The sequence below is a fragment of the Ranitomeya variabilis genome, chromosome 2 (genome assembly GCF_051348905.1).
Source record: "Ranitomeya variabilis isolate aRanVar5 chromosome 2, aRanVar5.hap1, whole genome shotgun sequence".
Classification (NCBI taxonomy): domain Eukaryota; kingdom Metazoa; phylum Chordata; class Amphibia; order Anura; family Dendrobatidae; genus Ranitomeya; species Ranitomeya variabilis.
Genome location: NC_135233.1, coordinates 712,553,995 through 712,626,083, shown reverse-complemented (window position 1 = coordinate 712,626,083; position 72,089 = coordinate 712,553,995). Strand labels below are relative to the sequence as shown.

Sequence of the window (72,089 nt, the reverse complement as noted above, 5' to 3'; positions counted from 1 at the left end):
GACTAATGAGTTTTTTGACACCTGACCTGTTCAGTAGATGTCTGCATTGTATTTCCACCATTTTCTCTTCAGACTGCCACACTAGGCACAGACAAAAAGAGATTATGGAGATACATGTAATATTTTTTGGCCCACCTCATATCTGTATACTAAAGACACACAAAGCTGCATTTTTTTTTTTAACTACTGGAGATATGATGTGGCCCAAAAAGTAAGTGTGTGGCGAAGTTTCTTGGCGCACGGTGTGTGGAAGACACAATAAACCAAACATAATTGTGGCAAATCAAACATTTTTTATTTTGTAACAAGCAAAACATTTATTTACTGCGCCGGCTTGGGGTAGAGTGATGCAAACGGGGGATGTGAAGCACTGAGGCCTGGCTAACCGTGGATGACGCAGAGGTGGCAGGAGAAGGGGCAATGAAACTAGAAGGGTCTGGAAGTTCGGGGATGGGGCTTGACACATGAGAGGCTTGAGACGCACTGGAAGGGTGAGACAAACCTGACATTACAGACACATTAGGAGGTGAAGGGGGAGGAATGCTAAGAGTCCTTTTTTTTGTGTGTTTTTTTCTTGGTTTGCCTGGTTGTGGGAGGTCTTGGTGGGCTCATATGGCGTGGCGTGGTGGCGAGTGACCTGTCAGGGTCCGGCTGCACTGTGCCAGAGTCCATAGTGCTCGTAGAGCGTGCAGCCATGCCAGAGTCCATAGTGCTCGTAGAGCGTGCAGCCATGCCAGAGTCCATAGTGCTCGTAGAGCGTGCAGCCATGCCAGAGTCCATAGTGCTCGTAGAGCGTGCAGCCATGCCAGAGTCCATAGTGTTCGTAGAGCGGAAGGCCATGCCAGAGTCCATAGCGCTTGTAGAGCGGAAGGCCATGCCAGGGTCCTGCTGCATCATGGTGGTGGCAGTACGGAAAGCTATGCCAGGGTCCTGCTGCATCGTGGTGGTGGCGGTATAGAAGGCCATGCCAGTGTCCTGCTGCATCGTGGTGGTGGCGGTACGGAAGGCCATACGGAAGGCCATGCCAGGGTCCTGCTGCATCGTGGTATTGGCGGTACGGAAGGCCATGCCAGGGTCCTGCTGCATCGTGGTGTCAGTGGAGGAGGTCCAAGCAGGAGCAGCAGATGTCATGGTGGTGGCGGTGGGATGTCCAACTGCACTCGGCATGGTGGTGGTGCTGTAGTAGTGTCCGGCTGTGGAAGGAATTGAGGTGGCTGTGCAGTGGGATGCAGCAGAGGTCGGCATTGAGGTCAATCGTGACAGTGACGGCACAGGTGGATATGCCGCCACTGTCTGCTGGAAATACCGACTCTGCAGCATAGCTTGCACGTAAGCAGCATTGCAGGCCTGCATGACACTCAGCTGGAGATCAGGAGTAAGGTGTTCCGACATGCCCTGCTCAATTTGGTTAAAAAAATGATGTGCTGGCCTCTGGAGGTCGACTTTCACTTGATCAAGGCTTTTGCTGACCTCCTGGATATGTGCATTCAAGAGGTTATGTGAAACATCCATTCGGTCACCCAAAGCCTTGATTGCTTCGTGTAAAACCGAGCTCAAGTGCAAAAACTCGGGCATGAGTGACCTGTCCGAAGCCTTCTGCCACTGCCGGGAGGAGCCCCAAAAAAAGGGACAGTGGAAGAGGACTGCGAAAGGGGAAGACCTGATAGACCAGCTCCCTGGTCTCCAGTTAGTGTGGCAGGCCCACTTGCAGCGCTGCTGGATGGCTGGGACGGACCGTGGCTGTCGGATGAAGGACCGTTCCAGAACCTGGGCCAACAGTAGTGCTGTATGTGCTGTGAAAAAGGAAAAAGACAATTAATACCAAAAATTAACCAGACACAAAATCCTGTGGAATATAAAAATACAGATTATGGCCATACAATACAACCAAATGCAAGGGGAAAATACTTACGTTCTCTGGGCAAGGACCGGTCTTAAAAATGCCAGAACGTGATGGTATTTGTATTTTCGTATCCTTGCTCCTGAACCACTGGGAACACGGCTCTCTTGACGCAGGTCCGTGTTGAAGCGGTCCTTCATCGAACGCCAACGTGTTTTGACTTTGGACACTGTTAAAAAAAATTGTGGTCAGAAAAAGGACTTTTGGCCGTGTTCACACAACTGTGTGATGACAGAAATACTGAGAGTTTCTGTCATCACACACACAGTCGAGTGAGCACGGCCAAGGTCTCTGCTGCTTCACACTGCAGTGCAATACTTACCAAATGCATTTCGGACCCGTGTCGGGGCGTTGTCCCAGCCATCCCACATCGCTTGGGCCACCTCATTCCATAAGAGCCAGATCGTGACATTGTTTGAGTGCAGTGGATCCCGGGTGTCCCACAACGGGGCTCACTCCTGGACCAGGGAGATGAGGAGGTCATTCTCGATAAGATCATCCTCCCGTTGTGAAACCTAAAAATTAAAGAAAGTCATTACAGTTTGCTCAATTAACATAAGGAAAAGAAAGAAAAAAGATGCTGAGAAATGGCATGAATAGGAAAGTCAACATACAAAAGGATTCCAGAAGAAAAAAGTAAAGTGGAAAGAAAGGAAGATTCAAGAATATTACACTGAGGACAGTCAGCCTTGTATACATACCCACTGCCGTCTTTCCACCGGACCTTGACTCCGCTGCTCCTGCCCTGTCTCTGCCGCAGTAGAAGAGCTCTAAAAAAAAGAAAAAATCAAATTGTCACATGTGTCGATGTGACAGTGAATACTTACCAATCTGATGAGGCAAGTACTCACCTCACTGACATGCTCCACTTCCGACTGTCGTGGACTAAACTCCTCACCAGAAGAAGAATCCGAAGAAGACATTCTGATGCATGTAGAAAGAAAGAAATGCAAGAAATTAGGACATGTAGAGACAGAAAATAGAAAATAAAGGCATTGGCTAGGATATTCTCACATTGTTCTGAGGCTTGTTTGCTCCAAGGTGCTGTGGTCCGTCTGCTCTGCTTGGCTGTCCGCTGTGGGCCGTCTGCTCTGCTTGGCTGTCCACTGTGGTCCGTCTGCTATGCTTGGCTGTCTGCTGAGAAGTGACCTGTAACTGTCCACACCCTCCCTTTATCACCTTGATGGTGGGGGTGGCTTATCAGTGTCTAGACATGTTTTTCTCAATTGAAACGCATGCGTTCAAGAACGCAACCAAACGCATGTGCTTGTAAACGCATGCGTTCATATAGACAGCAATGCGTTTTTTTGTCGTAAACCTTGCGCAATCGACCGCATGTGTTTCCAGGCGGCAAATAGACGCCTCTAAAAATTACTACATGTTGCATTTCCGTGCCAAGCCGCAAACGACGAGACGACGCATGTGTCGTCAAACGCGGCAAAACGCGAACAAACAAAAATGCATGCGTCGATAATGTTAAATATAGGAATACACAACGCATGCGGTTATATGCGGTACAAACGCTGCGGCCACAACCGCAAATGTGAAACCAGCCTAAGGCAGAGGACAGGTCTAGGATAAGTTTAGAGAATTTTCTGTTAGCTTTGAAAGTAATTTGCTAATAATTTTGGCTAAGATCGTTTAAGTGGCTTGGTGGAGACAGAAGCCAGATTATAAGTTGTTGAAGAGTGAGCTGAATGAGAATTGGGAGTAAAGTTTGATGTGGATGTTTTGCTAGATGAGTTTGGAGGTCAAAGGCACCAGCAATAAGGAACGATAGCTGGATGCAGAGGATGGGTGAAATAAATAGCCTTTGTCCAAAGCACAATTAAAAAGAAGAAAGGATAAAAGAGGATTGAGATGAAGATGCAGTTTTTAGAATGGAGAAAACTAACTATTCCAACATGTCTATTGCCAGGGCGAGGATCAGACATGTTTCGGTGAGGCCCAGGAAAGATAAATTGTGAGAGGTAAAGAGATCGGGAATGTCATGGAGCTTGTTTCATATGGAGCGGCATTGGAAAGTGTTTCAAATAGAAGGAGCGGTGGAGTGGAGGTCAAGTGAGTAGGTTTTATGTTGAAGAGGTTGTGGTAGTTTCTAAAAAAATATTTAGAATTGAGAGTCCTTAGTGGTTGATACCTTTTAACCCATTACTTACCAAACTAAAAAGTATGGATTTTTCGGAAAAAGGGCGTCCCAATATTCAATTAAAAATGACAATGACATGATTTCCTATTTTGAAAACATTCATTTTACAAACACAACACAAAAAATTGGACCTAATTAAAAAAATTATAAAATCTTAGTTGCTAGAAGCTAAAGATTAGGCATCCCAAAAAAGGACATTGGTAGATAATGGGTTAATGGCTAACTGAAAAGATGGTAACAAATTGCAAGCTTTCGAGACTACACAGGTCTCTTCATCAGGCAAAGACTAAAAGAAATTCTGAAGAATCACATATTTATGCACAACATAGCACAGAAAAAAAAACATGGATAAGACAGGTGACATGAATTAGAATTATCATGAGTGATAAACAGTTATGTCCATAAATATTGGACCAGTTCTTAGATAAGGAATGTTTTATTGTCCTCTGATTGGGGTCTGGTTGTGTTGTGATGACCCCTCATAGTCTGAGGGGCAAGTTCCTTAGTTGATGTAAAAATACATCTCCAACAGCTGCAGGTACCTTTCCTTGCAATCAGAAAAAATGTAAAACCTGTCCATTTATAAGGACCACGGACAAGATAAAGATCCCCAATTCACGTCAGGACTACAAGATCCCAGGTACTTTCAGCTGCGACACTTCTAATGTGGTGTGCCTAATTATTTGTACTAAATGTCCAACTGGGGGTCTGTATGTGGGGGAGACAGGGCAAAAGCTTAGAACAATAATTAATTCTCACCGCCACACAATAAGAGAAAAAAGAATGGATCTACCTGTGGTAATACATTTTTGTCTCCTAAATCATAACATTATGGACATGAAATTACTTGTGTTAAAAGGTAGCTTCAAATCTAAGAGATACAGAAGAGTCTGGGAATATAAACTGATGACGACCTTTGACAGTCTTAGTGCAGGAATGAATGTGTCACATGGATTTATGTCTTTTTACATCAACTAAGGAACTTGCCCCTCAGACTCTGAGGGGTCATCACAACAGAACCAGACCCCAATCAGAGGACAATAAAACATTCCTTATCTAAGAACTGGTCCAATTTTTATGGACATAACTGTTTATCACTCATGGTAATTCTGCTTCATGTCACCTGTCTTATCCATGATTTTTTTTCTCTGTGCTATGTTGTGCATAAATATGTGATTCTTCAGAATTTCTTTTAGTCTATGCCTGATGAAGAGACCTGTGTAGTCTCGAAAGCTTGCAATTTGTTACCATCTTTTCAGTTAGCCATTAAAAGGTATCAACCACTGAGGACTCTCAATTCTAAATATTTTTCTATCTACTGGCTAACACGGTACCAAGATATATATCTTTCCTGGTAGTTTCTAATAGGTGGGAATGATGGGAGAAAAATAATGAGGAGTTTTAGCTGTGGTGGTTCAGGGTTGGGACACTTCATTTTCTCCAATAATTTTGCCGGAAGTTGTTCTGGTGAAAAATACTTCTTTGCCCCTGGGATGATGTGGGTTAGAGTACTAAAAAGCAGAACAGAAACAGGTGTCATTGATGACATTTATATTCCATTATGTACAACATTAAAGAAGCACTCTAATTATTATTATTGTTATGGGCTGAACCAGTGTGAATGAACTTGTACTATATTGTAGGTGTATTAATACAATATGCTCATCAATAGCAGTCTTTCCCATTTTCCAGCACAGATCCAGTCCCCTTCTGAGTCCTGTGAATAAAGTTTAGACGCTACATGAGATAGGTCTCTATTTGTGAGCTGGAAGTCGCTTTTCTAAAGTTAGCCTATGGAGCAGTCTGAACGACGCTGCATAGGGTTATATTGTAACATCGACTCCCAGGTCACCCATTAACTTCAGTGTTAGAAAGCAAGACAGAATAGTTGTCATTTGACCTAGAAGAAGACCGGAATGGCACTGGAAACTGGAGAATATGGCGATTAGTCTGATAGGGGTTTCTGATAGATGATGTATAGGTACGTCATGGTGATCATGTGTGGCACAGTAGCTGTGCCAGCCTGATAGTTGCCTGAAGCTTGGCCCTTGGCTGTTTAACCCCCTAAATGCCATAATCGATATTAATCGCAACATTTAAGAGACAGGGAGAAAGAAGTGGATCCCTCTCCCTTCCAATTGGCACCCCAGCAACATCATCTCGAGAGCCTTATGTTCATCATGACAACTCAAGGTCGTTATGACGACCTCTGGGTCTGCCAGTGATGGTGGCCTGTTTAGACCATGCCAGAAAGATGTGTAATACTGACATGTATGATGCATTGCAATGCATTATACTAAGATAAGAGTAATGAAAGTTAAAGTTCCACAGAGGGACTAAGTTAACTCCTTAACCCACATAGGTGGTTTGAACGTTATTGACCGGGCCAATTTTTACAATTCTGACCACTGTCCCTTTATGAGGTAATAACTCTGGAATGCTTCTACAGATCTTGGTGATTCTGAGATTGCTTTTTTATGACATATTGTACTTCACGATAGTGGTAAAATTTCTTCAATATAACTTGCGTTTATTTGTGTAAAAAAACGGAAATTTGTTGAAAATTTAGCACTTTTCAAAATTTACATTTTTATGCCCTTAAAACAGAAATAGAAATATGTCTCACAAAATAGTTAATAAGTAACATTTCCCGCATGTCTACTTTACATCAGCACAATTTTGGAAAATAACATTTTTTTTTGTTAAGAAGTTATAAGGGTTAAAAGTTGACCAGCGATTTCTCATTTTTACAACAAAATTTACAAAACCATATTTTTAGTGACCACCTCACATTTGAAGTCACTTTGAGGGGTCTATACGATAGAAAATACCCAAAAATGACATCATTATAAAAAGTGCACCCCTCAATGTGCTCAAACCCACATTCAAGACATTTATTAACCCTTCAGGTGCTTCACAGGAAATTTTGGAATGTTTTTAAAAACTGAACATTTACGGTAACTTTTTTTCACAAAAAATTTACTTCAGATCCCAATTTTTTTATTTTACCAAAGATATCAGGAGAGATTGGACCACAAAAGTTGTTGTATAATTTGGCCTGAGTACGCTGATACCCGATATGTGCAGCTAAACCACTGTTTAGGCGCATGGCAGAGCTTGGAAGGGAAGGAGCGTCGTTTGACTTTACAATGCAAAATTGGCTGGAATTGAAATCGAACGCCATATCGCGAATGGAGAGCCCCTGATGTGCCTAAACAGTGGAACCCCCCACAATTGACAACATTTTGGAAACTAGAGCCCCTAAGGAACTTATCTAGATGTGTGTTGAGCACAATGAACCTCCAAGTGCTTCACAGAGGTTTATAACAAAGAGCTGTGAAAATAAAAAATAATATTTTTACCACAAAAATAATCTTTTCGCCCCTCATTTTTTTATTTTTCCAAGGGTAATAGGAGAAATTAGACCCCCAAAGATGTTGTGCAATTTGTCCTGAGTATGCTGATACCCCATATGTAGGGGTAAACCACTGTTTGGGTGCATGGCAGATCTCGGAATGGAAGGAGCGCCGTTTTACTTTTTCAATGCAAAATTGGCTGGAATTGAGATCGGATGTCATGTCGCGTTTGGAGAGCCCTTGATGTGCCTAAACAGTGGAAACTCCCAACAAGTGACAACATTTTGAAAACTAGACCCCACAAGAAACTTATCTAGATGTGTGGTGAGCACTTTGATCCCCAATGTGCTTCACAAAAGTTTATAACGTAGAGCCGTAAACATAAAAAATCATATTTTTTCCACAAAAATGATCTTTTCGCCCTCATTTTTTTATTTTCCCAAGGGTAACAGAAGATATTGGACCACAAAAGTTATTGTGCAATTTTTTTTTAGTACGCTGATACTCCATATGTGGGGGTAAACCATTGTTTGGGTGCATGACAGAGCTCGGAAGGAAAGGAGGGCCGTTTTACATTTTCAACGCAAAATTAGTTGGAATTGAGATCGGATGCCATGTCGCATTTGAAGAGCCCCTGATGTGCCTAAACAGTGGAACCCCCCCACAAGTGACACCATTTTGGAAACTAGACCCCCTCAAGGAATTTATCTAGATGCGTGGTGAGCACTTTAAACCCCCAAGTGCTTCACAGAACTTTATAACGTAGAGCTGTAAAAATAATAAATCATATTTTTTCCATAAAAATGATTTTTTTTGCCCCCAATTTTTTATTTTACTAAGGGTAACAGGAGAAATCGGACATCAAAAGTTGTTGTGCAATTTCTCTTGAGTACACCGATACCCCATATGTAGGGGAATACTACCATATATACTCGAGTATAAGCTGACCCAAGTATAAGCCGACCTCCCTAATTTTTGCCACAAAAAACTGGGAAAACTTAATGACTCGTATATAAGCTTAGGGTGGAAAATGCAGCAGCTACCGGTAAATGAGAACAAGAAAAGAAAAAGCCAGCTCACCTAATGAAACACCGGTGCACGGAAGTCTGTCCTGGTCAGACGTAAATGCATAGCAAAAACAAAAAGATTTGCTTCCAGCTCCTGGGATAAAATTCAAAACTTCTTTATTCAATAAACATTAAAATTCCATAGGAAATTCCAGGACAAAGAATATCGGACAGATGAAAGAGCGACGCATTTCGATCAACACAGTGATCTTTGTCAAAGCTCTAATATTACTAACCAGAATCGGTATATATACCTCCTGCCACCAATCAAAATCACAAAGCAGATCACATGATATATGCTAATTATGACTGAAGGGTCCTAAAACATTTACAAAAAAACATAAAATAAAAACCAAAACAGCATGAAACATATAAATAATATCAAAAAACAATTTTGAATATATAACCCCAATGAATAAATTCAAGAAATATACAAAAGAAAAAGAAAAAAATCAGAGCAAACAACAAAAACGCCTCATGCGGATTAATAGTGGAACATTACCTCATTGCGTTTGTTAAAACTATCAGGGAGTCTAGTACCAAGATAATAAATCCAAAAGGCTTCACGTGTAAGAAGCCGATGTTGTATATCACCTCCCCGAGGCAAAGAGTGAACTATTTCAATACCGTACGCGCAAAATGTAGTAGTATTCCTGGCATGACTATCAACAAAATGTCTAGGTATAGATGAAATATTTCTATCAATGCTAGATAATTCAGAAATATTGCGTAAATGCTCAGAAATTCGACGTTTTAGCTTTCTGGTAGTGCACCCTATATAAGACTTACATCATGCGGTACAATCAATTTTATATACCACGAGAGTGGAATTACAATTAATAAAACTTTTTGTATGAAATTGTTTTGTATTGTCATGATTATTAAATGTTTTAACATTAATAGCATGTCCACACGTAGTGCATCCCGATCTACCGCATTTGTAAAAGCCGGTACAGCTAAGCCATGTCGTATTCCTGCTAGTCGAAGAGAAAAAGCAGGGAGAAATTATATTTCCAATAGTAGGCGCTCTCCTAGCTAATACATTACACCCAGACCGCAAAATCTTATTGAAAACAGGATCTTCCCCCAAAATAGGTAAATATTTGTTAATAATTCATTTAATTTCACAAAACTGGGGACTGTATTGAAAACTTAAAAAAGGTTTTTGTTGAAAAGCATTTCCATTAATTCTTCTAACATTGCTATTGGATGAAACTATTAAATCCGATCGATTCCTTTGTGAAACAATGTTAAATGCTCTATTCAGACTACAATCTGGATAATTGCGCTTTTTTTAGTTTATGTGCACAAAAAGCAAGTTCCTCCTCCAATTTGTTGACATCACTACAATTACGTTTTGTACGAATAAATTCCCCCACCGGGATAGATCTAATAGTATGCCTGGGGTGACTTCTGGATGCATGTAAAATTGTGTTTCCAGCAAACGGTTTGACAAAGGTTTTGGTAGAAATCATTTCACCAGGAATATCACATAACTCCAGATCCAAAAAAGAAATTGAGCTAAAATCGGTAACAAACGTAAATTTATAATTGAACTCATTTTCATTGATGTAACTCACAAAGTCTGGTATGGCAGATACACTGCCACTCCAAATGATGAGCGTATCGTCAATGTATCTACCATACCAGATGATCTGCGACTGGATTCCACATACAAATAACTATACTCCCAAAATGACATGACAAGATTTGCCAAAGATGGTGAAAATTTGGCACCCATGGCCACACCTGCTCGTTGTAAAAAGAACCTTCCATCAAAAGAAAAATAATTATAAATCAATAAAAAAGATGTAACCTGCAAAATATATTCTCTCAAATCACAAGAATAACCACTAAATGTACTTAAGTGAAATTGCAATGCCTGCAATGCCACTGAATGGGGAATACTAGAATATAACGAAACCACATCGCAGCTGAGCCAAGAAAACTGTGACAACCAATTGTTTCTCAGAAAAACTTTCCAATACGTCCTTTGAGTCCTGGATATACCCAGGAATTCTATGTACTAAAGGTTGTAGGAGTGAATCAAGCCACTCACACATATGTTTCATTAATTGAGCCTATGCCTGACACAATTGGTCTCATAGGAGGGAAAGTGTCACATTTGTGGATCTTGGGTGATAATCCGTCCATGATGGGCAAAACAGGGCACTTAACCTCCAAAAAATCAACCTGTTTTTTACTCAAAACATTCAAAGAAAAACCATCCAAGATCAACTTGTTCATTTCCATTTGAAAAGTCCCTGTAGGATTACATTGTAACTCCTCATACGTTTCACGATCAGATATTAGCTCCAAAATCTTATTTTTGTAATCATCAGAATTCATGATTACAACTACACCACCTTTGTCTGACATCTTGATGACTATGTCAGTTATATTTTTAATTTCTTGTAATGCCAATCGATCTTTGCGTGATAAATTAGAAGAATGAAACAAGTTGGTATCTTTCAACATTTTCAAATCCCTTTCTACCAATTCTTGAAATTTGTCCATACAACTATATCTTGCGTTTAAAGGATAAAAAAATGGGTTTTTCGTTTTCAAAGTCTGGGATTGGGAAATTAATTCCTCTGTCTCTTGGTTGTCCATGTCCAATTCTTGTAGCGCAAGAGCCAGTTGTTCCTGAAAATCTTTAAGCCTAAATTCATTACAAATTTTGTATTCATTCACATCATGTGGTTGCTCCTGATCTGACCAAAAATGTTTTTTAATGGTCAGATTACGTATGAATTTATTGACCTCTAGAATTGTAGAAAAAAGATTAAAGTTCTGATCAGGCACAAAATTCAGACCCAATGACAAAATTCTCAGTTGTGCATGTGAAAAAACTCTGTTAGATAAATTCAAAACATTACTGGTAGCATTCATACTATCAGAATTTACTTGTAACGGGCGGTATTTGGCGTTTTTATTGTGCTTCCTCCCGTCCCGCCTTTTACATTTTTTGATTGACGATAAGAACGTGTTCTGATAGAATAACTTGACTCCCCTCCTGATATATCCGAGGCACTCACATTAGATCCGAGGAGTCAGGATCAGAAGAGGTAAAATTAACCCGTGCTTTATTTTTCCTTAACTTTTTATTGTATTTAATATAGACTTAGGAGTTCCATGGACATTTTCACAGGAACCCCACTCATAAACTTTATCAGACATGTAATCATGTAAATCACGTTGGAACTTGCGTTTTTTCTTGTCCATAATTTCATCTTGCAAGTTTGAAATATTTTCCAAAAATTTATCCATGGTAGATCTAAAATGAGGATCATCTTTAGACTGTTCAAGACTTGCCTTGATATCATCAATTTCCTTCAGAATATCCATTAATTACATGCTGGTTGCCCTGCACGCCTTGTGATCTGCTTTGTGATTTTGATTGGTGGCATGAGGTATATATACCAATTGTGATTAGTAATGTTAGAGCTTTGACAAAGATCACTGTGTTGACCGAATCGCGTCGCTCTTTCATCTGTCCGATATTCTTTGTCCCAGAATTTCCTATGGAATTTTAATGTTTATCGAATAAAGAAGTTTTGAATTTTTTTGAATTTTATCCCAGGAGCTGGAAGCGAATCTTTTTGTTTTTGCTACCGGTAAATGTAAAAAATAAAAATAGGTACCAATAAAAGTAAAATTAATTGAGACATCAGTAGGTTAAGTGTTTTTGAATATCCATATTGAATCAGGAGCCCCATATAATGATGGGCTCTATATAATGCTCCATACAAAATACGCCCCATATAATGCGCAATACAGTTTATGAAGTGGCCCCATAATATGCTCCATATTAAAATATGCCCCATATAATGCTGCACAAATGTTGATTATGACCCCATAAGATGCTCCATAGAGACATTTGCCCCATATAATGCTCCACAAATGCTGATTATGGCCCCATAAGATGCTCCATATAGATATTTGCCCCATATAATGCTGCACATGGCCCCATAAGATGCTCCATATAATATGCCCCATATAACACTACACATGGCCCCATAAGATGCTCCATATAAATATATGTCCCATATAACGCTGCACATGGCCCCATAAGATGCTGCATAGAGATATTTGCCCCGTATAAAGCTGCACACGGCCCCATAAGATGCTCCATAGAGATACTTGCCCCATATGCTGTTGCTGCAATTTAAAAAAAAAAATTATACACTCACCTCTCGTCACTCAGGCCCCCGGCACTTGCTATACTCACCTGTCCCGTTCCACCGTCGGCACCGCTGTGTCTTCCCCATCCTCCGCACTGATGTTCAGGCAGAGAGCGGCCCGCACACTAATTGCGTCATCATGCCCTCTGACCTGAGCGTCACTGCAGAGGACGCAGAAGACACAGCGGCGCCGATGGTGGAACGAGGAACAGGTGAACATAGCGCACTGCCCCGCTATACTCACCTGCTCCTGACGTTGTCCCTTCACGTCTGTTCCCCGGCGCTGGCAGCTTCTTCCTGTAGTGACCGGTCACATGGTACCGCTCATTACAGTAATGAATATACAGCTCCACCCCTATGGGAGTGGAGTTGGGTCCATATTCATTACCATAATGAGCGGTAGCATGTGACCGCTCACTACAGGAAGAAGCTGACAGGACAGCGCCGGAGAACCAGGGACCGCGCCAGGAGCAGGTATTATTAGACAGCTGCCGCTCCCCCTCCCCTGCCGACCCCTGGGAATGACTCGAGTATAAGCCGAGAGGGGCAATTTCAGCCTAAAAAATTGGGCTGAAATTCTCGGCTTATACTCGAGTATATACGGTACTTTTGATACACGCCCCCCGAAGAAGCAAGTTAGCGAAACGCGCGTTGGGGTCCTTCTCTCCATGTACAGGCGCAGGACGGTTCATTATGTCCCATCAACTCTCTTCTTAGTAGTTGGTTTCACTTTCCCCAGCTTCACTACCTATAGCGCTATGGGATTCTTTTCATATGCCTTTTGTATATGCTCCACTGCATTATATTACTATTTATGACCTTTTGCATACTTTTACTGAGGTACTTACCTTTTCCACTAGCAAATGTTTATACATTGGGGCTATATTACTTACTATTATATTTCAGCACTTTGCACTTTAGTGTGATTTGATTTATTGAATTGATTTGATGTGATTATACGAGCCTTCTTTGCCTATAGATATATCTTTTTGTAGGTTTTCCACACCTATCATATGTTGAATTTTGATTAAATAATGTTAGGATTTCTATGTGGTCTACCTATACTACTATAGCTGCAATTTCTTGATCATTCTGGCAATATTGTGTTCTTGTACGTGGTACTAGGATATTCGTCTATCACCTTTTAATTGTGTCATTTTATATATTTACCTATGATTGTCGTTTCATATGACTTTTTAAAAGATAAAAAAAATTTGTTCTAATAAAAATCTACAGTATTTTATTCAGCTCTAGTGTCCAATCTTTCTTTGGGTTTCTTTTTTGAGACACAGTGCAAAGCTCAGAAGGGAAGATGCGCCATATTGGAGCTTAGATTTTGCTGGAATGGTTTGAGAGTGCCATGTCACATTGGCAGAGCCCCTTAGGTGCCAGAACAACAGAAACCCTCTATATGTGAACTCAATTTACAAACTACATTCCCCATTGAATTCATCTAGGGGTACAGTGATCATATTAGCACCACATGTGCCTCACAGAATTTTATACCACTGAGAGGTGAAGAAAGAATAAATTGCATTTCTACCACTAAAATGACTGAGAGGTGAAGAAAGAATAAATTGCATTTCTACCACTAAAATGTTGTTTTAGCTCCGAGTTTTTAATTTTTCGCAGGGCTAATAGGATTTTTTTTTACAACAAACTGAGGTCCATTTTGTTCTGAGGTGTGTGCCAATATCCTACATGTAATCGGGAAATATTTTTCAGGCACAGTACAAAGCCCAGAAGGCAAGGAGCACCAGATTTTACTGTTATGGTTTGCAGATGCCATAACCCACTGGGAGAGCCCATGAGGTGCCAGAACAGCAGAACCCTCCATAATTGAACTACACCTCTCAATGAATTCATTTAGGGGTGTAGTGATCATATTGACACCATGGGTGTGTCACAGAATTTTATACCATTGGGCAGTGAAGACAAAATAACTAAATTTTACCACTAAAATTTTGTTTTAGCCAAACATTTTACATTTTCACACAAAAAGTGGGTTAAAATGGCACCAAAATTTGTCCCACAATTTCTACTGAACATGGCAATACTCCATATGTGGCTGTACAGTACTACTTAGCCATGCAGAGAGACTCGGGAGGAATGGAGCACTATTTGCCTATTCAAGTGAATGGGTCTGTGCACGTCAGAGTGTTTCCACGGACCATGTGTCTGTGGGCAAAACACGATGACATGTCCATTTTTTAATGTCAGCACGGGCCACAAAACATCCCACACATGTGCATACGCATAACACACATGCAAGTCATCTGTGTGACATGCATCGGCGCTGGGGAAAAAGCATTACAGTAAGCGCTGTTCCCCGGCGCTGGGTGCTGAACACGGCTCTCATCATTCTCCCCTGCTCTGCCGGCGATCGACACGAGCAGGGGAGAATGATTAGAGTTACATTTTAGTGATAAAAGAGACAGCAGGCAGCAGCTGATGGGACTATTACTTCCATCAGCCTACCCCGACTGCTGCTAATAACAGTGACAGCAGGATCGGCTGATGGAGGTATTCATCAGCCGCCGCCTGCGCTATAAATAATAAATAAATGAAAAAAACAGCATGGGTTCCCTGTATTTTCTATAACCAGCCAGACAAAACTCACAACTAGGGGCTGCACCCAAAAGCAAGGCTGGTCATCAAGAATAAAGGGTTCCCCCATTTTCTTTTTTTTTTTTCAATTATTTAAATAATTTTAAAAAACGGCGTGGGGTTCTCCCCATTTTTGTCCAGCAGCCTTGCTAAAGCTCACAGCAGGGGGCTGGTATTTTCAGGCTGGTAAGGGGCCATGGATATTGAACCCAGCTTAAAAATAGCAGCCCGCAACTGCCCAGAAAAGGCACATCTATTAAATGCGCAAATCCTGGCGCTTTGCCCGGCTCTTCCCACTTGCCCTGTACCGGTGGCAAGTGGGGTTCATATTTGTGGGGTTGATGTCACCTTTGTATTGTCAGATGACATCAAGCCCACGGCTTAGTAATGGAGAGGTGTCTATAAGACACCTCTCCATTACTAGTCCTATAGTTATATGCTAAATAAAGACACAGCCAGAATAAAGTCCTTTAATTGAAAAAATGACACAGCCTCCTTTAATATTCTCAATTAAACCATACTTACGACCTCGCCTAATTCCAACCAAGCCCTCGATCTCCTGTAATAAAAATAAAATAAAACCAATATACCATACCTGTCCGTCATTCTGTCACACGTCGAAATCCACGTCAGGGGATAATTAGTTTTCAACCTAGACGGTGCCAAGATGCGACCATCCAGGCTGAAAACCACCGGTGAATGAGCTGCTGGGAACGCAGTGTCAGTGACCAAGGGTGCTATCATGGAGGTTACCTACGATCACTGGGCTCCGTTCCCAGACGTGCTGCGCTGCGGTAAGATCCCCGCTAGCACCGTGAGCTCTCAGTGACCGGGGGTGACTGTATAGCCAATGACTGAGAATTGTGATTTCACTGTTGCAAGGGGATTCTCAATCCTGGACTTTTTCTTTGCCACAGGGTGCTATTTGTCTCCAGTCCGTAGAAGGTTTTTCCAGGGTGTGAGGGAAATGTATGTCACGATAATGTAAAAAACCATAGCTGACGGATTTTTGCACTTCTGACCATGGTCCCAAAAACACATGGCAGGCACTGGGTAACCTGAAGCTTGTGTGTGAAGCTATTCTTCTCAATGCTCTGCCCTGCCCCACTCCCAGGAAGGTTCATTATGCTTGCACAGGCACAAATCCCTTAAACCATGCGGTCCTTTGTTCTGTTATTGTAAGATATTAGGCAAACTAGTTAAGATAGGAGAATAATAAATACATATTTGGAATCTCCCTCGGCGGCTTTATCAGCCACCCTAAGCAAGGGCGTCTAACTCCATCTGGTAAAGAAGTAGGGATTTCTCAGTAAATATGTATCCCAGACAGGACATATTTGATCTCTTTAGAAAGCCCACGTTAATCTGAGATGAATGCTGGTTTTGGTAGGACTATGACATGTTCTGTAGCGAAGTTACGGGCATCAGATATATTTAATGCCCAGTTAGGAGAATTGAAGAGGTAGGAGGGTCTGGGATAGCAAGCCCTTTTTGGTGATGTCACCAAGCTGAGCTATAACTGTTTTGGCCGGACTCCAGCGGTCAGTCTGCTGCTGGAAGAACATGTGAGGCTGATCTGAAGAACTGTACCTCATGCATTGGGATTTTTGGGAGCTCCGCCCACCAGCATGGTGTTTGCCTGAACTGATATGAACTAAGAACATGTGAGTTATCTTTTCTCCTTTAATCCTCTTTATGTTATAATTACCTTGTACATATTTGCAATTGTCTCATTTGTAACATCTTTGTAAAATATTTTGATAAAGCACTGCCTACATTGTGTGGGGTATATTATTTCATGCCAGTTCATTCTCCATGCTCTAAAAACGTACCCTAAGTCTTCTGAAGGGAATTTTCGCTACTGTTTTGGGTTAGCTTCGGATCCGTTTAATCGAAGCTGGTGGCAGCTTACCGTGTGCAGGCCTTTGGGTGTTGTAGCGACTGCGGCTTGATAAGTATTGTTCCTGCCTGAGTGGGAGTAGTTATTGCGTCGCTGCAGCGTGCCCAATAGCCAGTACATAGAAGGCAGCCTTTCTGGCGACTAATTACCCTAGGTGCAGTACCTAATCTGACCTGACAGAAAGGGGGGCGCCAGAGAGCTGCAAGTGTTAAGTGGAACTTTAAGCGGGATATACACAAATCCCTGCAGTTCATGGTATATTGAAGAGCAGTGGGATACCTAAAATAAGCCCCTGCTGTAAACTAAGAGGTCAATAGCCTCGTGTGTGTTTTTTCATCACATTGTGGCAGTGGAGGGACAACTAGGATAAGCCCCCTGCACATGTGATAGCCGTCAGATCAGGGTCTTTCGATGGACCGTATCCCATTTTGGGTACGGTACATCGATGACATATTCCTGATCTGGCAGGGGAATCAATCACAATTGGCTGCATTTGTGGAGGCGATCAATTTAAATGATAAAAATATCCACATCACATACCATCATGATGTGGATAGTATTGATTTCCTTGATGTCAAGGTATGGAGGGACTCTGAAGATGTATTGCAGACCACCATTTTTAGGAAGGAGACTGCATCTAACATGTTGCTTCATGCCTCCTCTGCCCACCCCAAGCCTCTTATTAATTCTATCCCGATCGGACAATTCCTGCGTCTTCGCAGGATTTGTTCCGATGATAGTGATTTTAAGGCCAAAGCACAGGATCTTAGTGCGAGATTTCGTGATAGGGGTTATAGTGGGCGCTCCATTAAGCGAGCATATAATAGAGCTAGACATTCCACTCGGCAATCGTTGCTGTATAAGAACAAAACCCCTAAGTCCAATCAGACAATCAGGTTTATCACGAATTATCACGCACAATTTGCTAGAATGAAAAATTGTCTTCAAAAAGCATGGCCGATCCTTCAGACTGATCCGGTTCTTAATCAACTATTGCCCGCTACTCCCAGTGTCACAGTCAGACGCTCACGTAACCTGCGAGACCACCTCGTACACAGTCACTATCAAGGTCAAATTAAATCGACATTTTTGGACGTGGGTCGTCCTGTGTGTGGCTGCACTCCTTGTGGCCGGTGTGTCGCATGCCCCAGCATTGAGCGTACTCGCACCTTCTCTAATTCTGCAGGTACCAGGATATATGACATCAGGAAACATATTTCGTGTGAGTCACGTTATGTAGTTTATTTTGCTACTTGCCCTTGCAATTTAATATATATTGGCATGACAACTCGCCAATTGAAGGTGCGGGTGCGTGAGCATGTGTTGGGGATCCAGGCGGCAGCCGGCCATATTGGGGATGTAGCCATGCTCAGGACCATACCACGTCACTTTAAAATCTACCATGATTGTGACAGCTCCCTCCTAAGGGTTAGGGGAATTGATATTATCATTCCCGGGATCCGTGGAAGTAATTTGAGTCAAAAATTAGCACGCTGCGAGACGAGGTGGATCTGGGTGCTGGACACTGTCCAGCCTAAAGGGCTAAATGAGACCATCAGCTTTGTTCCTTTTATATGAGCAGGTCTCCTGTCTTCTCACTCCCATATAGGCCTATACTGTATTAGGCTATACATGGCCTCCACTGTAGATGTGAATTCTGTGGCGTCTGAATTTGTTTTTAATTGTTTTTATTCTTTTATCTAGTTACCATCCGTTTTTTTCTGCTTGGTGTACTATTTTCAACTAATGTATCTGGACATTTTGTGTCATCTTGGATGGATCAGCCGCGTCTATATAAGAATTGTGATCGTCAGAACATTTGGAGCTATGTTCGAGCATCGGATATATGATTATTGTACTGTTACTTGCACAGTTGTATTTTTTACCATCAATTGCGATGATATATTTTGTATTAATATTTGTAAGTATGCCTTCTGACATTGCATTTAGGGTAATGGCAGTCTAGATATTATATTGATGTTCTATGTTCTGCTTTTATCATCATTGCCACATACGTCTGCTCCGCCGTCATTTCCATCCTCTGGATGTCTTCCACCTTGACGCATGCGCGCCGCGGTGCTCGGTCCGCTGTCCGGCTTCCGGCGTCTTTCATCGCCTAGCAGTGAGGGACTTCATCCCTCCCTGCTGACGTCAGACGCCGGCGCCGCTCGGCGTCCCGCGTTGCCTGGGTGATGTACGCGTCACCCTTGGTGGACGCTATCCAGCGATGGCGGCTGCGGGATGGGATGTGGTAAATATAGCGCTGTGTTACCTTCAGATGTCAGGTCGCGTAAGCGTTACCTATTACTATGACAACGCAGCGAAATTATGTATTCATGACACCACCCCTTCAGTACTGATGGTTATTGGTGATTTTATCCAGATGTGGCACTGAGCAGAGATTGGTGGATGGTCTCTATTTTAAGTGCGTCCTCACCTGTTACCCCTTGAGAAAGGCTCATTTCGCCGAAATGTGCGTTGGGGTGGGTGCACGCTGTGGACCAGGAGTGATTTTGTGCTTGTGCAGGTAATTATGTTTCATTATTTACAGCATTAACTCTTGGTTGATTTTTCAGTTACTTTGTTTATTTTGGGTATTGCTCCCTGCTATGGCGTTACTGTGGAGTCCTTTGGGACCATAGATATTTATGTCTTCAATCTTCTGGTCCACATGCCTGTACCCCTGGCCGTTTCCTAGTGCACATTGTGACCTGTGTGTTTTCCTACTTCCCTCCCTGGCCTGTAATACCATGTTATATGTGACTTTAATAAAGTATTTACATTATTTTTCATTATAAAACTTTGTTGGGTGTTGTTTGATCGCATGTTTTCTATGGTAGTTCATCATAGTTAAGATAGGAGAATAATAAATACATATTTGGAATCTCCCTCGGCGGCTTTATCAGCCACCCTAAGCAAGGGCGTCTAACTCCATCTGGTAAAGAAGTAGGGATTTCTCAGTAAATATGTATCCCAGACAGGACATATTTGATCTCATTAGAAAGCCCACGTTAATCTGAGATGAATGCTGGTTTTGGTAGGACTATGACATGTTCTGTAGTGAAGTTACGGGCATCAGATATATTTAATGCCCAGTTAGGAGAACTGAAGAGGTAGGAGGGTCTGGGATAGCAAGCCCTTTTTGGTGATGTCACCAAGCTGAGCTATAACTGTTCTGGCCGGACTCCAGCGGTCAGTCTGCTGCTGGAAGAACATGTGAGGCTGATCTGAAGAACTGTACCTCATGCATTGGGATTTTTGGGAGCTCCACCCACCAGCATGGTGTTTGCCTGAACTGATATGAACTAAGAACATGTGAGTTATCTTTTCTCCTTTAATCCTCTTTATGTTATAATTACCTTGTACATATTTGCAATTGTCTCATTTGTAACATCTTTGTAAAATATTTTGATAAAGCACTGCCTACATTGTGTGGGGTATATTATTTCATGCCAGTTCATTCTCCATGCTCTAAAAACGTACCCTAAGTCTTCTGAAGGGAATTTTCGCTACTGTTTTGGGTTAGCTTCGGACCCGTTTAATCGAAGCTGGTGGCAGCTTACCGTGTGCAGGCCTTTGGGTGTTGTAGCGACTGCGGCTTGATAAGTATTGTTCCTGCCTGAGTGGGAGTAGTTATTGCGTCGCTGCAGCGTGCCCAATAGCCAGTACATAGAAGGCAGCCTTTCTGGTGACTAATTACCCTAGGTGCAGTACCTAATCTGACCTGACAGAAAGGGGGGCGCCAGAGAGCTGCAAGTGTTAAGTGGAACTTTAAGCGGGATATACACAAATCCCTGCAGTTCATGGTATATTGAAGAGCAGTGGGATACCTAAAATAAGCCCCTGCTGTAAACTAAGAGGTCAATAGCCTCGTGTGTGTTTTTTCATCACATTGTGGCAGTGGAGGGACAACTAGGATAAGCCCCCTGCACATGTGATAGCCGTCTGTTGGTCTAAAGTCACCCCAATCCGTGACATATTGGTGGCAGTGGTCAGGAATCCCTGGGGATTTTGTGACAAACTGCTGGCCGCGGCTAAGGGATCGTGACACAGGGCTTTAGCCCTTATCAATGATGATCTTGAACATATTTTCTTGGCTGAATCAAGGCTGCTTCACCTTCACTAGGGGAATTGTTCAGTGGAGAGTTATAGCTCTGAATTCCACAGGTGGGCAGCCAATACCAAATGGAATGACCCAGCTCTTAGCCAATATTTTCAGGGTCTTACTGAAAAAGATGCTTTGGCAGTGTATGAAATGCCAGAGTTATTGGAGGCTGCCATGTCATTGGCTATACAGGTGGATTGACGCATGCAGGATAGATGGGTAAGGCTAGTTTCACACTAGCGTTTATCCGGGCTGCGGAGGGATGCAGACTTCCTCTGTAGCCCTGCCCACTTCCATGCCTCTTCGTTCAGCTCCGCCTACGGCTGCATGTGGCGTGCGCACGCAATCTTTAACATTGGGTACGCAGGCTATGCCGCTGAATGCGGATGCCGCCGCATGTGTCGTTTTGATGGTGCGGCATCAGCACGAAAATGCAACATGTTGCGTGTGGTGCAGGTACAGCGGCATGGCCTGCACACCCAATTTTAAAGATAGGGTGCGCACGCCGCATGCAGCCATAGGCAGAGCTGAATGAAGAGGCGCGACAGTGGGCGGGGCTTCACGGAGGAAGTCTGCATCCCTCTGCAGCCCGGATAAACGCTAGTGTGAAACTAGCCTAAGACCACCTTCTCCTGAGCTCTCGTTCCGGGATGATAACCCTGTGTTCGAAGGTGAACATATACTTGTGGAGTTAGAGGAACCCATGCAGTTAGGAGGTGCTTCCACATCATATGTCTCCCTTGACATTCGCAAAAAAAAGGGAGTGTGTTTTTTTGTGGGAGGAAGGGACATTTTATTGGTGGCCTGCCCTTTGGTTCTCAAACAAAAAGAGACTTGATTAACCCTTGGGAGTCTGGAGTTTGATAATGAAGGAGTATGTTTGTCTTCAACCTGTTATTCTCGGTTTGTCCTGACAGCAGAAGTAGTGCTAGAGAGCAGGACTGAGAGAATTTCTATGTTTGTAGGTAGCAGAGCTGTAGTCAGCATGGTTGATGCTGAGTTTGCTAGACCTCAATGGCTTGCTTGCTCTACCTTAGTTAAGCCCATTCCTATTTACACGATCGACTCAGCACCACTTGCACAGAGAGCTTTGATGCAGAGTCTACATAACACAAGGCTAAAGGTGGGGTCTTTTCATTATGAGGCAATTCCTTGTTATGTCCCGGAGGGTCTCCCCACTCCAATTGTACTGGGTTTACCCGGTTGGTGAAACATAATCCGATTGTGGATTGGCAATCCAAAGAAATTGTGGAGTGGGGAGATAACTGTCATAATTGCCTAAACATTTCCCTGTCTGCAGTATCTATGGGGACCTTACCTGAGTTTTGGCCTGGCTTTGAGGACATTTTCTAAGAAGGGGTGTAAGGATTTACCCCCCATCGTGCATATGACGGTCCTATTAGCCTGACTCCTGGAGTTAAACTACCCAACTTCAGACTGTACAATCTGTTTGGTCCTGACAAGCCATGCAATATTTTATTGCTGAGAGGCTTGAGAAGGGACATATAGGACCTTCATCTTAGCCCCTAGCGGCAGGGTTCTTTTTTGTGAAAAAGAAAGAAGGTGGTCTCCGTCGCTGTTTAGATTTCCGGGAATTGAATCTAATTATTATCCAAGATCCATATCCTCTTCCTCTGATTCCAGATTTATTCAACCAGGTGGTGGGAGCTAAGGTTTTCTTCAAGTTGTATTTAAGGTGGGGCTATAAACTGGTTAGAATCAGGGAAGTAGATGAATGGAAAACGGCTTTCAATACTCCTGAGGGACATTTCAAGAGTCTGGTTATGTCTTTTGGTCTGACCAATGCATCGGCGGTGTTCCAGCATTTCATAAATTATATTCTCCATCATTTGGTGGGCAGGTTTGTGGTGGTCTATCTGGATGACATTTTGGTTTATTCACCTGATTTGGAGACACATCGGGGTCATGTGAGACAGGTGCTAGAGATATTAAGGGATAACAAGCTTTATGCCAAACTAGAGAAGTTTGTTTTTGCCATCCAGGACATGCAGTTTTTGGGGTACTTGTCATCTTTGGGTTTTCTGATGGATCCGGAGAAGCTTCGTGCTGTACTCGATTGGGATCGTCCCAAGAATCTGAAGGCATTACAGTGTTTTATGGGTTCTGCTAATTTTTATCGGAATCAAAATTATTCGGTGATGGTGAAACTCCTTACTGACATGACAAGGAAGGAGTCCAATTTTTCTAAATGGTTGGATGCTGCTCAGCAGGCTTTTTCCTCCTTAAAGAGTTGTTTTGACTCTGCATCTATACTCAGTTAACCCGATGTTTCTCAACCTTTTGTCGTAGAAGTGGACTTGTTGGAGGTGGGGGTTGGGGCTGTGTTGTCTTGGGGTTCATCCTCGGGTAAATGGCATCAATGCACCTTCTTTTCCAAAAAATTATCCTCGGCTGAGAGAAATTATGATGTGTGTAATAGGGAGCTTTTGGCAATTAAATTAGCGTTCAAGTAATGGCGACATTGATTGAATGGGGCAGTCCATCCCATTACCATTATCACGGACCACAAGAACCTGTCATATCTTCAATCGGCTAAATGTCTCAACCCTAGACAAGCTAGGTGGTCCCTGTTCTTTACTAGATTCAATTTTGTGATCACTTTCCATCCAGGAGTTAAAAACACCAAGGCATATTCTTTGTACCACAGCTTCCCTGGTGGTGGTAATTATGGAACATCATAACTCTGTACTTCCTGGTCATCCAGGTGGTAAGGCAACTGCGGACCTCCTTTCTCATTGTTTTTGGTGGACGGGGTTGCATCGGGATGTGGTTGAACAAGTGTCTGTTTGCAGTGTTTTTGTTCAAAAGTATCGCATACCCGTCCGTCTGGCCCTCTTCTTTTACTACCCATTCCTAGCAGACCATGGAGAGACTTGTCCATGGATTGTATTACTTGCCTACCTGTATTGGCAGGCAAGACTGTGGTTTTGGGGGCTGTGGACAGGTTCAGTAAAATGGTGCATTTCATCGCTTTATCAGCACCTCTGAATGACATGACACTTGTGCAGGATTTTGTTAAGGAGATAGTGAAGCTTCACTGGGTCCCCTCCAATGTGGTGTCAGATCGGGGGGCCCAATTTGTTTCTAAGTTCTAGAAAGCATTCTGTACTCGACTGCGGGTGCAGCTGTCCTTTTCCTCTGCTTTCCATCCTCAGTTGAATGGACAGATTGAGTGCACTTATCAGAATTTAGAGACTTACCTCAGGTGTTTTGTCTCAGAAATTCAGGAGGATTGGACATCTTACCTACTGTTGGCTGAGTTTGCTATTAATAATCATTGCCAAAAGTCTACCGGCAGCTCCCCGTTCTTTGGTGCATACGGTTTCCATACACAGTTTGATACTTTTAGTGGGGCAGAGGATTCAGGAGTCCCAGGGAGGAACGTTTTGCTTCGTTGCTCTTTTTTGTGTGGTGGTGGTGGGGGGGTTCAGAGTAATTTGACGATCATGGGAGACAGGTACAAATGTATGGCTGACAGGAAACACTTGCCAGGTCTGGACCTGAATGTGAATGACTTTGTGTGGTTGTCTACCAGGAATATCAAGTTGGAGATTCCCTCCTGGAAACTGGGACCTAGGTTTATTGGCCCCTATAAAATAACCGCCGTAATTAACCCTGCAACTTTTCGTCTTCAGTTACCCCATACTCTTAAAATTCACAATGTGTTCCACAGGTCTCTGCTCAAGACGTATATTGAACCTCTTGATTCCTCCCCCTGCTGCTGCCCTTCAATCAATGCTGATGGTAAATTGGAGTTCTAGATTTCGAGGATTGTTGATTCTCGTCTTCAGCGTCATTCCCTGAAGTACTTAGTGCACTGGAGAGGATAAGGTCCAGAGAGGATGTGAGTTTCAGCATCAGAGGTGAATGCCCCTAGACTGGTTCATTCGTTCAATGCCTTTTATCCTGAGAAACCAAGTCCTGAGTGTCCGGAGGCCACTCGTACAACGGGAGGGTACTGTCACAGGTGTGTCAGGTGTGACAGACAACATCTTGGATCCAGCTGTAGGTCTCTGCGATTAGCGCTACAAGCACCTGCTTGATTTTTTCATCTCTGTTATGGAGTGATATCCTTCTCCCTCAAGGACCCAACAGTTACCTCCATCTTCTACTGCTAGTTAACTCACCTTTGCTGAAGGTTTAAATACATTTAGTTTCTTCAGCAAAGTGCTGGTGTTAGCTCAATTTACCTCTGTTTGGTTGGAAGTACTAGCAGTTGACTAGTGTATTCTTGGAGTTCCCTTGGAGGATTGCTGGTGTTATATATCGGTGGTCTTCTCAAGATAAATGTATCCCCTCATCTGTCCACTCTCTGTCTTTAGTAGTAGTGAGGGCTGACTAGTGGCACCTCATCCCCTCCCTATCAAGGGTCTATCGCTAGGGTCAGGCAAGGATTAGGTTCCTGCTCAGCGATAGGTGTGGAACCTATTTAGAGACATTTAGGGCAGACAGGGTGTTGTTAGATCTGTCTAGGGGTCTCAACTCCCCCCTTCCCTAATGTTTGGGCTTCTCCCTCCCTTTCCCCATTGTTCTGCACCTTGACAGCGTGACATCTAGCATGTGTCATCTAGTGTGTAACAGCAGTGTGTGTGACATCCTGTGTGTGACAGCAGCCAAACCTAAAAAGACAATACAAATCTGGTATCAATGTAATCACATCGAACAAAAGTATAAAGTTGTCTAATCACTTATACCGCACTAGAAACAGCATCAAAATAAATAAAACTTATTCTGGTCCTGCTATTAATTTCCATGTAAATCTCTGAATTACGTGAATCAGATGGAACCTCCAGCCGAAGATTCAATATAATGAAGCAGATGGAGACCCTGTGTACATAAAAGTATCTTTTCAGTTTCGTGCACTTCTGAAAAGAAGGACACCTCTGTATAGAGGCCAGACAGAGTTCAGAGTAAGGCTGCTGCCTCATTATAGTGATTGGATCTTTCACGAGTTTCATCTGAATCGTGTCATTTGGAGATTTCGATGGAAATCCTTATACAAGTGGTCAGCGTAGAGCAAAGGATAAATGTGATGCAAAATGTTAGGTAAAATGCTCCCAATAAAAGGTTCACTCAATCCACAAAAAAGCAAGTCCCTACTCCGGTCCGTCATCCATGTTATTGGAAGCACAAAGATCCTGGAAAAGTGCTATGGATCCTCATCCCACAAAAGGAATCCAGTGAATATTTTGCTCCCAAATTCAAATGCTCCCTTCCCTTCTGAGTGCCAGTGTGCCTAAACTACATTTAGCATCCATGTTTGGCATTTCTGTAGCGATGATTTGTGTGTGCGTGTCTCCAGAAGCACAAGCTGGGAATAATGTACTGGGTGCTACAATGTACAGGCTGTGACAAAGTCACTGGTAAGGTAATAGAGAGGAGATATGTATCACTGCTCTTAATGGTGTCAGTGATATGAAACCAGAGTATTTTTCCTCCAGCCCCCTACGTGTTGTGAAGGTTAAGTTAAAGAAGTAATGGGCTGGTTTCATATGGACATTCATAGAGCGGGTGGTTGAGTTTCCACTTTATCTCCACCTGCAGAGCTGACAGGAGCGGTGTGATGTCATAATAATGTGGTCAGTCACATAATTAAAAGAGTCACACGGTCTTAGGGTTTAAATAACTGGGCTCTAGAGGTAGTCTTTGGTCAGCAAGACTGGAGAGATGATTCTCTGCCACTTCTGGGCATCATAGCAAACTACCCCAACCAGTAGCACCCCGCTCTTGGCCAGCACCCACAACTTGTGAAACCCGACATAGAGCATGGCAAAGGACAGTGACCAAGGCAGAAGACATGTGCAGAACAATACCCCCTTTTATTTGTCCTCCCAAATGAGTCAGTAACAGAAGAAAGAGGATACTCAGCGAGAAATGTCTTGAGCAAGACTGAATCAATAATAGCCTTTTTAGGGACCCTGCCTCCCTCTTCAAGTCTGTATTACTTCCAGTCAAGTAGAAGAGATTTCGGTAGATCTTCTTACAGTCCAGAATTTGGTTGACATACTAGATTTTAGGATTTGAAGCCGGAACATTTATGACATTTATTGAGGACTAGAGGATGTAGTGAAGAGATAAGAAAAATGTTTGGAATTTTTAAACATAGGAGGTAGCCTCAAGCAGAAAGTGACAGGAATAATTTGCTAAATAATTTGGAAAGGACCAATGAACTTAGGAAACAGTTTCTTGCAATGAGTCTTGAAATCGATGTTTTTTGTGGAAAGTCAAATTGTATCGCCAGGAGAGATGTTGGGAACAGGCTGACTGTTTATTTGCACTCCAACTTTTGTACCAGCTGCCAAAGTAAATTGCACCTCAGTCCAGATATTATGAATATCCTCAGTGACGCTGTTCAAAGCAGGAAGTGAAGTTTTAGACACAATTAGTAGAAAATTAAAAGATTCTTTACCGTATATTGTGACAAAGGGAAATTTTTCATAAGACTCAACTGAATTGTTGTGGAGGAATACGGCCCAAGAAAGAAAATTCAGCAAATTATCTTTTGGGAAATTGGGAGAATATCATTTGATATTGTTTCATGGACTGATTGATTCACTGATTGCCAATGAAATTGGGTGTAATAAGCAGAGAGATCTAAGATTATTAAATTTCTGCTGGGTGCCCTCTAGAACCTGGAAACAAATTGCACACCATGGTTAGACACTGCTGGGAGACTGTAGAACAGGAAAGTTTATTTGAAAAACACTTTGGCCAACCCTGGGGCAGATAGAAGCAGTGTTCCCTTGTGTCTCCAGAAGATGAAACCAAATCCATTGAAATCTCAGTTAAGGCTCATGCTCTCAGTCTGGAATTATATTCAACCACCAGGAATTGCAGAGCTATTCACGAAAATTTCCACTAAAGGGGTCAACAAAGAAACAAAAATAAATATTCAGCCTTTTGAACAGACAGAAAAGTAAAAAAATGCTCTGCAGCTCCAGAATCAAAAAAAGCTTCACCTGTTAATGCAGAAGAACTGAAGAAAATAAACATAAACTTTCAGGTTTGGCCTTGAGTTTTGAACAGTTGTTAGGATGCGCACGCTCACCACAATATAAATAAAGTTCTTCAGTAATGCAACGGATCAGCTGAAAACAATTTTTTTTCCAGCCAATTTGCATGGGTCCTGGTCTGGCCTCTTTAGGAAATTTTGAAGCTCCGGAATTGTGGAAACAGGAATCTTGAAGTTTGTCTCGACATTTCTTTAAACCGCAAGTCCACTAGGTTGATGAAGAAAAGTAGATCATGAAGAGAACAAAGCAAATCCCTATCAGCAAGTTTGACTTTGATCCCACTAGACAGGCCAGCATAATAGATAGCAATGATCATTGTTCCAGGCCAATTCAGCAGACTGGGTACAGAACTGGCTGACATAACATCCACAGAGAAAATTCCTTGTCCGAAGAGGAGCAAAGACACAAGTGTCTGACGAACCAGGTCTATAGAAGGCAGAAAGGAAGGAGTGTAGATAATGGAATTATCCCATTAATGGTGCAGCAGAAGCCCAAACAGCTGCAGATAAAGAACAAAAAACTGATATGCCTCTTTCGACTGGTCAGAAAACAAAAAAAAAAAAAAAAAAACCATTGACAGCTTAAAATGTACTGTTCATTGGTTCCCAAAGACCAGGCAGGCTTTGGGATCTCCATCAAAATAGGCAGAAGGCAAAGGTGTTAACAGTTCCACCTCCAGCTCTTTGAGTTTGTGGCAGTGCATACATTTGTAATGAGAGGTTAAAGGGAACCTGTCACCTGAATTTGGCGGGATCGGTTTTGGGTCATATGGGCGGGGTTTTCGGGTGTTTGATTCACCCTTTCCTTACCTGCTGGCTGCATGCTGGCAGCAATATTGGATTGAAGTTCATTCTCTGTCATCCAGAGTACATGCCAGCGCAAGGCAATATTGCCTTGCGCAGGCGTGTTTTCCGGAGTACAGAGAATGAACTTCAATCCAATATTGCGGCCAGCATGCAGCCAGTGGGTAAGGAAAGGGTGAATCAAACACCCGAAAACCCCGCCCATATGACCCAAAACTGGTCCCGCCAAATTCAGGTGACAGGTTCCCTTTAAGAATAACCTTGACAACCTCCCTTTGGCTCATAGCACGTTGAATAACTTCTTAGTCCAGATAATTCCTGCATATCTAACGTTAATGATATTGATATCTGGGAAGCACCATAAATTTGTCCAGAACTACTTGATTACAATTCCAGTGTGACAAAATGGTGTTTTGAAGACAACACAAATAAACTTTGTTCTATGGCTGATGTTTATGCACTTAATACTTTCATTGCATATCTCAAGGAATCAAATCTGAGGAAAATCTTTTTACACTTCATTATATCCAGTTCAAATTTTTTACATCAATTTTAAACCAGCCCAGGAATTCTGAGTCTTGCAGTGAATGAGCATCGGCAGAAGATAAATTTACCACACATCTTGTTCATGTTCCTCCAGAAGTGGTTGCTGCTGTCATAACTGAGCATGATCTGTGCCCAAGTTTTCCCTCCCTTTTCTGGGAAGTGGACATCTATAAGAATATACATAAATTAGAAAAAACAAGATAAACGAAGAGCTTTCCCTAAAGGTAGAAACATATTTCCTACATAAGATAGAACTGCTGCCTGGCAAGAGGGCACCTGATCGCTAAGGAGGACAGTTGAAATTAAGAGGTGGCGCACCCAACACCCACTCCAGCTCTTGGTACTGCACAGAATAGAGTTAACCTATCATGTACATCAATACCCTGAAGACACACCATGGCCCTGGAACAGCCCACAGTGATACATGAACATATGTAGATACTGGAAGTCACACATGAGCAAGACTGTGAGAACAATTAAGCATTGCTCATAAAAACTGCACTAACGACAGCCCCAGACCTATAAACGTATTCTAGTTCAAAAATACCTGGACTGGTATCTTCTTACTCCTTTATTGTGTATGATGAAGGAGAGGCTAATTTTTGTGTTACTTAAATAAATATATTGCTAATTAACAGCTCTTATGTTCCATCAGAGGTTCTAAGTTAACCCATTATGTGCTGCAGGAGACCAAGGAAATAGTTATCTATTCAAAATCTGGAATCAGTCTTTATCTTTTACAGTTAATATTACAGAGAAAAAAATATTTCAGAAGAAAATAGAAAAAAAAAATATTGGAGCTAATTAAAGTTTCTGATATAAGTCTGTTTTTAAAAAGAAAAGAACTGGAGAAGGTGTAAAAAGTGGGTGGTGTTTAGAAAGAGGGGACATGCTTAAGGCAGCCTAACAAATGATTCCTAATTTACACAACAGTTGAACTAAGTTACTTAAAGCAAGCTCATCAAAATTTATATCCTTTAAAAATATTGCAATCATATTATATAGCACTGTTTACTTGCCAATGCTCATTTTGCTCTTACACCCAGCTATTTTTTCTCTTTTCCATTACCTCTATGACATCATGTGATTAAAAACTGACTAGCTGACTCCTAAGCTCTATGTAGTTGAAGAGAAGGCTGATTCATACTGGTAAGAGACTTATTTCTACAGGAAGCAGAGAAAATAATTAACTGGGTAGAAAGCTAAAGTGAGTAATTGTAAGTTCACAGTGCTAAATATGATTGCAATATATTGAGAATAAAAATTGACAGGAATGCTTCTTAAGATGCGTGCACATTTAAACGACTTTAGACCATCTTTCTCCAGCAGACCATTCATCAAGACTATCATGTCAAACTCAATATATTTTGTCCAAAGTGACTTCTGGACACACTTTAAAATTAAATCAAATATATTTAATAAATAGTAATGCTAACGATTTTGCAGAAATGCCCAGTTTCCATATTAAAACATATTGATCTCTCATTTGAAAGTAGACCTGTACTCTTCCCTTTTCTGGTCAAAGTCAAAATTGTTCTCTTAACTTTTCAATCAAATTCTTGTAAATACATCCACTAGCTGATGCCTCACTCTGGTTTTAGGTTGTTATGGCAAGACTATTAAAATATACAGGAACAGGGTTTATTCATGGATGTGCTCAAGACAACTGCAAGGTTGGAAATAAAAGTTGTTGTTTCCCAACTTTGCTTGTCTTCTTCTTCAGTCCTGCTATGCAGAGAAGCCAATAATCTTGTTTGTCAACAAGGTAGTGGGATTATTTCATAAATGTATATGTAAAGGAGGAGGATTGGAGGAGTAAAGCCTACTAAAAAGAGTGAGAGCTCACACTTACCTTGAGTGACAAGCTGCAGCTTGTACTGAGCTGTTGAAGATCTTAGCAGCAGCAGGGAAGAGGGACACTTCACTTTAATGACCTGACAATTTTGCAGTTTTAAAATTTTTGAATTAACTTTTTCACCTTCTTCCAAGAGACGTACCACTATACAGAAGATCTTGTTTTTTTGTGGGACAAGGGAGTTTTCAATTGCATTATTCATGTTAACATTCAAGGTAATGGAAAACTGAGGGGGGGGGGGGGGGGGTACCGATAGATATCCCTGTTAAATGTCAAACTCAGCCAGGTATTGGCATCCATAGTTATATGAAGAAACCCAAAACTGATCCATCAATAAAGTGTTTACATATCTGGTCTTAACAGTGCAATACACATATACACATACAGCTTCTATCTAGAATATATGTAGTATGGGTTACACCAACTATTTCATTCTCTTTAATCTAGGAATAATGGGAAAAATATGTAGCTTTCATAGCTATGATAACTTCGGCATTTTTTTTTTTGTAATCCAACTTTATTGCCCTCATTAGGGTCCTTTCACACAGACCGACGTCACAAAATGACAACCGATCGGTAAACTTTTACCAATCAATGACAGTTTGAATACTGATTTAGACATTGCTAATACACTTGCAGACCAAAGTACACAATCTATACTAGATTGTTCAGTTCACATAGGCTGCGAGCAGCAGAAGTCCTTTACTCAGTATGATCACCGAGAATGATCTTTTACACTGCACAAATGATCATTTCACCTGATTAACAAGCAGTTTCCTTGTAAACAGGCTGCCGCTCAACAAGCTAAGGTAATCGTGTATCTTCGCTTGTTCACCATTATCTTGCAGTGTAAGGCTGTGTGCACACGTTTTTTTTGCTATAAAAATGCATAAAAAACGCATACATTATGCATCCCATCATTTAGAAATCGTTCTGCTATTTTTGTGCACATGAAGCATTTTTTTTTCCGTGAAAAAAAAAAACGCAGCATGTTCTTTAATTTTGTGGATTTTTTGTGTTTTTCCCGCTATTTACTGTATTGGGAAGCTCCGGGAACGAAAAACGCATGCGCATTTCTTGCAGAAAATGTCCGTGGTTTTGCTCAGGAAATTTCTGCAAGAAATCCTGAACGTGTGCACATAGCCTAAATGCCCCTTTATGCTACTGGCCAAATAAAAAATTACAAAATCTTTTTTCATCCAAACTAGCACTTTAGAACTTGAAGCCAGTTTTGAAAGTGAGGGAAAAAAACGAAAAAAAAAAAAAAAAAAAAACACTATTGTTTAGGTCTGCAGCACACTTTAGTCTACCTAAGATGCAAAGGTAGGAGGCACAACTAAGGGTACCGTCACATTAAGCGACGCTGCAGCGATATAGACAACGATGCCGATCTCTGCAGCGTCGCTGTTTCGTCGTTGTGTGGTCGCTGGAGAGCTGTCACACAGACAGCTCTCCAGCGACCAACGATGCCGAGGTCCCCGGGTAACCAGGGTAAACATCGGGTTACTAAGCGCAGGGCCGCGCTTAGTAACCCGATGTTTACCATGGTTTCCAGTGTAAATGTAAAAACAAACACTACATACTTACATTCCGGTGCCTGTCGCGTTCCCCGGTGTCCGCTTCCCTGCACTGTGTCAGCGCCGGCCCTAAAGCACAGCGGTGACGTCACCGCTGTGCTGCTTTACGACCGGCGCTGACACAGTGCAGGGAAGCAGACGCCGGGGGATGCCAGACATCAGAAGGTGAGTATGTAGTGTTTGTTTTTTTTACATTTACAATGGTAACCAGGGTAAATATCGGGGTTACTAAGCGCGGCCCTGCGCTTAGTAACCCGATGTTTACCCTGGTTACCAGTGAAGACATCGCTGGATCGGTGTCACACACACCGATCCAGCGATGTCAGCGGGTGATCCAGCGACGAAATAAGGTGCTGGCCTTCTAGCTCCGACCAACGATATCACAGCAGGATCCTGATCGCTGCTGCGTGTCAAACACAATGATATCGCTATCCAGGACGCTGCAACGTCACGGATCGCTATCGTTGTTAAGTTGTTCAGTGTGAAGGTACCTTAACACTAAAGAAGACGGAAATGATTCCGAAAGATCTAGATAAGCTTGAACAACGGACAGTGACTAATAATATTCTACATATGCGCAAGAAAATTGACATCTACAGAATGGGAAGATTAGAATTCAACAGCATGTGTTAAAGACCTGGGAATAGGAATAGATCACAGACTGCACATGAATCAGCAGTGTGATGCAGCAGCAAAAGCAAACAGTTCTAGGATGTATAGGGAAGCAGTCTAGAACACGGGAAGTAATTATACCCATCTAGATTACTGTGCCCAGTACAGGGCACCACAAAAGAAAAAAAATAAAAAAGTGATATATTAAAAAAAAAAATGTTTTATAAAAAAAAAAAAGAAAAACCTAGAGCAAGTTCAGAGAAGAGCTACCAGAATGGTGAGTGGATTGCAAACTATGTCCTACAACAGGTCATCTTTTCAGGATTTCCTTAGTATTTCACAGGTGATGGGATTATCACCTGGGCAATACTAAGGAAATCTTGAAAACCTGACCTGTTGGTGGCTCTTGAGGACTGGAGTTGGGGGAGCACTGTCCTACAAGGAACGGTTAGCAGGATCTGGGAATGTTTAGCTTGCAAGACTAAGACCAGACTTAATAGTCTACAAATATCTGAAGGATGCCAGTGTAGAGGGATCATCCTTATTCTCATTTGCACATGGAAACACGAGAAGCAATGGAAAGAAACTGAAGGGAGAAGATAGGTGTTTTTTTTCTTCTAACCTTTGACAGTGAGGGTGATCTTTGAGTGGAACAGGCTGCCACAAGGAGTTGGTGAGTTCTCTTTCAATGGAAGTCTTCAAACAGAGGCTGGACAGACATCTGTCTGAGATGGTTTAGCAAATCCTGCATTGAGCAGGGGGTTGGACACTATGACCCTGGAGGTCCCTACCAACTCTAACATTCTATGATTATAATGTAAATGTAAGAGTGGTAGTTCACAGAAATTATGTAAGTATGTAACTCACAACATCTGCAAGGAGTTTGTATGTTCTCCCAGTGTTTGTGTGGGTTTCTTCCGGGTTCTCCGGTTTCCTCCCACATTCCAAAGACATACTGATGGGGCTCACAATCTAAATTCCATATCGGGGACAGTGATAATGTGTGCAAACTAAAACATTGCGGCATAGGTTAGCACTATATAAAAAAAATAAAGATTTATGAGCGAGCTAATTATGGACAATCGGATAACTAGAGAAAAAAAAAAAAAAGATTCATAGGATGGATATTTGTTGAAGACACAGCCATTCATCGGTTGACCTATGAAAATACTTGTTATATAGCATCCTACTTAGGAACAAGAATAATGTATAGTATTCCAGTGGATAATCAGATACCACCAATACCAAGAACCTGGCCCGTTGTCAAATTGGCATTTATTTTTTTTTATTTTAAAGCTATTAACACCATGCCAAACTGGTTTATCTGCCAATCTTAATTGAGAAAAAAAAAACCTTCTGCCTCAACAGGGGGGTATCTATTTGGTGACCTGTAAACTGGCTAACTCCTGCCATCAGTACTAACTTATGAACTGCAAGTAAGGCCTGATTTACACATCCACGTACAGACCAGACACGAGTCTCCTGACTGGAACTCCATAGTCTCAGAGGCTACCCGGACCGCATAAACAGCCTTATGTGCATAGTTGTCCTGTAACCCATCTTTTGGCACAGTACACATTAGCAGTTCGGCATGTAGAGGATACATTCACTTCATAAAAGCAATAGGATTGTGCATAATAATGCATACACATCTGTGTAAATGAAGGCATAGTATAAAGAACTATAGACTCATCTACTTGTTGTCCATTTATTGGTAGTTTGTGGTAAACAGATTACATGAGCAAAGAAACAGGACAACATGACATTATATCCTGTTCAAACCTGAAAAGTATGCATTTTATAAACTGGCATATAAAATGTAAACAGGGACAGAATTGTCAGTCGAGACTGTAGGCATACAACCATGCTGTAGCTTTTGCAGTCCTCAAAGAGCAGAATACAACAACTCAAAAGTCTAAACTTGCTACAGAAAGTTTGTATAAAAAGCATGATGTCAACACGATGTTATAAAAGGGCTGAAACTAAATGTCAGCTTCAGCCTAATCTAGGCACAGGTCTACTATGCCTGCCGCCAAACCCAACAGATGTTTTATCCTCTGTTCAAGCTCTGGTACATGCCACTTCCATAGCATTTCAATCTGATATATAATTGATACAAGAGTAAGCAAAACTAATCACATTAAAATGCACTGTACTTGGCATTTACTAACATTATGGGACAAAGGATATTTTGCACATAGATTGAGTACTAGATAAACAATTACAGTACCATACATTTAATAAAACCTGCTCTAAAGTGAAGGTGTCATTGGCTACAGCAGGTTGTCTGCTCACATAACAAAAGTGACAAGTTCACCAACAAGTTTACACCCAAAAAGAAAAAGTTAGGAGGAGTAGGAACCATTGTTACGTCAGCAACTCAATGGGATTGGTCATAAATCCACATCACTGAATGAACACCCCAACACAAAAGGTAACATTGTGTAAACGTAGTGGAGACTGAATCTTAGGTTCCCCAAATTGATTTGTTTTATATAAATACAGAAAAAAAAAAAAAGTTACCAGGAACTCCCATAATGACTGCATGATGTGTTGCAAATACCATCTTCACATTTAAAATGAGGTGTGAATACAATCTACTACACACCTCCTGTAGGTAAAAGCTTGAAGAAAGGCATTAATGTACAAAGAAAAAAAAAAAAAATCCAAGTATACCCAGAATACCTTAATCAAGCACCATGCTTGGAATTTGGGCCAAGCATAGAGAGGAAGCTAGGCCTGCATGCCCTGGAGCAAGTCGCAGCCTTCTACAGGGTGCAAGGCATTGTGGTGGGTTAAATGTAAATGCACTTCATTGGGTTAAACAAAGGGCCATTATGCTTGTGAGGAGGAGGATTTTAATTGAGCACTTTTTTTGTCTAAAGTCAGTGGTTCATTTTATAGATCAACCCCAATAGCCATTATAGCTTTGGGGTACAGGTAAACCTAAAAAGAAGTCCATTAGAGCTCTCATCACCATGTGTTTAGGCAATATGGTGCCAAAAACCAGAAGGCTAGTTAAACAGTGGTAGTAGGGCCGAGAACCCCCCCACTGCTATGGACACTCAGCAAGCACAATGAAGTGGGTGGCATGCAGGTTAGCAAGAAGCAAATGCTATGACTGAAATAAGCCATTAGTGTTAAGTCTATGTCAAAGAAACACAAAACATATACATTTTATTCACATTTATTTTTCGCTTTTAGTGTGCTCACAGAAAATTAGAACACCTTAAGCAAGAGTTTAATAGCAATTTTGTAAGCAAAGTTACATTCCATCTCTAAGTCAAATTGGTCAAAGCTTCTCCAGTATTTACAAAACATGAAAGACAAGATGCTACACAAAAGCCATTGCATCTGAAGTTTTCCTTAATGACAACTGGAAAAGAAAGCATTGCCTTGCTGTAATCAAAGACATACCACAGTAGAAACAGTAACCATTCCACTTATCACAGCTTTGTTGAGTTTAAAATTTTGTGGTTAAAAGGTCCAATATGACTGCAGTTTTACAAAAATGGCCAGGGTGGAAAGAGTTGCAAACTTCATGTGCTTTTGGATATCAAGATTCCTTTTATACAATAGTCACAGTTAAAAACACCCTGCTGGTAATACATAATTACATTTTATTAAGGTCAAAAACCAGCAATAAACAATAAGCCTATACAACTCGTAGTTCTACTTAATCACCGACTGATACAGCTAACATGAGATAAGTGAAAAGTTCCTATGGTTTAAATGAATTACTAAACTATGATCTGGGTATTGATTTTTATTTTTTTTAGTTATTTTGCTTGCCATCTTAGTCAAGACCTTTAGTGTTGTATACCTTGTAGAAGGCTGCCCTCACAAAATACATCATTATGTCTCTTAAAATGAAAGGAGGAAGAGAAAAATTTAAGAAAACTAAACAAAAAACAGAACAGAAACCTGACCCCATTCTGTGTGGCACACTCTTGGCAATGTGTGCACCACCTAACTCACTGTGGCCCCTATCACTTCATATCCCCCTATATTGACCCACCCATCTCCTTCATGTATGGGTATGTCCATATATTGAAAAAAAAAAGTATACATTTTCAATAAAAGATGCAAAGTACGCGAAACATTAATACTGATGCGAAAAAGGAGTAAGGCCGGTGACTGCTGTAAACTCTACCCAGCCCGTTGGAATGGTGGTAACAGAATGATTTGAGATGGGATCTGTAAGGAAGGAAAAAAAAAAAAAAAAAAATCTTGAAATCAATCCCTGGTTGTAGACAAGTTCTCCAAAACCAGTACCTGGCACCACTCCAACAAACAGAAGGGGAGGAAAAAAAAAACAAAAAAGAAAAAAAAAGTTCTTTGATTATCTCAAAACGGCCATCTTTACTCTGCCGACTCGGCTGCTGGACTGGATTCGGATGTAGCTTCCTGTGTTGGAGCTGCTGGCTCTTCAGCTTTTGGTGCCTCTGGTTCAGTAGATGGAGCAGCGACAGTGGTGGGGGCCTCTTCTGCAGGCTTCTCCTCAGGCTTTGGCTCCTCGGCAGGCTTTACCTCCTCTGTGGGCTTTTCTGCTGCAGGCTCTTCAGGTTTGGCTTCCTGGGGCTCAGGCGATGCTACGGCAGCCTCTTCTTTCTTCTCCTCTGGGCTGCTGGCAGCAGGAGCCTCTTCTTGGGCTGGCTTTGCCTCTTCATTGGTGGCCTCAGGAGCAGCTGCAGGAGCGTCCTCCTTTGCTGCCTCATTGGAGGCGGCTGCACCTTCGCCCTCCGCTCCTTCATTGTTCTCCTTTTTGTTCTTTTTGAAAGAAAAGCCACTCAGCTTAAATGACTTTTTAAAGGAGAAGCGCTTCTTTTTCTTCTTGGGGGTTTCATTGCTGGTGGAGGGTGTAGAAGTAGACCCAGCTTCCTCTGTTTTGGTGGAGGCCTCTCCCTCTGCTGGTGATGCTGGTTCCGTGCTCTCTCCCTCAGCGGAGGCGGCAGCCTCCTTTTCTGGAACAGCCTCAGCTGCTGCAGCCTCCTCTTTGACAGTCTCCTCAGCGGGGGCACTGCCATTAGCCTGGACTTCTTCCTTTTCTGCCTCAGCTGCTGCAGGAGATGCATCGCCATTGGCCTTCACGTGGCCATTTTCCTGTTGAGGAATTACCAGTGGTTACATTACATTAAAACTCAGATTAAACATTTCAGAAATTGCTAGTGTAACATTACATTAACCCACTGGTTATACATGCTATATCTACAGAGTCATACCACCAATACATCCCCACACCTATGGCTTGTATATCTATGGAGTCATACCACCAATACATCCCCACACCTATGGCTTGTATATCTATGGAGTCATACCACCAATACATCCCCACACCTATGGCTTGTATAGCTACGGAGTCATACATCCCCACAGCTACCTGTTCCCACACCTATGGCTTGCCTGCAGAGCCGCGCGCCTCCCGCCATTCTCCCCAACGCCTGCAGTCCCACTGCGTGCGGCCACCAGAGGGCGCTGCGCCTCCACCAGCAGAAGCACTATGCTCCAGGGAGCTCGGCAGGCTGCGAGCACATTAGCGCCCAGATCACGCCTTCCTCCTAGCAGCAGCTCCAGCAAGGAGACAAAGCCGGAGCTTTCCCTCTCATACAAGAGGGGAGAGGAAAAAAGCGGTGCTGAAAGGAGGGGGCTTACTCTAACCCTCCATCCACACAATGGCGTCTGCAGACCCCTCCCATGCATCCCAGTTAAATGTCATCTGGCCGGTCACACAGCCCTGGCTGCATCCATCATAGACGAGCCCTCGGCTATATGGAGCGCGAGATAAGGCACGATCGCTGATGGAGACACATGTTGCTGCCCAGTCTCCCCCTCCGATCGCCGAGCCCAGCACATCACATGAGGGCAGACGATCGCTCCATGATGCGCTGCCTCTTACCTGGCCGTTCGTCTTGGAAGGAGAGGCGGCCACCGGCTCCCCGGGCTTCTCTACGGTGGCGGCTTCGCCTTTGGCTCCGGACTTAGAGATCTGGCCTCCCATGGCTGTCTGTATCCAACAAGAAAGGCAGTGGTCACCGGCAGAGACAGGCTGCTAGGACAGACGAGCGGCAGACAAAGGGATGCGGGCGCTCGCGGCCACAGAGAGATAGCGGCAGCGCTCCTCTGCAACAGGAGGGAGGGAAGAGAGCAGGCAGATAGCAGGGTGCCCCAAGGAGAGTGGCCGCTCCGGTGCGCTCCCCGGCACAAGCCCAGGCTGGATCCAATGCTCGGTACAACAGGAAAATGGAGAAATCTCCCCGCCGCTAATAAGATGCGGAGTCCAACGCCCAAGTGCTCAGATGAATGGGCTTCCCAAGGCATGACGGCAGCCCAGCCCCGCGCCCGCCAATCACAGCGCGCCCACACAAAGGCCGGGGCGGGGCCTGGGACTGGGGCAGAACAATGCAGCCCAGCATCGTCGCAAGGCAGCCGAAACCTGAGCTCGGGGGCAGACAGCAGGGCTGCTGCTGCTGGGGTGGGGGGCACTGCCAGCACCCCCATACCCACTGCCAGCAGCCCCCTATACTGCCAGCACCCCCCTACCCACTGCCTGCAGCCCCCTATACTGCCAGCACCCCCATACCCACTGCCTGCAGCCCACTATACTGCCAGCACCCCCATACCCCCTCACTGCAGCCCACTATACTGCCAGCACACCCCTATACTGCCAGCACACCCATACCCACTGCCAGCAGCCCCCTATACTGCCAGCACCCCCATACCCACTGCCTGCAGCCCCCTATACTGCCAGCACCCCCATACCCACTGCCTGCAGCCCCTTATACTGCCAGCACCCCCATACCCACTGCCTGCAGCCCACTATACTGCCAGCACCCCCATACCCACTGCCTGCAGCCCACTATACTGCCAGCACCCCCATACCCACTGCCTGCAGCCCCCTATACTGCCAGCACACCCCTATACTGCCAGCACCCCCATACCCACTGCCAGCACCCCCATACCCACTGCCTGCAGCCCCCTATACTGCCAGCACCCCCATACCCACTGCCTGCAGCCCCCTATACTGCCAGCACCCCCATACCCACTGCCTGCAGCCCCTTATACTGCCAGCACCCCCATACCCACTGCCTGCAGCCCACTATACTGCCAGCACCCCCATACCCACTGCCTGCAGCCCACTATACTGCCAGCACCCCCATACCCACTGCCTGCAGCCTCCTATACTGCCAGCACCCCCATACCCCCTCACTGCAGCCTCCTATACTGCCAGCACCCCCATACCCCCTCACTGCAGCCTCCTATACTGCCAGCACCCCCATACCCCCTCACTGCAGCCTCCTATACTGCCAGCACCCCCATACCCCCTCACTGCAGCCTCCTATACTGCCAGCACCCCCATACACCCTCACTGCAGCCTCCTATACTGCCAGCACCCCCATACCCCCTCACTGCAGCCTCCTATACTGCCAGCACCCCCATACCCCCTCACTGCAGCCTCCTATACTGCCAGCACCCCCATACACCCTCACTGCAGCCCCCTATACTGCCAGCACCCCCATACCCCCTCACTGCAGCCTCCTATACTGCCAGCACCCCCATACCCCCTCACTGCAGCCTCCTATACTGCCAGCACCCCCATACCCCCTCACTGCAGCCTCCTATACTGCCAGCACCCTCATACCCCCTCACTGCAGCCTCCTATACTGCCAGCACCCCCATACACCCTCACTGCAGCCCCCTATACTGCCAGCACCCCCATACCCCCTCACTGCAGCCTCCTATACTGCCAGCACCCCCATACCCCCTCACTGCAGCCCCCTATACTGCCAGCACCCCCATACACCCTCACTGCAGCCCCCTATACTGCCAGCACCCCCATACCCCCTCACTGCAGCCTCCTATACTGCCAGCACCCCCATACCCCCTCACTGCAGCCTCCTATACTGCCAGCACCCCCATACCCCCTCACTGCAGCCCCCTATACTGCCAGCACCCCCATACACCCTCACTGCAGCCTCCTATACTGCCAGCACCCCCATACCCCCTCACTGCAGCCTCCTATACTGCCAGCACCCCCATACCCCCTCACTGCAGCCTCCTATACTGCCAGCACCCCCATACCCCCTCACTGCAGCCTCCTATACTGCCAGCACCCCCATACCCCCTCACTGCAGCCTCCTATACTGCCAGCACCCCCATACCCCCTCACTGCAGCCTCCTATACTGCCAGCACCCCCATACCCCCTCACTGCAGCCCCCTATACTGCCAGAACCCCCATACCAACTGCCAGCAGCTCCCCATCCCGCCAGAACCCACCCCCCAACTCACTACTGCTGAAGTGTGGGGGGGGGGGGGGGGAGTCTACCAGTAGCCCCTATACTTACTGCTGCCCCCACACTCGTTGCTGAAATGGGGGGCAACTGCCTGCAGCCCCATACCCACTGCCCCTTACCCCCTGCCAGTAGCCCAGATACTCACTGCCAGCGCCCCCATACCCACTGCCTGCAGCCCCCCAACTCACTGCTGCTGAAGTGGGGGGAGGACTGCCAGTAGTCCCCATACCCACCGCTGAAGTGTGGGGGAGACTACCAGTAGCCCCTATACTTACTGCTGCCCCCACACTCGTTGCAGAAATGGGGGGGGGCAGCTGCCAGCAGCCCCCATACTCACTGCTGCTCTCCGCCTGTCGGACCCGCCACTGCTCCAGCGCCCCACAATGCCGGCCGCAGCCATTTATACCTGAGGGCAGCTGCGCCTCTCTCTCGCCTTCCCCTTTAATTGATGATTGCTTAGTGAAGGCTCGCACTCGGTGTGCCGGCCACATGTGTGCTCAGTTACTGTTATTTATGGCCGGCATCCTCCGGGTGGAATGAAATGCCGTTGTCCAATTACTCCTGAGTGGTTAGCCACCCACCGGAGGTTTTGCGTGCTTTCCTGCTTACACTGTGTGAAGTGGTGGTGCCTGGCAGCGATGCAGGGGTTAACAGGGACGAGATTGGGGGCTGTGTACGTGTGAGGATCAGATGTGACCCCAGAGATGTCCTCGTCTGGTCCTCATTATGGTGGTCGCTCTTAACTCTCTCCCTGCTGCAGCTCTCCGAGGCCATGTCGCTTTACTGAGGGGGGAGAGACGTGTTTGTGCAGTCACAGATATCGCTGGGGGAGGGGTGACAGGAATAATAATGGCAGTGTGAGTGCCCATTGTTTGCTCTTTGTTTAGACCCCACGGTGGGGGGTGGGAAGGGTCCAGACACAGAAGTGGTGAACTGTGGGCGTGCCGTGGAAAGCAATCTCATCCTTCACGTTTGACATGTTCTATGGAGAAGGAGACATTGTGACACGGTCCACGGCTGCCATGTGGACTGAGCCATCTTCTCCCTGACACAGTCGTGTGAAGGCAATGAGGCAGCTGCACGGAGCTTTCCCGCCATCCAGCAGCTGGGCTCCTGTGACCTGACTGACGCCACTGACTGAGGGTCTGACTGCAGCTATTCCCCACAAATATAGCTGTGCCCCCCGTGTATCACCAATGGCGGGGATAGTACACAGAACAAGGAAAGCTGTCTGTAGATGGATGTGTGGAGGAAATACAGCTCCTATAGATGGAGACAGGTCACAATCACTATCCCCTCACTGCCCCAAGATGGCTGATAATAAGCAGCAGTACAGTATGGGCACACATTTCCTTCAGACGGTATTTGAGCAGGTTCGGAAAACAGGCTCATAAGACGCTCAGAAGACTCTTCTTTATTTCTCTAGTATAAACCACCTTGTTCATGTGTTCAGCATCTTTTAACCACTTCCAAAAATAGCAAGCGGAGTGAGTTGACCATCATTTCCTGAAGCGATTTCCTCCTGATTAACTCACCATTTTTTCCTGATAAAAACGTATGAGTTTTCACATAGACTGTATAGCAAATAAGTTTCACACATGCAATATCTGTTAGAAATCCTGGAGCGCGTCGAATATCCTGCTTATGTATTATAATCGTGTCAAATTAGGGCTCATAGGGGTGGTCCGGGTGTCTGATAAAAGTCTGCAGTGACTTTATGTGATGGCAGGCTTCTGAATCCTGACAGCGCTTGATTCTCACGCTGTCAGGATTCACCGGTATTGCTGGTGAACGGAAGTATACGATTTGCACACTTACGGTCATGTGCCGACTAGATGCATTCTCAGCTTCTGTCAATTCACTGGTATTGAGGGAAGTCGAGTCTAGTCGGAATGTGACATATGCACATCATGTACTTGTGGTCACTTAACCATTCTCTCCTGTTTATCCTGACAGCGTGTCATGATTCAGAAGTCTGCAGATACAAAGAGTGAATGCAGACTTTTATCAGAAGACCCCTTTAATGAATTGTAGTGTGTCCAAGAAACAAATCAATTTTCGTCAGCGTTTTGCATCAGATTTCCATCATGGTCAGAGTCAGCTTTTACAATCGGAGTACCCTAAAAAATTTTGTTCACACTTCTTTTGTATCGTAGGGCGTTTTTTTTAAACCTTGTCAGAAAAAAAGATATAAAAATTCCTTATGTGAATAGGAACTTTATTGAAAGAACATTTGCAGTGGTTTTTGAGGAAAAAAGAATAAACTTGCTATGTGGACCTAGCCTTAAAATGCTGAAAAACACATTGGACCTCCGTTTTTCTCCCAAGTACTATCAGTTTTCCTTCCGACTATTATCAATTTTATTCCCGAGTACTATCAGTTTTTCTCCCGAGTACTATCCGTTTTCCTCCCGAGTACTATCAGTTTTTCTTCTGAGAACTATTAATTTTTCTCCCAAGTACAATCAGTTTTCCTCCCGAGTACTATCAGTTTTCCTCCCGAGTACTATCAGTTTTCCTCCCGAGTACTATCAGTTTTCCTCCCGAGTACTATCAGTTTTCCTCCCGAGTACTATCAGTTTTTCTTCTGAGTACTATTAATTTTTCTCTCAAGTACTATCAATTTTCCTCCCGAGTACTATCAGTTTTCCTCCCGAGTACTATCAGTTTTCCTCCCGAGTACTATCAGTTTTTCTGCTGAGTACTATTATTTTTTCTCTCAAGTACTATAAATTTTTCTCCTGAGTACTATCAGTTTTATTCCCAAGTACTATCAGTTTTTCTCCCGAGTACGATCAATTTTTCTCCTGCATGCTATCAGTTTTTTTCCAGAGTACTATCAGTTTTTCCTCCCGAGTACTATCAATTTTTCTCCTGCATACTATCAGTTTTTCTCCTGAGTACTATCAGTTTTTCTAATGAGTACCATCAGTTTTTCTCCCGAGTACTATCAATTTTTATCCTGCATACTATCAGTTTTTTTCCAGAGTACTATCAGTTTTGCCTCCCGAGTGCTATCAATTTTTCTCCTGCATACTATCAGTTTTTCTCCTGTGTACTATCAGTTTTTATCCTGAGTACCATCAGTTTTCCTCCCGAGTACTATCAGTTTTTCTCCCGAATACTATCAGTTTTATTCCTGAGTACTATCAGTTTTGCCTTCCGAGTACGATCAATTTTTCTCCTGCATACTATCAGTTTTTTCCAGAGTACTATCAATTTTTCTCCTGCATACTATCAGTTTTTCTCCTGAGTGCTATCAGTTTTTCTAATGAGTACCATCAGTTTTCCTCCCAAGTACCGTCAGTTTTTCTCCCAAGTACTATGAATTTTATTCCCGAGTACCATCAGTTTTCCTCCCGAGTACTATCAATTTTATTCCCGAGTACTATCAATTTTATTCCCGAGTACTATCAGTTTTTCTCCCAAGTACTATAATTTTTTCTCCTGCGTGCTATCAGTTTTTCTCCCAAGTACTATCAATTTTTCTCCCGAGTACTATCAATTTTATTCCCAAGTACTATCAGTTTTTCTCCCAAGTGCTATCAGTTTTTCTCCCAATTACTATCAATTTTCCTCCCGAGTACTATCAGTTATCCTCCCGAGTACTATCAGTTTTCCTCCCGAGTACTATCAGTTTTTCTTCTGAGTACTATTAATTTTTCTCTCAAGTACTATAAATTTTTCTCCTGAGTACTATCAGTTTTATTCCCAAGTACTATCAGTTTTTCTCCCGAGTACGATCAATTTTTCTCCTGCATGCTATCAGTTTTTTTCCAGAGTACTATCAGTTTTTCCTCCCGAGTACTATCAATTTTTCTCCTTCATACTATCAGTTTTTCTCCTGAGTACTATCAGTTTTTCTAATGAGTACCATCAGTTTTTCTCCCGAGTGCTATCAATTTTTCTCCTGCATACTATCAGTTTTTCTCCTGTGTACTATCAGTTTTTATCCTGAGTACCATCAGTTTTCCTCCCGAGTACTATCAGTTTTTCTCCCGAATACTATCAGTTTTGTTCCTGAGTACTATCAGTTTTTCTCCCGAGTACTATCAATTTTATTCCCGAGTACTATCAGTTTTTCTCCCAAGTACTATCATTTTTTCTCCTGCGTGCTATCAGGTTTTCTCCCAAGTACTATCAGTTTTTCTTCTGAGTACTATTAATTTTTCTCTCAAGTACTATAAATTTTTCTCCCGAGTACTATCAGTTTTATTCCCAAGTACTATCAGTTTTCCTCCCGAGTACTATCAGTTTTTCTGCTGAGTACTATTAATTTTTCTCTCAAGTACTATAAATTTTTCTCCTGAGTACTATCAGTTTTCCTCCCGAGTACTATCAGTTTTCCTCCCGAGTACTATCAGTTTTTCTCCCGAGTACTATCAGTTTTTCTAATGCGTACCATCAGTTTTTCTCCCTAGTACTATCAATTTTTATCCTGCATACTATCAGTTTTTTTCCAGAGTACTATCAGTTTTGCCTCCCAAGTACGATCAATTTTTCTCCTGCATACTATCAGTTTTTTCCAGAGTACTATCAATTTTTCTCCTGCATACTATCAGTTTTTCTCCTGAGTGCTATCAGTTTTTCTAATGAGTACCATCAGTTTTCCTCCCAAGTACCGTCAGTTTTTCTCCCAAGTACTATCAATTTTATTCCCGAGTACCATCAGTTTTCCTCCCGAGTACTATCAATTTTATTCCCGAGTACTATCAATTTTATTCCCGAGTACTATCAGTTTTTCTCCCAAGTACTATCATTTTTTCTCCTGCGTGCTATCAGTTTTTCTCCCAAGTACTATCAATTTTTCTCCCGAGTACTATCAGTTTTATTCCCAAGTACTATCAGTTTTTCTCCCAAGTGCTATCAGTTTTTCTCCCAATTACTATCAATTTTCCTCCCGAGTACTATCAGTTTTCCTCCCGAGTACTATCAGTTTTCCTCCCGAGTACTATCAGTTTTTCTTCTGAGTACTATTAATTTTTCTCTCAAGTACTATCAGTTTTTCTCCCGAGTACGATCAATTTTTCTCCTGCATGCTATCAGTTTTTTTCCAGAGTACTATCAGTTTTTCCTCCCGAGTGCTATCAATTTTTCTCCTGCATACTATCAGTTTTTCTCCTGTGTACTATCAGTTTTTATCCTGAGTACCATCAGTTTTCTTCCCGAGTACTATCAGTTTTTCTCCCGAATACTATCAGTTTTGTTCCTGAGTACTATCAGTTTTTCTCCCGAGTACTATCAGTTTTGTTCCCGAGTACTATCAGTTTTTCTCCCAAGTACTATCATTTTTTCTCCTGCGTGCTATCAGGTTTTCTCCCAAGTACTATCAGTTTTTCTTCTGAGTACTATTAATTTTTCTCTCAAGTACTATAAATTTTTCTCCTGAGTACTATCAGTTTTATTCCCAAGTACTATCAGTTTTTCTCCCAAGTACTATAATTTCTTTCTCCTGCGTGCTATCAGTTTTTCTCTCGAGTACGATCAATTTTTCTCCTGCATACTATCAGTTTTTTCCAGAGTACCATCAGTTTTCCTCCCAAGTACCGTCAGTTTTTCTCCCAAGTACTATCAATTTTATTCCCGAGTACCATCAGTTTTCCTCCCGAGTACTATCAATTTTATTCCCGAGTACTATCAGTTTTCCTCCCTTGTACTATCAATTTTTCTCTTGCATACTATCAGTTTTTTCCACAGTACTATCAGTTTTTTCTCCCAAGTACTATCAATTTTATTCTCGAGTACCATCAGTTTTTCTCCTGAGTACTATCAATTTTTCTCCCGAGTACTATCAGTTTTATTCCCAAGTACTATCAGTTTTTCTCCTGCGTGCTATCAGTTTTTCTCTCGAGTACTATCAATTTTACTCCCGAGTACTATCAGTTTTATTCCCGAGTACTATCAGTTTTACTCCTGAGTACTATCGATTTTTCTCCTGCATTCTATCAGTTTTTTTCCAGAGTACTATCAGTTTTTCCTCCCGAGTACTATCAATTTTTCTCCTGCACACTATCAGTTTTTATCCTGAGTACTATCAGTTTTTCTAATGAGTACCATCAGTTTTCCTCCCAAGTACTGTCAGTTTTTCTCCCGAGTACTATCAGTTTTATTCCCGAGTACTATCAGTTTTATTCCAAAGTACTATCAGTTTTTCTCCCAAGTACTATCATTTTTTCTCCTGCGTGCTATCAGTTTTCCTCCCGAGTACTATCAGTTTTTCTTCTGAGTACTATTAATTTTTCTCCCGAGTACTATCAGTTTTTCTCCCAATTACTATCAGTTTTTCTCCCGAGTACTATCAGTTTTCCTCCCGAGTACTATCAATTTTCCTTCTGAGTACTATCAGTTTTCCTCCCGAGTACTATCAATTTTCCTCCCGAGTACTATCAATTTTCCTCCCGAGTACTATCAGTTTTACTCCCGAGTACTATCAGTTTTCCTCCCGAGTACTATCAGTTTTACTCCCGAGTACTATCAGTTTTACTCCCGAGTACTATCAATTTTTCTCCTGCATACTATCAGTTTTTTCCAGAGTACTATCAGTTTTCCCTCCCAAGTACTATCAGTTTTTCTCCCAAGTACTATCAGTTTTTCTTGTACGTGGAGAAAAAAAAGTTCCAAATTCTCACAGTTCGATTTTTTTCACAGACTCATTCGCTTGCATTGCCGATTTTGATCTAATGCTCAGATCAAAATTGAACATGTCTCCAATACTTTATGCGGATCACTTGGTCCGAGAAAAATAATCGGACATGTGAACAGCACCGCAGAATATCATAGGCACGAGTTCTATCAGGGAAAACCGCAGATGGCACTCGTACGAAAAGTTGGACACGCGAACAAGCCCTAGTCAATAATATCTAATAGTTGTCCATCTAACGTATGTCAGCCATGGCGCCTATGTGAAAAGAGAGGGGCAGCCTCCTAGTCAGAACTGAGCCTAAAATCCACAAAAAATCATTTGCATGTACCAATTAAAAAACAGTGAATGCTAATTTCACACTTAATCATTAGGTTTTTCTCTAGTGACTATTGGTGTAATTTCTCTATCTAGAACAAAAAGCAGTCAGAGTCCCACCATTTATTAATGTCGTGACAGTACACATTTTTTAAAAAGTGCACGTTAATTGCATCAGCATTTAAAAACATCCTATAAACCTTTCTAAGGCTGCATACACACAACTGTAAAGTAGCTTCTTGCAACTTCTGCACACATAGAAGTCTATGGACACTTACTGTGCTTCATAGGGGCTTAAAATTCGCACTGGTGCACTACGGATACGTCTAAGGGTATGTGCACACGTTGCGGATTTCCTGCAGAACTGCAGCTTTTTTTCCCCATGCAGAAACGCTGCAGATCTGCAAGTGATTTACAGTACAATGTAAATCAATGGCAAAAAAAAATGCTGTGCTGATGGTGCGGAAAAACATGCACGGAAAACGCAGCAGATTCAAAAAAGGACCATATCAATCCTTTGTGCGGAACTGCTGTGTTTCTGCACTATTCCATTATAGAAATCTACAGGGGTGAGAAAAGTAAGAAATCTGCAATTTGTGCACATACCAAAAAAAGGCGCAGATTCTGACCTGTGTTTTCTGCCAAGAAATGCAGAATCTGCACAGAAAATTCCACAGTCAAATCTGCAACGTGTGCACATAGCCTAAATCAGAAAGGAAAAAAAAAAATTCACATTCTGTCTTTCATCTGCAATAGGATCTGCATATATTACCTGTGGGTTTGGAATTCATATGGATAGCCACAGCAAATCCGCAACGTGTGAACATGCCTCTACCGTATTTGGTCTGTATGACTTTTGAGCTATTAAATGTAATAAAGAATGTTGTCATTCACTGAAGGATAGAAAGATCTTGAAAATGGTGATTAATAGATAAAATATAAAATGCAAAGTGGGAGACTCCAGAGATAATTGAGCTGCACCAAGATGTTTCCTTGAAGTGATTTGTAGTTAGGTGTACAGGGTAGCACAACCTGCTCTGTTTTTTCCACAGTTGTGTGTGGCAGATGTAGACAGTAGTGATGAGCGAATATACTCGTTACTCGAGATTTCCCGAGCACGCTCAGGTGATTGAGTATTTTTTAGTGCTCGGAGATTTAGTTTTCTTCGCCGCAGCTGGATGATTTACAGCTAGTAGCCAGCTAGATTACATATAAGGATTCCCTAGCAACCAGGAAACCCCCACATTCACATGTAAAGCGCCATGGAATAAATGGCGCTATAACAATAAATAATAATAATAATAATGTACTTATGCTGGCTAATAGCTGTAAATCATTCAGCTGAGGAGATGAAAACTAAATCTCCGAGCACTAAAAAATACTCGGAGGACACCCGAGCGTGCTCGAGAAATCTCGAGTAACGAGTATATTCGCTCATCACTAGTAGACAGATATTCCTCTTAGCCATGAGCAGTTGTAAAGGCTATAACTGGAAATCCTTATAAGATGTACTTCAAGGTGTCATAAAAAGTTACTGTCAAATAGCATTTCGTCATACGGACAGACTTATTGCTTTCTGTATGTAGGTCCTGGAGCGTACAAATGTGAGAGAGCTGAGCAGAATTATCTATCCATAAAAATTAGGCCATGTTCATACGTTCAGTATTTGGTGAGTTCACCTCATTATTTGTTACCCAAAACCAGTAGTGGGTGAAAAATACAGAAATGGTTACATGTTTCTATTAAACACTGCTACAAAAAAATAAATGGAACACATAAACAAAACAATGTAACTCCAAGTCAATCACACTTTTGTAAAATCAACCTGTCCAATTATGAAGCATCACCGATTGTGAATCAATTTCTCCTGCTGTTGTGCAAATGGAACAGACAACAGGTAGAAATTATAGGCAATTAGCAAGACAACCACTATGAAGGAGTGGTTCTGCACGTGATGGTTCTAATCATTTTTGACTGTTGTTTTGGTCACTGTTGCATTTTGTCATTGCTCTCGCCCTCCTAGAGACAGTGTCTACAACCCACAGAAGTTGCTCAGGTAGTGCAGCTCATCCAGGATGAGACATCGATGCGAGCTGTGGCAAGAAGGGTAGCTGTGTCTGTCAGCACAGTGTCCAGAGCATGGAGCAGATTCCAGGAGACAGGCCAGTACAGCAGGAAACATGGAGGGGGCCGTAGGAGGGCAACAACCCAGCAGCAGGACCGCTATATCCTCATTTGTGCAAGGAGGAGCAGCGCTAGAGCCCTACAGAATGACCTCCAGCAGGTCACTAACATCCATGTGTTTGCTCAAACTGTCAGAAACAGACTCCATGAGGGAGGTATGAGGGCCCAATGTTCACAAGTGAGTGATGTGCTTACAGCCCAACACCGTGCAGGGCGATTGGCATTTGCCAGAGAACACCAAGATTGGCAAATTCAACATTGGCGCACTGTGCTCTTAACGGATTAGAGCAGGTTCACACTGAGCACATGTGACAGACGTGATAGAGTCTGGAGACACCATGGAGAACGTTCTGCTGCCTGCAACATCATCCAGCATTACCGGTTTGGCTGTGAGTCAGTGTGTGGGTAGGCATTTTTTCGGAGGGCCGCACAGCCCTCCATGTGCTCGCCAGAGGTATCCTGACTGCCATTAGGCACCAGGATGAGATCCTCAGACCCACTGTGAGACCATATTCAGGTGCAGTGGGCCCTAGGTTCCTTATGATGCATGGCTATGCTAGGCCTCATGTGGCAGAAGTGTGTCAGCAGTTCCTGCAAGATGAAGGCATTGATGCTATAGACTGGCCCGCCCGTTCCCCAGACCTGAATCCGATTGAGCATATCTGGGAGTTCATGTCTCATTCCATCCTCCAACGCCACGTTACACCACAGGCTGTACAGGAGTTGACTGATGCTTTAGGTTATGTGCCCACGTTGCGGATTTCTGTGTGGATTTTTCTGCTCAGTTTCCAGTGTTTTTTGTGCGGATTCCACCTGCGGTTTTACACCTGCGGATTCCTATTGAGAAGCAGGTGTAAACCGCTGTGGAATCCATACAAAGAATTTACATGATGCGGAAAATAAATCGCAGCGTTTCCGCGTAGAATTTTCCACTGCTGGTGCACTGCGGATTTTGTTTTCCATAGGTTTACATGGTACTGTAAACCTGATGGAAAACTGCTGCAAATCCACAGCGGCCAATCCGGTCATACAGTAATGCAAAGGCCAAACACACTGCTGCACATCATTTCCTTGTCTTGAGGCATTTCCACTGAAGTGGGATCAGCCTGTAATTTTGATTTTCCACTTTGACTTTGAGTGTCATTCCAAATCCAGACCTCCATGGGATATTCATTTTGATATACATTTATTATTTTTTATGTTTTATTGTTTTCAATGCATTCCACGATGTAATGAATAAATTTTCAAGTGGAATATTTAATTCAGTGATATCTGTGGTATTTTAGTGTTCCCTTTATTTTTTTGAGTTGTGGACTTTTCCTCTGATTTTTCCACTTCTGGTTTTGGCTTACAAATACTGAGGTATAAAACTAACTAATGTGTATGGTGAGCTTAACATAGGTTATGAGATAGAAATGTGTACGTAGGTGTATAATAATTCTGTTGCATGATTCCCATTTCACCTAACAGCATTCACTTTAGATATATCTGGCCCAAAATCTAACATGTTTCTATCCTGACAGCACTTCTGCCTGATACCATAGATCTGGCTCCACAGATGTATATTTAAGGCCTCATTCAGACATCCGTGTTGCATATACTTGTTCTATCCATTTATTCATGGATACAAGTACTCATTATATTCTATAGGGGTATTCACATGTTTGTGGTTTTACACACTGAGACATTTCTGTTTTTTTTCTGGCACCACGGATGACAAGGGCCAATACCAGTCTATGGGTCTGTGAAAAGCCCATACAGCACACGGATTACATCAGTGTGCTGTACATGTGCTGTATGCATTTAACATTCCAAAGGATAGGTGAAGCTTTTACATTTATTTATTAATGACACATGGATGGTAAAAATGGACACTCTGATGACACACTGATGCAAAACCTTGTTAACACCAGTACCATTTTTTCATGAGACCCAAGGTGCATTTACACTTTATGATAAGACGAATGAGTATTCCTAGGTATAGGTCAGTGTACACAGACTGCTGGTCACCTGACGATTGAGCCAAATACGCGTTCTTTGGGGGGATGATCTTTTGGTTTCCTTGTTGACATCACATTGGTCTTGCAGCATATTTCCAGAGTCATGGCATGGGACAGAATGATGGATAGGTGAGGGATATTGTTGTTTTATTATTTTTGGTTTATTGCAGGAGATCGAGGGCTTCGGTGGAATTAGGCGAGGTTGTAAGTATGGTTTAATTGAGATTATTAAAGGAGTCTGTGTCATTTTTTCAATTAAAGGGCTTTATTCTGGGTTTTCTAACAATGTGACTATGGGGTTAGTAATGGGGGAGTCTTATTGACGCCTCTCCATTACTAGCCTCAGGGCTTGATGTCACCGGACAATACTAAGGTGACACCAACCCCCCCAACTATCACCTCACTTGCCACATCTACAGGGAAAGTGGGAAGAGCCAGGCAAAATGCCAGAATTGGCGCATCTAATAGATGTCCCTTTTCTGGGCAGCTGCGGGCTGCTATTTTTAGGCTGAGGGGGCAATATCCATGGCCCCTTAACAGACTGAGAATATCAGCCCCCAGGCTCATTGTAAAAAATGGAGGGGACCCCACACCATTTTTTAAAATTATTTAAATAATTAAAAAATACTGTGTGGGGACCCCTCTATTCTTGATAACTAGCCTTGTTGAGGGTTGCAGCTCCCAGCTGTGAGTTTTGCCTGGCTTGTTATAAAAAATAGGGGAGAACCCATGCAGGTTTTTTTAATTATTTACAGTGCAGGAGCGGCTGATGAATACTCCCATCATCCGCTCCTGCTCTCACCGTTATCAGCGGCAGCAGGTGTCGGATGATGGGAGCAGTTGTCCCATCAGCTGACACCAGTGACCGGAGGTAAACTTTATACCTCCAATCACAGCTGAGCGCTCACGCTGTCTTTTGATAGTGTGGGAACCGCGGCTCTCTGACCGGCCGGGATGATTTCACTGCCGATCAGAAGCATATGACAGTGTGTCAAACACTGTATTGTCGGGCCCCCCATTCAAGTGAATGGGGTTTGGATCCGCTGTGCTGGATGACAGGCTGTATGGATGTATCGTGCAGCCTGCCATCCAGATGTAGCAGAGCCGAGTGTGAGGTCACGTCCTGCTATCCTTGACTTTTCTGCAGCAAATATGCTGCAAAAAAAGTCAACCTGCATATTTGCAGTGCTTTTTCACCATCCATTCAAGTCAATGGGTGAAAAACGCTGTAAGAAGTGACATGCTCTATGTAAAAAAAAACGCTGCAAAGCACAAAATCTTGATGACAAAAAACCCAATGTGTGTGCATGAGATTTCTGAAATCTCATAGGCTTTGCTGGTACTGTAAAAAGCAGATGAAAATAAGCATAAAAAAGCAGCAAAAACGCCCGGTGTGAACATACCCTTAAAGTCTGCAGGATGTTCATTGGGGCAGATTTATGAAAATTGTCTTTGTTGCCCATGACAACCAATCACAGTGCAGCTTTTCTTTTTTTCAATAAGAAATGAAAGCTGTGATTTGGTTTCTATGGGCAACAAAGCGTTTTCCTTTTTGCTAGTTTTATAATTGTGTCCCATGATGTAGCAGAAATGCCCTGATTCCCACGTAGGTCTCACCTCTTCAGTGTGTCTGTATGTAAGAAATGCTGCACAATCGCCATGGATTTTCTGCCAGATTCCACGTGTTCTGTATGCTTAGCCTTAGAGTATAGTCATATACGACTGCCTTAATAATCTGAATGGACTTGCAGAAATCCAAGGAATGGAACTGATTCAGTCACAGAAATGTCTACAAATCTGCTGCGTGTGAATGTAGCCTCAATGGCGGCAGATGTAGTGACAGTAATCAGGCTGACTGGTCACTGGTCTTTCACCTGGTGCCTCCAACTGGCTGCTGCATGTGATAAGCGCACAGCGTAAGCCTTACCCGCCACGTCTACTATTGGAGCACTGATAGCGGACTGTATGGATACAGAATATATAGATGGAATTGTCCATTTCTTGCCGCGTCTAGTTCCTATTTACAAAGTGAGAAGAGCTCTATTATTACACGTCCTCTGGGCGGAGAGCTAGGACGTAGACTCACCGAGGTGCCCATCTCTTCTCTTTTTTTCACAAGCCTGTATGCTGGGCTCGTTTCCATGGCAACAGCTGGGCAAAGATTCCAAATGTGTGCATTTTTTTTTCTGACACCGAAAGAAGGGGGGGAGAGCAGATGGAGCTGGGGTGTGAAGGGAGGGAATAGAAAAGGAGGGGCAGAGGGTGCAAGGAGGAGGGATAGTAGGTTAAGGGGAAAATGAGGAGGACAATAGGGCGCAGCCCTCAAGCAACATGGAGGAGTAAGGATAGTCTTGGTTTTGTGTTGCTGGGTAGAAAGGAGAGGAAAGCTGTTTTGAGAGTACAGCAATGTCTCCTCTCCTCCCCACTCCTGTGTGGGCTGTCTGCTGGGAGGTGTATCATAGAAAGAGTGGGTGCTGCAGAGAGGGTGTCTACTGGCGGGGGATGGGATGTATTCATGTCTTTGTGCATATAAATGCTCGGTCGCAGGGGAAATGGTTTGCTATGGTGTAGAGATGGGTCCTTTATCAGCAAGTTGGGATTTGTGAGGCATAGCTAGACGACACCATTACCACTGCTGATAGGATAAACATTGCAGGGAGATCCGTTGATTTTTGTGTCACTTCAGTCCAACCTACAGAATAATGATATTCTCTATTCTTGTATCATGTCCAGTCACTTATAACTCAGTGCGGTGGCTGACATGTAACAACAGTCCTATGTTTCCCAGGAAGACAAAGCCAGTGTTGTCTGACCACTTGTTACATAGTGCCAGATCCCATTGTTTGTTACCTGCGGCTGACCTCCCAGATCAGGGCAGATTGCCAGAGAAGCCACACATTCACCTAACCCCTAGTGTCAGGCCAGAGAGCAGGAAAGTCATTAATCCTGACCTGAGGTGGGTCAGAGAACGCCACATTGACACAAGCCTGAGGATGTCACAGCTGCCTCTCACGGTACAGGAGAGAGCGTTAGCAAGCTACTTTACGGAACCTGTCTTGTAAGAAGGAGAATTGCTCTGGTTTATTTTTTCATATGCTTGCAGTTCCGTTACTGCATTCCAAAATGGAATATACGTGACTCTCATGTCTCTGATGTAGTGTATAAGTTGTTTTTTTCCCCTAGATATTCTGTCAGCAGAGGATGCATCTACAGCTGTCGCAGCTCCAACTACAGGAAGTTGCTCATACTTGTGGCTTTCTTACACATTACCAAAGAACTATCACTGGGTCTCTAAAGAGCTATTCCCTTTTCTCCAAATAAAGTTTATTAACTATACAATAAAAATGTTGCAGTTGCAGGATTCAAGATCACAGCTTTATGTTAGCGAATGGGAACCTTCATTGCTTACGCACGTAAAAGAAAAATCGTTTATAGTCATTTAATGATCATGAAAGTGCATAATCTTATCAGAGAGATCTCTGAGAACTGTACTATATCTGAGCTGAACATGTGGGAGCATGTCGTGACTTGGAAATCAGGAAAGTTCCCATTCAATGATTACAATCAGAGATCTTGAAGACGGAGGAATTATGAGTAAATGACAAAATTGCGCAGTCATTATGCAAAGCTCTGCAATACTTTCATAAAAGAAATAATATGCCTTTCTATCACAGATGCAAAAACACACAAGAGATTTATCTTAATAATGTCTCAACCCATGGATAAATGTGCCCCATCGTGTAGAGAATTTCATATTTTTCTGCTAACTCCAGGCATTTTGTTATGTAGCCATCCCCCTCTCCCCCTCTGGAAAATCTAGACTTAAATTTAATTAGGTTTAATTAATCTAAAGCTAAATTAATCTATTGGATCTAATGTTTGTTGACCAGACACTCCCTGAAAATCTATGAATGTGGCAAATAAGCATTTAACAAAGATGCTCAAAGATTGTGTTCTCAAGAAATAAGGACCTCCATAAAAGCCCCCATACATAATAGAATTGATAGATAATGAGCTGGGAGGCCGGCATACATATGTAGACTGTAGAATCTATAGTCATGGTTGAAAGTGGTGGCATCCTTGAAATAGTTCCAGAAAATGATGTATTTCTTCCAGAAAATAATTGCAATTACACATGTTTTGTTATACACATGTTTATTTCCTTTTTGTGTATTGGAACAACACAACACATTGACAAAAAATGCAAATTGGACATAATTTCACACAAAACCACAAAAATTGACCGAAAAAAATTGTTGACCCCCTCAACTTAATATTTGGTTGCAAACCCCTTGGAATAAATAACTGCAATCAATCACTTATTATAACCATCAACAAGCTTACAACTCTCAACTGGAATTTTGGATCACATTTCTTTTGAAAACTGCTCCAGGTCTCTCATATTTGAAGGGTGCCTTCTCCCAACAGCAACTTTAAGATCTCTCCTCAGGTGTTCCATGGGAGTTAGATCCAACTTTGCTTTCATCGATTTCTGGGTGCTTCTTGAAGTATGTTTGAGGTAATTGTCCTGCTAGATGACCCATCTAGAACGCAAACTCAGCTTTCTGACACTGAGCACTACATTGTGACCCAAAATCCTTTGGTAATGTTCAGATTTCATGATGCTTTGCACACAGTCAAGGCACCCAGTGTCAGAGGCAGCAAAACAACCATAAAACAGCTTTGAGCCTCCAACATATTTGACTGTAGGTACTGTGTTCTTTTTTTTGTAGGCCTCATTCTGTTTACGGAAAACAGTGGAATGATGTACTTTACCAAAAAGTTCTAGTTTGGTTTATCTGTCCACAAGACGCTTTCCCAGAGGATTTTGGCATACTCACATATATGTTAGCAAACTGCAGTTTAGCTTTTTATGTTTCTTTGTCAGTAGAGGTCCTCCTGGGTCTTCTGTCATAGCGATTAATTTTATTGAAATGATGATGGATAGTTTGCGCTCACACTGATTCACCCAGAGTCTTCAGTACAGTTTGAATTTCTTTGGAACTTGATTGTGGCGGCTTATCCACCATCGGGACTATACTGCTTTGTTGATGGACTTTTAGCCTTGAGATTGTTGATATTATTCAACAATTTTGTTCCCAAAGCCTCATCAGTTCTCATCTTTTTCTGTTCTCCATTCTGTGGTCCAATTTTTTTCATACACCCATAGACATGAATGGGCGAGTGTCATCCAGTTCTCTATGGCAAATACTGCATGCTGCAGTTTTGTTCTTCAGACCACTCGGACATGTACACAGTCCCATAGAATAACACTGGTACGAGTTCCATCTGTCAAAACCATGGATAGCACTTGTCTGATTTATCCTGTCTCATGCTTGAGCCCTTTCTGAAAGTGGGAGGCTGCTGGGAGGAGTATAATTAATTTTGATGTACCCATACGTTATGGTCGGATAGGGGTTTCCTACCTTTGATGTATGGGTACGTCATGGCGATCAAGCGTCGCACAGGTGCTATGCCACAGGGATCTTGGCTTAAGTGATAGCCGAGCCCCAGCTGTCACTGCCAGGATCGGTGCTTGCACTGCACTGGATGTTTAACCCTCTAAATACCGCGATTGATATCGATTGCAACATTTGTGAGGCCATCCCTTTCGATACACGCCCTCAAATTTTACCAGCGATTAGAGTAATAAAAGTTAAAGTTCCATAGAGCGACTAAGTAAAAAAAAAATGTAAAAATATTTGTAAAAATATAAAATAATGAGAAAAAACAGTACACATATTTGGTATCGCGACATCTGGAACAACCCTGCTGATAAAACTACCATGCTAGTTAACCCCTTCTGTGAACACTGTAAAAAGTATTTGGTAAAACCTATGCTTTTTCGTTATACTGCTGAACAAAAAGTGGAATAAAACGCAATCGAGTAGAAATAAAAATGGTATTGCTGAAAATATCGTCTTGTCCCACAAAAAATAAGCTGCCATAAAGCTCCATCAGTGGAGAAATAAAAAATAGCTCACAGAATGCAGCAATGTAAAAAAAAAAAAAAAAAATTCTATAAAATTGTTTTTTGTGTAAAGCGCAAAAACATAAATTATAAATCTGGTATTGCTTGAATCGTATTGACCTGAAGAATAAAGCTGCGCTATCACTTTCACCACATGATGAATGGCATAAAAAAAATAAATAAAATTATTCCTGAATTTCTGGTTTTTGTTCATTCTGCCTTCTAAAAATCAGAATAGAAAGCAATCAAAAAATACTATGTGCCCAAAAATGGTACCGATAAATATGTAAACTCGTCAGACAAAAAACAAACCCTCACATGACTCTGTTGGCAAAAAATATTATAGCTCTTAAATATGGCAATGCAATAAAAATAGTTTTTTAGTTTGTGTGACAGCAGCCAAGCATAAGAAAACTATATAAATCTGGTATTGCTGTAATCGCACCAACCCGATGAATAAATTGGTCTAATTACTTATATCCCATGAGAAACAGCTTAAAAATAAATAAAACCAATTCTTCCCCTGCTGTTGATTTGTTTATTCTGCCTCCCAAACATTGTAGTAAGGCTTGGCTCACATTTATCATACATACTACGCTGAACGCTTAGGCCGGCGTCACACTCGGCGTAAGACAATACGGTCCGTATTTTACGGCCGTAATACGGAGAAATGTTCCCAAAATAGTGATCCGTAGTCAGGGTGTGTCAGCGTATTTTGCGCATGGCATCCTGCGTATGTAATCCGTATGGCATCCGTACTGCGAGATTTTCGCGCAGGCTTGCAAAACCGACATCTAATGGATTTATGTGCTCAAATGTTCGGGAAAACATATATACAGTATATATATATATATATATATATATATATATATATGTATATGTCATTGAGACACATATATATATATATATATATATATATATATATATATATATATATATATATATTCTGTATTTAGATTTCATTCAGCGCGATATCTGTGAAAAGCCGGTAATTCAATTGCCGGCTTCTCATTTCTCCTTCACAAACCCGACAGGATATGAGACATGGTTTACATACAGTAAACCATCTCATATCCCCTTTTTTTTTGCATATTCCACACTACTGTTAGTAGTGTGTATGTGCAAAATTTCAGCGCTGTAGCTGCTAAAATAAAGGGTTAAATGGCGGAAAAAATTGGCGTGGGCTCCCGCGCAATTTTCTCCGCCAGAATGGTAAAGCCAGTGACTGAGGGCAGATATTAATAGCCAGGAGAGGGTCCATGGTTATTGCCCCCCCCCCCCCCCCGTGGCTAAAAACATCTGCCCCCAGCCACCCCAGAAAAGGCACATCTGGAAGATGCGCCTATTCTGGCACTTGGCCACTCTCTTCCCACTCCCTGTAGCGGTGGGATATGGGGTAATGAAGGGTTAATGCCACCTTGCTATTGTAAGGTGACATTAAGCCAGATTAATAATGGAGAGGCGTCAATTATGACACCTATCCATTATTAATCCAATTGTCTGAAAGGGTTAAAAAACACACACACATATAATTAAAAAGTATTTTAATGAAATAAACACAGCGGTTGTTTTAATAATTTATTGCTCTCTCAATCCATTTCCAGGCCCTCGCTTGGCAAAATAATAAACGCACAAGATACATACCTTCTGATGTCCGATCACGTCCAACGAGGTAATCCATCTGAAGGGGTTAACTAATATTACAGGCACGAGCTGCGATAAACCACTCGCTCGTGTCTGTAATCCCCCGGGTGCTGAAAGGAAAGCAGTGATCTATACTTACATTGAGTCGCAGTGATGCGCCCCTGCTGGATGTTCTCATGAACTGCAGCCTGGGAACTTTTTCCCACGCTCCAGGTCATATGAGGACATCCTCCAGGGGGCGCATCACCTCGACTGAAGGAAATGTAGGTCAATGACCTACATTTCATTCATTCGCCGGGGAATTACAAGCACGAGCACACCGCTGCATTTGCAGGGCTCCTGCCTGTAAAATAATTAACCCCTTCAGATGGATTACTTCGTGGGACGTGACGGTTCAGCTGAGGGTATGTATCTTGTGCGTTTATTATTTTGCCAAGCAAGGGCCTGGAAATGGATTGAGAGAGCAATAAATTATTAAAACAACCGCTGTGTTTATTTCATTAAAATACTTTTAAATCATGTGTGTGTGTGTTTTTTAACCCTTTCGTACTATTGGATTAATAATGGATAAGTGTCATAATTGACGCCTCTCCATTATTAATCTGGCTTAATGTCACCTTACAATAGCAAGGTGGCATTAACCCTTCATTACCCCATATCCCACCGCTACAGGGAGTGGGAAGAGAGTGGCCAAGTGCCAGAATAGGCGCATCTTCCAGATGTGCCTTTTCTGGGGTGGCTGGGGGCAGATGTTTTTAGCCACGGGGGGGGCCAATAACCATGGACCCTCTCCTGGCTATTAATATCTGCCGTCAGTCACTGGCTTTACCGCTCTGGCGGAGAAAATTGCGCGGGAGCCCACGCCAATTTTTTCCGCCATTTAACCCTTTATTTTAGCAGCTACAGCGCTGAAATTTTGCACATACACACTACTAACATTAGTAGTGTGGAATATGCAAAAAAAAAAGGGGATATGAGATGGTTTACTATATGTAAACCATGTCTCATATCCTGTCGGGTTTGTGCAGGAGAAATGAAAAGCCGGCAATTGAATTACCGACTTTTCACTAACACCGCTGCGTATTTCTCGCAAGTCACACTGCTGGTCCGTGTGTAATCCGTATTTTTCTCGCCCCCATAGACTTTCATTGGCGATTTTTTTTGTGCAATACGCTGACAAACGCAGCATGCTGCGATTTTGTACGGCCGTAGAAAGCCGTATAATACTGAACCGTAATATACGGCTGATAGGAGCAGCCCCATTGAGAATAATTGTGCCGTATGTTATGCGAGTTTTACGTACGTAGTTTCTGCGCTCTTACGTCCGTAAAACTCACCAGTGTGACGCCGGCCTTACACTGAGGTTTTCATGTAAATCTCTGAAATACGTGATTTGGGAGTAGATGTCAATGAAGCATATTATCCTTGTGCCAACTTTAAAGCATTTTTGTTTTCTACTACTCAAAAAAGTGATGTGCACAAAGCTCTCCTCCCAGAGAACTTGTACTGGCAAACATGTCTCTGTGAAAAAGACAAGTGAAGGATGAATGTCAGTTGACAATTAGTCCTCACAGATACCTCGGGCACCATTTGGCAATAAATGCCAGTGGGGAAAGCTGGAATGAGAATGTAAAATCTAATCTGACCACAATAGCTGATATTGTGTGTGGTCTGGCAAATCCTATGTTGATGTTCCACAAGCAAAAAATTAATGTAAGGAATGTCTTCATCTTCCTGGACAAACTTGACAACCTTGCTGAGACTTCCACAGAGACTGACTTGCTACCTTTTTGCTAATATCTATCATAGCGGGAACATTACAAGGAAAATTCTTTACATTGTAGCTATGACCTTTCTTTGGCATCTGAATAGAGCTTGTGTGCAAGCCATGAGATCTACAGTTATCCCTAGCCCAATAGCGTAGCTACTGGGGGGCAGAGGGTGCGGCCACCCCGGGCTCCCCCACTCTGAGGGGGCCCATGCGGAGCTACGCTGCTTTTAACTGTATCGACGATCTCCCTGCTCTGCCGCTATGGGGCTCGTGAGTCGGGGGAGGGTGGTTCAAGTGCTGACACAGGGCCCCTCCAGCAAGTTCAACTGTATCTGCCGAGTGCTGATACAGATGAAAGCAAGCTGGAGGAAGGAGCATCAGCTGAAGCTTCCACCCCAAACATATGTCACTAAATGGCGTCCTGTATGCCAAGATGTGCGACTCTTCAGAAGACAAGTTGTTTGGTGATAAAACTATTGAGGACCATGGGAGGGATGTATCATACTGTATAGGCCATGGGGGATGCATTATACTGTATGGACCATGAGTGGATGCATTATGCTTTGAGAACCAGAGGGGATGCATTATACTGTATGGACCAAGGGGGATGCACTATGCTGTATGAACCATGTAGGGATGCATTATGCTGTGAGGACCACAGGGGATGCATTATACTGTATGGACTATGGGGGGATGCGTTATTCTGTATAGACCATGTGGGGATGCATTATGCTGTGAGGACCAGAGGGGATGCATTATTCTGTATGAAAATGGGGGGACGCATTATGCTGTATGGACCATGTGGGGAAGCATTATGCTGTGAGGACCGGGGAGATGCATTATACTGTATGGACCATAGGGGATGCATTATACTGTATGGACCATGTGAGGATGCATTATACGGTATGGGCCATGCGAAGAAGCATCATACTGTATGGACCATGTGGGGATGCATTATACTGTATGGACCATGGGGAGATGCATAATACTGTAGGGACATGGGGTGCATTATACTATATCAGACATGGGGTGCATTATGCTGTATGGAGGACTAGGTGGGGCTATTAAAATATTTGTTACTTACGTGGGAGACTTTACACTGTATGTAAGCTATTATACAGTGTGATAGAATGTGTAGGGTCCATCATACTGTGTGGGGGCAATATACAGTGTAGAGAGGTGTGGGGCCATTATACTACACGGAGGGTCACAGTTGGGAGATCATACTGTGTTGGGGTCACCATACTTTTCTGGGACAGTTGTGGAGTGGGTTACAGTAGAATCATCATACTGTGTGTGTAGAGGGTACTGTGGAGGAATTCACTATGGGGTAACTTAGTGTTTGTGGGACACTTTTGTTCACATCACACTTTTCAATTGCAATGAAAGGGAAATCTAGGGCTTCAGTAGGAGGAAAATTAGAGGCCCACAATACCACACAGTAGGTGTAGTAATAGGGACACATACGGCAGAAGCAGCTCCTCAGTATTGGGGTATCAACGGGTTGAAGAGGTTGTGGATAGATGGAGACGGTGCAGGACATATGAGAAGTCAGATGTGTCTTTGTTATAATCTCTGCAGACGAATCCTGGCTAGAGAATTCGTCATGTTGGTCTAGGCCATATGGAAAAGATGGGAAAAGTGAACGACTCCACTAGAAAGATCTTCAGCTGTAAGTCACCATCTATAACTGTCCTGTAGTCTTATATGTTCTGCAGGGCTGATATCTACAACTTTGTTTGTCTTTGTATGGAGATTTTTTTCAGTAACAGCGCAGTGATCTACTGAGGTTCCCCTACATCCACTATTAGGGTGCGCCACCAAAGTTGTAATCAGGGTTACATGGTTAGGGGCCCACTCGGAAGTTTGCCCCCCCAAAATCAAACCCCTAGTTACGCATCTGCCTTAGGCTGCTTTCACACTAGCGTCGGTACGGGGCCGTCGCGCTGCGTCGGCCCGACGTATCGATGACGCATACTGTGAAATGAATGCCCGACGTGGGCAGTGGAAGCAGTCTTACGACGATTCCACTGCCCCATTGCAAGGTCCGGGGAGGAGGGGGCGGAGTTTCGGCCGCGCATGCGTGGTCGAAAATGGCGGACTCGATGCACAAAAAAAGTTACATGTAACTTTTTTTGTGGCGGCGGTCTGCCAAAACACGACGCAACCGTCGCACGACGGTTGCGACATGTGGCATTACGTCGCAATGCATCGGTAATGTTAGTCTATGGGGAAAAAACGCATCCTGCAGACAACTTTGCAGGATGCGTTTTTTCTCCTAAACGACGCATTGCGACGTGCAGCCAAAAACGCTAGTGTGAAAGTAGCCTTAGCCTCAGTATATTGTGCATGCAGTTATCTCAAGCTACGCCACAAAGTGCTGCATTCGCTATAAACACTGAAGAATTAAAAAAAAAAAAAATTTGGGAAAATATCTATAAGCATTGTAAATGTACAAACAGTAAATTTCCATTGTCAGATTAGTTTTCTGACTGTATAGTGTATTGTTTTCCTATATAGCATATTTCCTAATTCACTTCCACAGCACAAATAACAATACCAAGAATACATATTCCCCATGCAGTTCAGTGACACCCCCACCCATCCCTTCAACCCCAAGCCTGTTTTCACTTTCCTGACCAGGCCAATTTTTTCAATTCTGACCACTGATAAAGATGAAAACTTTATGAGGTAATAACTCTGGAACGCTTCAACAGATTCCAGTGATTCGGACACTGTTTTTTTGCGACACATTGTGCTTCATGTTAGTCATGAATTTTGGTCTACATTATTTGTGCATATGTATGAAAATATAAAAAATGTGACTTTTTGCAATTTTCAAACTTCGAATTTTTATGCCCTTAAACTAGTTATGTCACACAACATAGTTAATAAATAACATTTATCATCTTTGCCTCTGCAGGAACACTTTGCTTGACTTTTGCTATACCCCTCCCCCCCCCCAGACCCTCTGAGTGCGATGCCGTGGCCGTGCCCATCACCTTGCTGTCTAGCCATTTAGCCCGATTAGCCTTCTATATGAGCCTCATAACCTTCCTCAACCCTCAGCAACAAAAAATTGGCTACTTGAAGTCCTACCGTCACATCTCCTAGCCTTTCTTTTCTATCACTGGTAGTTGCTTAAATTTAAAGCTATTTTCTCTAGACCTGAACAAGTTGTTATTGTTATTATGCTCACTTGTTTTCTTTCAGCTACGCCTGTATTGATAACATTTGTTCTCAAACACATTTTAGTTTCTACTGAATTCAGTGCACATTTGAGATCTGTTTGTGAGTATATGCTTTTTGATATTTGTCTTGTTACTTGAAAACTTAAAGAATTAAAAAAAAAAAAAAATAACATTTATCACGTCTACTTTACAGTGGGTACGGAAAGTATTCCGACCTCTTTAAATTTTTCACTCTTTGTTTCATTGCAGCCATTTGGTAAATTCAAAAAAGTTCATTTTTTTCTCATTAATGTACACGCTGCACCCCATCTTGACTGGAAAAAAAAACAGAAATGTAGAAATTTTTGCATATTCATTAAAAAAGAAAAACTGAAATATCTCATGGTCATAAGTATTCAGACCCTTTGCTCAGTATTGAGTAGCAGCACCCTTTTGAGCTAGTACAGCTATAAGTCTTCTTGGGAATGATGCAACAAGTTTTTCACACTTGGATTTGGGGATCCTCTGCCATTCTTCCTTGCAGATCCTCTCCAGTTCCATCAGTTTGGATGGTGAACGTCGGTGGACAGCCATTTCCAGGTCTCTCCAGAGATGGTCAATTGGGTTTAGGTCAGGGCTCTGGCTGGGCCAGTCAAGAATGGTCACAGAGTTGTTCTGAAGCCACTCCTTTGTTATTTCAGCTGTGTGCTTAGGGTCATTGTCTTGTTGGAAGGTGAACTTTCAGCCATGTCTGAGGTCCAGAGCACTCTGGAAGAGGTTTTCATCTAGGATATCTTTGTACTTGGCAGCATTCATTCATTCATTTCAAATTCCCAAATTGTGCATGTTCAAAATGGACCACACAATTTATTTCTCCTGAGTATAACGATACCCCATATTTGGTGCAAAACTATTGTTTGGCCCCATTTCCAGGTGTGGTGAGTACCTTGAACCCCCAAGGTGCTTTACAGAATTTTATACTGTTGAGCAACAAATTTTTCCTCTTCACAAGAAGAAAATGGACCCAAAAATCAGTTGTGCGATTTCTCCTTAGTATGCCGATAGCCCATATGTGAATATATAATGGAAAACTGCTGCTTGGGCATCAACTGAGCGTCAACTGAATTCTGGAACTCAATTTTGGCTGGAACAGATTGTGGAGGCTATGTCACATTTGAAGAGCCACTGACATGGAAAAACAGCAGAAACCCACACAAGTGACCCCATTTTGGAAACTACACTTCTTGCGAAATTCATCTAGGGATGTAGTGAGCATTTTAGGTAAAATAAGATCATCCCTACTGTTTTTAAGAGGGTAACAATTAAAAGAGAACTGGAATCCTGTGTGCCAAAGGACGACATGTTGTCCATAAGCATACAGTAATTGTGGGGCACGTAATCGTTTAACCTATAATGCTGATACCCAAATATCGTGTTCTAAGATGCACATTTTAATGTTATGAAAGGTTAGAGATGTATTACGGTTGGACACCTCCAAGGCTTCCTGAACATTAGTCCGTTAGATTTGAGTCTGGTAGCCCCTATTGATGGTGAACTGAAAAAACTAATTTCAATAGTGAATTTTCGGAATACATATTTCAGCCTAATGTATGTGTCTGAAGGCATATGCATATGCATCTCAAACCCAGCTTTAATTGATGTTGGTATTAGGACATTGTAAAAAGTATATATCCTTATGTAAATTCTCTGTTCTCTTTCTTGACACAATGTAAACCTTTTAGCGATCAACTTGTAATGTGTGTTAAGTCTCATTAGCTCTAAGGCAAAACACTTAACAAGGGAGCTGTTCATGATGCATCGACTTCATCACTGAACTCTTGAACATTCTCAGGACAGCAGACATTGCGGGTTTATATTTCAGTCAGTGATATGTTAAATACAGCACCCATCCTTAGAGTCACACAAACACTCTTTTGATAGATGTATGTCATATGCCCCAAGGCAGTCAATGATAATATTGTAGAAATGCACTGTGCTCCATTGTAAAAAAGTATAAAAGCATTGAAAAGGATGGGGATTACTGGCATGTATATTGCCCAGACGCACACTTAGTACAAGCGATCTTTGTAATGAAGCTCCATTCTAGAGAATGCTTTTGGTCAGGTGGCGCATTGGGGGAGATGGGGAGAAAGAGTGAACCAGGGTTACTTTTGTACCCCTCCCTCGATAAACATGGCTGAAAAGACACAAAGCAAGGCAGTGTGTTCTGATCTAATGACATAATACAAAACTAAAACGAAAGAGATAGGAGAAATCTGGCGCTTTCATACTTAATCCTGTTTTGCATTTTCCAATGTGTTGCTTCTTGTCCTCCTTTGCTTACATACACATTACATGGCATAGCAATAATACTTAAACTAATAAACACATTACTCAGCCTTGATCCTTAGGTCGAGTGGCATTGTAAATTTATTGATGCATCATTTATGAGTACAAATATATGTGATAAAATATTAATGTTATTATATTATGTGTAAAACTTTGCAGTCACATTTAACCCCTTTCTGACCTCGGACGGGATAGTACGTCCGAGGTCAGAAGCCCCGCTTTAATGCGGGCTCCGGCAGTGAGCCAGAATCGCGATCTGCCCGCGCCTATTAACTAGTTAAATGCCGCTGTCAAACGCAGACAGCGGCATTTAACTACCGCTTCCGGCCGGGCGGCCGGAAATGATCGCATCGCCGACCCCCGTCACATGATTGCAGGTCGGCGATGCTTCAGAATAGTAACCATAGAGGTCCTTGAGACCTCTATGGTTACTGATCCCCAGCAGCACACCTGCAATTCTGCTACATAGCAGCGAACATCAGATCGTTGCTATGTAGCAGAGGTGATCGTGTTGTGCCAGCTTCTAGCCTCCTATGGAGGCTATAGAAGCATGGCAAAAGTAAAAAAAAAAAGTAAAAAAAATGTGAAAAAAAAATATAAAAGTTTAAATCACCCCCCTTTCGCCCCAATCAAAATAAATCAATAAAAAAAAAATCAAACCTACACATATTTGGCATCGCCGCGTTCAGAATTGCCCGATCTATCAATAAAAAAAGCATTAACCTGATCGCTAAATGGCGTAGAGAGAAGAAAATTCGAAACGCCAGAATTACTTTTTTTGGTCGCCGCGACATTGCACTAAAATGCAATAACGGGCGATCAAAAGAACATATCTGCACTGAAATTGTATCATTAAAAACGCCAGCTTGGCACGCAAAAAATAAGCCCTCAACTGACCCCAGATCATGAAAAATGGAGACAATTTTTTATTTTTTTATTTTAGCGAAGTTTGGAATTTTTTTTCACCACATAGATAAAAAATAACCTAGTCATGTTAGGTGTCTATGAATTCGTAGTGACCTGGAGAATGGTAGGTCAGTTTTAGCATTTAGTGAACCTAGCAAAAAAAACAAACAAAAAACAAGTGTGGGACTGCACTTTTTTTTGCAATTTCACTGCACTTGGAATTTTTTCCCATTTTCTAGTACACGACATGGTAAAACTAATGATGTCGTTCAAAAGTACAACTCGTCCCGCAAAAAATAAGCCCTCACATGGCCAAATTGACGGAAAAATAAAAAAGTTATGGCTCCTGGAAGGAGGGGAGCAAAAAACGAACACGGAAAAACGGAAAATCCCAAGGTCATAAATGGGTTAAAATGTATCAGACTATATATATTGCTTACAGTGTTTTGCAAAAGTGTTCACCCCCTTTGGCATTTTTTGGAGTTTTGCTACCTCACAACTTGGAATTTTACTGTTTTTTTAGAGTTTGCATCAGTACATGTAAAGAACATTTTTAACTATGTTTAGGACAGTAATAATAAACTTTCCCCATGTTATACTGTCACACATAGATATGCTAGTCTATTTCTGTAAGGGCTGTCCCACACGTCCAGATAATTCCGGTACCGGAATAAATCGGTACCGGAGTTATCCGTGTCCGTGTGCCTGGGAACTCACGTAGGCCATACGTGCGGCACACGTGTGCCGCCCGTATGGCGAGTGGGTACCACACGGAGCGTGTGGTACCCACGCGTGTGGTACCCTGCATCGTGCTGAAGTCGCGATTCATATGTTCCCTGCTTGCTGCAGAGAAAATATGAATAACAGTGTTTAAAATAAAGATCTATGTGTCCGCCGCCCTCCCACCCCCTGTGCGCCCCCCCGCTGTTCTGAAAATACTTACCCGCCTCCCTCGCTTCTTCCTGGTCTGGCCGCGGCTTCTAGTGTATGCGGTCACGTGGGGCCGATCATTTACAGTCATGAATATGTGGCTCCACCTCCCATAGGGGCGGAGCTGACTATTCATGATTGTAAATGAGCGGCCCCACGTGACCGAATACAGTAGAAGGCGCGGGGCAGAGAGGAAGGAGTGACAGCCAACGTGGGAGCAGGTGAGTATTTTCAGGACAGCGGGGGGGCGCACAGGGGGTGGGGGGCGGCGGACACATAGATCTTTATTTTAAACACTATTATTCATATTTTCTCTGCAGCAAACGCTGCTGCAGGGAACATATGAATCGCGGCTTCAGCACCATGTGGGGGGGACAGCGCTTACTGTAGCGCTGTCTCCTGCACGCACACGGACCCCAGACGGAGAACGTCCGTGTGAGGTCCGTGTTTTACACGGACCCATTGACTCTATTGAGTCCGTGTAATACGTGCGCTCCCACGAGCACTGACATGTCTCCGTGTTTGGCACACGGAGACACGGTCCGCAAAAAATCAATGACATCTGAACAGATGCATTGATTTTTATGGGTCTACGTGTGTCAGTGTCTCCGGTACGTGAGGAAACTGTCACCTCACGTACCGGAGCCACTGACGTGTGAAACCGGCCTAAAAAGAGGGGTTGTCTTGTGAAAACAAGTTATCACCTATGTACAGGATTGGTGATAACTTGTTAATCAATGAGGCTCCAATTGCTGGGACCCTCACCGATCATCAGAACAGGGATTTTCTTACCTCCATTAGAATGGAGTGGCGGTGAGCTTGCTCTCCTGCTGCTCCATACATCTCGCTATGGGGCTGCTGAGCGATGCACGCAGCTTTTTTAGGTATCCTCCTAGGGAATGAATAGAGACAAAGTCAATCATCCAACGTACTGAACCATTTTGGGGATAAAAATCTACCTGCTGAGATAAAAATTCCCTGTTCTGTCAATGGTGCAGGTCTCAGCCATCAGTCCCCCACTGATGAATAAGTTCTCACCTGTACCTTGGATAAGTGATAACTGTTTTTCATTGAACAACTCCTTTAACGTTTTAGTGATCACCAATACATTTTTTACTGACCTAATGTAGAAGAGACTAACAGCCCTCGATGGGTTAAGATGCCATGGCTGTGAGCTGTACACAGTAGCTAACTCCTTGTTGCATAAGCAACGATTGATCGATGTTGGCAATAACCATGGCCATTAACTGCTTAGATGCTGCTGTAAAAAGTGACTACGGCATCTAGTTGGTCAACAGAGTGTGGGGGGCTCCATCTTTAACTTAATCGGTACCTTCAGATCATGATCGTGTGGTTCTGATGTTTGCCGTGGCAATTCACGGCCAAATATTGGCTTAAGAGTCCATCCACTATTGTGACCTGTTCCTGTTCAGAAGTTAGATATTTTCGTGGTAAAAATATAATTTTTCATTCCTGTCATCCCTTTTTGCTTTAATTCAATAAACCACCTGACAGCAGTTTTGAATATGTTGATATATTGTTCTTTTTCAATATATAAGTCCCCCAAAGTCACTTCAAAATTGATTAGGTCCCTAAAAAAAATAAGTTTTGTAAGTTTCCTTGAAAGAAAAAAATGAAACATTGCTGCTACAGTTTTAAACCTTCTAATATCCTAACAGAATAAAAAAATTTTTTACAGATGGTGCTGATGTAAAGCAGTCATGGGGTAAAGGTTCACTATTAACTATTTTGCGTGGTTTGACTGTCTGAATTAACCCCTTCATGACCCAGCCTATTTTGACCTTAATGACCTGGCCATTTTTTGCAATTTTGACCAGTGTCCCTTTATGAGGTAATAACTCAGGAACGCTTCAACGGATCCTAGCGATACTGAGAATGTTTTTTCGTGACATATTGGGCTTCATGGTAGTGGTAAATTTAGGTCGATAATTTCTGAGTTTATTTGTGAAAAAAACGGAAATTTGGCGAAAATTTTGAAAATTTTGCAATTTTCACATTTTGAATTTTTATTCTGTTAAACCAGAGAGTTATGTGACACAAAATAGTTAATAAATAACATTTCCCACATGTCTACTTTACATCAGCACAATTTTGGAAACAAAATATTTTTTTGCTAGGAAGTTATAAGGGTTAAAATTTGACCAGTGATTTCTCATTTTTACAACAAAATTTACAAAACCTTTTTTTTTAGGGACCAC

The 72,089-nt window shown here is 42.8% G+C and overlaps 1 protein-coding gene across 4 annotated transcripts; it reads right to left on the bottom strand.

Annotated features, from left to right (window-relative positions):
• Positions 1–36,866: 36,866 nt before the first annotated feature.
• On the bottom strand, positions 36,867–55,287 carry MARCKS (myristoylated alanine rich protein kinase C substrate). 4 transcript variants are annotated; one of them, XM_077289491.1, is made up of 3 exons: positions 55,216–55,287; positions 39,592–39,699; positions 36,867–38,798 (listed from the first exon to the last, which is right to left on the bottom strand). In XM_077289491.1, the coding sequence occupies exons 1-3, from the start codon at positions 55,270–55,272 to the stop codon at positions 38,058–38,060; spliced, it is 906 nt and encodes a 301-aa protein (XP_077145606.1). In that variant the 5' UTR covers positions 55,273–55,287; the 3' UTR covers positions 36,867–38,057. The 4 variants fall into 4 exon arrangements, with proteins under 4 accessions (XP_077145606.1, XP_077145605.1, XP_077145607.1 ...); XM_077289490.1 differs by lacking the exon at positions 55,216–55,287 and adding an exon at positions 42,325–42,520; XM_077289492.1 differs by lacking the exon at positions 55,216–55,287 and adding an exon at positions 42,394–42,469.
• Positions 55,288–72,089: the final 16,802 nt, after the last annotated feature.

Excerpts from the sequence above, each read along its gene's own strand:
- MARCKS (XM_077289490.1), bottom strand. The coding sequence starts at position 42,387 with ATGGCTGCGGCCGGCATTGTGGGGCGCTGGAGCAGTGGCGGGTCCGAC. Across the intron at positions 39,700-42,324 it reads CCGACAGGCGGAGAGCAGCA|ACAGCCATGGGAGGCCAGAT; the intron begins GTGAGTATGGGG and ends TGTTGGATACAG. Across the intron at positions 38,799-39,591 it reads CTTCCAAGACGAACGGCCAG|GAAAATGGCCACGTGAAGGC; the intron begins GTAAGAGGCAGC and ends ATTCCTCAACAG.